Source organism: Pleurodeles waltl, chromosome 2_2 (assembly GCF_031143425.1).
Source record: "Pleurodeles waltl isolate 20211129_DDA chromosome 2_2, aPleWal1.hap1.20221129, whole genome shotgun sequence".
Taxonomy (NCBI): domain Eukaryota; kingdom Metazoa; phylum Chordata; class Amphibia; order Caudata; family Salamandridae; genus Pleurodeles; species Pleurodeles waltl.
In genome coordinates this window covers 290474678-290546766 of record NC_090439.1, presented here as the reverse complement: position 1 = coordinate 290546766, position 72089 = coordinate 290474678, and positions in this window count along the sequence as shown.

Here is a 72089-nt window from a genome sequence, read left to right as displayed (position 1 = left end):
TCACTCCATGAATGTGCAGATAGTGTGCCTGATGGACCAGTACATCTCCCATGTGAATGCAAAGTATCCTGGGTCTGTGCATGATGCCTATATCCTGAGGAATAGCAGCAACCCATATGTGACGGCTCAACTCCAGAGGCACAGGGTGTGGCTAATAGGTGAGCCCATGGTCCCCACCCAGTGTATGTTGGTATATGGGTGTGGGAGTGGCCCTAAGGGTGAGTGTCTGGCTAACAGGTATCCCTCGTTATTTGCAGGTGACTCTGGTTACCCCAACCTCTCATGGCTACTGACCCCAGTGAGGAATCCCAGGACAAGGGCAGAGGAAGTTACAATGAGGCATATGGGTGAAGAAGACGAATTATAGAGCAAACCTTTGGCCTCCTGAAGGCCAGGTTTCGGTGCCTCCATCTAATAAGTGGATCCCTGTGCTACTCACCCAAGAAGGTGTGCCAGATCATCGTGGCATGTTGCATGATGCACAACATTGCCTTGAGACGCCAGGTGCCTTTTCTGCAGGAGGATGAGGCTGAAGAGAAGATGGGCGTGTGGCAGCGGTGGAGCCTGTTGACAGTGATGAAGAGGAGGCAGAGGATGAGGATGTGGACAACAGAACATCTATCATTCAACAGTACTTCCAGTGACACAAAGGTAAGACACTGTACCTTCACCTTCCATTGCAGTTTTGTGTTGTAAATTATCACTGGCAGGCTGCTGCTTTTTTCACTACTATGGCCACTTACTGTACCATTTGACGTCTATTCACAGATATTTGTGCCCTCCTCTGGCTCCTGGTGTATTGACTGCACCACAATGCAGGTCATACCTCTGTATCCATCACTGTACAGTCTACTTGCAATGTCTACAGATTGTTAAAGGAATACATACTTAAATAATTTGACATACTGCATATGTTTATTTAATTGCTGAAAACTTAATGGGGATGTGCAGTGGGCTTGGGTGATGGTGGAGGAGAGTCCAGGATAGAGTCCAGGATAGAGTCCAGTCTCTTTGCATCACAGGTGCATTGTCCAAGGGGGCATAGGAAGTGGAGCAATGGCAGCTCAAGGTGGACAGGGTGACAGAGTGAGACACAAGGGTGACAATCAGGAGAGTCTTAATTCCTGTCGGGCGTCTTGGCAATGTTCTCTGGATTCTGCCTTGATCGCAGGGACCGTTTGAGGGGTGGTTCTCCTTCTGCAGGGGGAAGGGTACTGGTGGCCTGCTGTTCCTGTGGTGGGGCCTCCTGTCCACTAGCGCCAGAGGAGGTGGAGGGCTGTTCATCGGTGTGGATAGTAGCAGGGGCCCATTGGTGTGTCACTTCCTCCCTCATGGTGTTGGCCATGTCGGCCAGCACCCCTGCAATGGTGACCAGGGTGGTGTGGATGTCCCTCAGGTCCTCCCTCATCCCCAGGTACTGTCCCTCCTGAGCCACTGGGTCTCCTGCAACTTGGCCAGTAACTGGCCCATTACCTCCTGGGAATGGTGGTAGGCTCCCAGGATGTTAGTGAGTGCCTCGTGGAGAGTTGGTTCCCTGGGCCTGTCCTCCCACTGTCACACAGCAGTCCTCCCAGCTTCCCTGTTGTCCTGTTCTCTGTCCCCTGAACCATGTGCCCACTGCCACTGATCCCAAGTCTCTGTGTTTGTGGGGTTGCCTGGGGCCCCTGTAGTGGTGGACACACTGCTGATTGACGTGTTCTGGGGACAGACGGATGGGTCCGCTGGGTGTATGCTGTGCTGGTGTTTCCTGAGGGGGAGGCTCTGTGGTGGTATGGGACTGTGGCTGGATAAACGACTGTCCAGAGGTCCCTGATGGGCCAGGTTGGTCATCCTGATCCAGGAGAGCAGAGCTGCTGTCATCACTGTGTGCCTCTTCTGTGGAGGTACTGGATGTTGCTGGCACTTCCTCTCCAGTGACGTTGTGTGGGGGATCTGTTGGGATGTAAATGCAGTGTTATTGTTTCTGCGTGTGACATCTTGTGCATGGGTGTGTTGGCCTCTATGGTTGTGAGTGCCTGTCAGCTTTGCCTTGTGTGAGTAGTTATTTTGTGGGCTAGATGATTCTCTCTAGTGTGCTGTGGTGATGGGTGTCCATGCAGGGCTGTGAGTGGAGTCCATGCATTGGTGGTGCATGCAGTGCTGGGTACTGGGATTGGTGGATTGTGATGGTGGGGTGTGTGGGAGGTGGTGGAGTGATGAGAGTGAGCGTGGGGGTATGTGATGGCATGCAGGTAGGGGGGTGAAAGTGGTAAAGATTTGACTTACCAGAGTCCAGTCCTCCTGCTACTCCTGCCAGGCCTCCAGGATGCAGTATTGCCAAGACGTGCTCCTCCCATGTTGTTATTTGTGGGGGAGGAGGTCGGGGTCCACTGCCAGTCCTCTGTACAGCTATCTGGTGTCTTGCAACCACAGAACGTACCTTCCCCCATAGGTCGTTCCACCTCTTCCTGATGTCGTCCCTTGTTCTGGGGTGCTGTCCCAGGCCATTGACCCTGTCCACGATTCTCCACCATAGTTCCATCTTCCTTGCAATGGATGTCTGCTGCACCTGTGATCCAAATAGTTGTGGCTCTACCCGGATGATTTCCTCCACCATAACCCTTAGCTCCTCCTCTGAGAACCTGGGAAGTCTTTGTGGTGCCATGTTAGTAATGTGTGTGGTGTGTGTGAGGGTGTGTGGGGCGATGTGTTAGGGTGTGCTGTGAGGTGTGTGGATGGTGTGTGGGTGATGGTGTTCTTTGGCTCTCGTTCTGTGGGTGCTCTTGGTGTGTCTCTCTCTCAGTTGTCAATTTCTTTGTGTTGTAAAGGGATGTGTGTAGTGTGGGTGTGGGTTTTATAGTGGTGTGGGTGTGTGGGTGTGGTGTGTGTGTGAGTGTCAGATGTGTGTAGTTTGAATTGTCCAATGTGGTGTTCTTTTGTATGTGTATGTGTATTTTGAGCGCGGCGGTATGTGCCGCCAATCGTTTACCGCGGTTGAATGTCTGCTGCGGTGATTCATGGGTCATAATGCTGTGGGCATAGTTCTGTTGGCGTAACGGTGTGTGTTTTGCTACCGCCATTTTATCACTGACCTTTGGGCTGGCGGACTTGTGGTTGTGTCCGTATAGTGATGGATTGCTATGTGTGGGTCATAATATGGGTAGCAGTATACTGACACGGTCGCGGTATGTTGGCGGCAGTCGGCATGGCGGTAAGCAGGACTTACCGCCAATGTCATTATGAGGGATTGAATGTTTTAGGGGAGAGGGCACATGCATTTTAGCACTGATTAGCAGTTCTAAAGTGCCCAGCGTCACGAAGACAACAAAAAGAAGGTCAGAAAAATAAGACGAGACAAGCAAAAAGTTTGGGGATAGCCCTGCAGAAAGGACCATTTCCAACACTTACTAAATCAGGCACATTTTCCAGGGCCACATACAAGTGTAAAATGAAATCACCAGCAGTGATGGGACACTTTGTGAATGACGAATTAGAAGTTAACATTTCCATCACAAAGGATTATGGGGCTTCTAGTGCAATAGACAAACTGAGACACAATGAGACAAATTGAGCTTTTGGAAGGCAATATTTCAATCACAAAGGGCTCTGGGACGTGTAGTGCAATAGGCAAAATAAGACATGAGACAAAATGTGTCTACATCACAATGAATATTTGCACTAACTTGAAGGTGGCTAACACAGTCACATTTGCAGTGTATTGTATACATTTAACATTTTAAATAATTGTCTGGATCATCCCATATTACCTGACACCACTTTAGGGTCATAATGAAATGGCAGCCTATGCAGCAGTTGGAGATGCATGGTGAAGGGGACATCCTTCTTAAGTGGGGTGAGAGGGGTTCCAATTTGTTTCCCATGGAGAGCTCTGGCCACCTATAGCCTGATGAACGTCTCCTTCACCCACCTCCTCTCGTTCTGCCACTTCTTTTTGATGTCTGTGACAGATTGGACATTCTCCACCAATTCATTGACTTCAGTAGCCAACTGCTGCCATAGGGCTGCCTTCTGTTTTGCAATGCTGAGGTATGGAGATAGACCATGCAGCTTTTGTAGTTGTTTACTACAAAGTTCACAATCTTATTGGTCTCTTCCTTAAGGTAGTTTTTCTTCCTCCTCACTTGTAGCATGGTAATGATAAGGCACAGTACAGACAGGTAAGGGATGGATGTGAAAAAAACAGATGCCTTGGATGTGTGCTGATTTTATGTGGTTTGTAGTGCATGGGCTGCAAGTGACATTTATTGTCTGCAAGTGTATGAAATTACACTAGCCTCTGCCCCGAGTGCGAAGATTTTGCCCTGAGTGTGGAGATTCCATCAGGAGTACGGAACCTCCGTGCTCATAAAAATATGACTCGTAAGTTCCTTTGTGAATACGGAAAGTAGTAAAGTTAGACTTTTGGTCTAACTTCACCTTTGAGAATTGGGCCTCCAGTTCTGTGCTTGAGTAGCTCATCTAGTCTTGGCTTATTTCATTGCACGCTGAGCGGTATAGTGCTGCCTTACCCCTTATCAAAACAGGAATACTAGTCCCAGAATTCAAAGTAAATTCTTGGAATCACTGGACTAGTCACACATGGAACTGAAAAACTTGAGAGCTCTATATATAATCTGCACAGGCAGACATTTTTACTGTGTGCTAAAATCTTCAAAATGATTATTTTGCAATGTGCAATAGAAGATTACAATGTTTTTACTCTCCATGAAGCTTTTTGCCCACACCCCGTTGCCTAGAAGACTTTCACTCTCTATTCTCTTCACTCAAATAAGCTCCCTTTGCCTTGTATGGAGTAAATGTACCAGTTTTTTACGGGTGGGGAAATTCCTACAAGATGTACATAAAAGGCCTAAAGACCTATTGGCTTTGGAGGTGGACTTGCATAGAGACTGTTATAAAACTGCTCCGAACCCTACATTTGCAAATGTGAAAATTCCATCGTATTTTCTTAATTTTCACATTCACAGATACATTTGGATTCATAATAATTAAATCACTCTTAATTATGGCAATTCGTTTTTTATTTTATTTATGAACACAAAATTAGACTCTTGCGCCATAGATTCAACTGAGGTGAGCGCATTGCTTTGTGGAGTGGGCCCCCAGAATTTACTACCTTCAGGGCATGTCTATTTTTCCATATCACTGGCTTCTTGTTTGTTGTTCTCACATATGTTACACCGTCGGCTTGAAAGCTACGCTGTACCCCTTGCTAAACTTAGGTCTGTTTTAACCTTTCATTGTCTTTTAAAACCACCCTCAAATCCGTGCAGTTCTGTAGGGAGACTTCTTCAAGTTTATTTGCAGATACATTAGCTCGTCAAACAAACTACTTCCGTTTGCCAGCTCTTAAATCCACATGCAGCAATGAGCTCATGAATTGTTGAACACGGCAGCTAAAAGTCTTGTAAAGAGGATCTCACTGCAGGTTTGCACAAAGAAAAAAAGAAAGAAAAGTAAACATTTCTCCATTACGCCCCACAAGGGACACAGCAGATACAATGTCTTGAGCAGGATTTATTTTTCATTTTCGGTCATAAACGAGTATAAATATTGTTCTAAGAAAAATCAAAGTATTCTCTGCAAACACACATGGAACCCCATTTTTATAAAGAAAGAATCAAGGTGAAATAAAGAATACAGAAGTGAACTCTGTGTCTTTTTCCTTTATGACCATTCGATTTTGGCCGCCTTTGTGAGTTTCCATTTATTTTAACCTCTCAATGCCCCTGTCCACATCTCTATTCCCCTACATTTAAACATTCCCTTTTCTGCTGGAGTCTTTTTCCTTGATTTACATTCCTCTCCATCCTACACGTCTTCACTGACAGGTAGAAGGAATGAAGAACCTGATTCCTCTCCCTGCTATACAGGGTTAATGGTGAACAATCACCCTCTCCAGATTGGTTCCTCCAAGAACGGCCACTATATGCAGTATTCTAATGTGACATGATCAATTAGAGCTACGCTATATAGTCAACGTTTAAATGGGCCAATGCACGTGGAGCCTGTTGCGCTGTAGTATATGGAGTATTTTTTTCAGCAGTAATCACCCACCAGAAAAGGATTCCTAACAGATGGTGCCACTCAACTTCCATGCCAGTGTGTTACTGGCTGGTACATTTATGACACTATGGTCATTATTGCTGTTATATAAAATTATTTTTAAAGGGTATTAAATAGTATTGCTCCACACATACAGCTACAGTGAAAACGCCACTTGGTGCGGAAGCAAAAAAAATAAAAAATGTTTAATTAAATCCGTTAAATCTAATTAAATCACATTAGGCTGCGCTTTTTCTTCCATTCCACTTTTCCAACAACTGAGAATGCTGTTGAATATTTTCTCATGAAATTGATGAAATATTGCAAGTAGATAAGCAATTTGTGTTATTCCCAGAGAGTGGGATTTTTGTCACATTCTTTTGCACAAAATTAGATGATTAGTAAGCTATGTGATAAGCACTTAACATTTCACACCTTGACTTTAATTCTGCCAGTGGCGTGGCTGCTGCTGAATTCACCCAAGGTGCTGGTGCTCGCTTATAATGAAAGTGGTCAATAAGAATACTGGAACATTCCACCCGCTGTTAGAATGTTGTCATTGGTTCAGGGAAAAACAGAAAGGCAAGTTTTATAATGCTGAAGCAGAAGATTTATGCAAATTATTTTTGGCCCTGTGCCACTACTTAGTCTTCATTGTAGCTCCTAACATTCCAGTGCTCTAATTATTGTGATGATAGTAAAGACATAGGGGCGTATGTAACAATTTTTCACTCAGCACAACACCACACGTCATCTGTGCAGTGCTGTAAAAGGACAGGAAAGAGCAGTATTTAACATTCTACGACCCATTCCTATAATTTCTTAGTGCTGCCACAATTTTGGCTGCCTAGCACCAACACAGGCACCCTTGGGTCATGTTGCAAGGATGCCAGCATTGCAGGCAGGATTGGTTTTGTGCAGGAAGGGGCACCTTACCGTACAAAAACAATCTTTAGAGGCATTTTTCTCTTTCTATGTGTGCTGCAGATTGCAGCACACATAGAAGGTGGAACCAATGAGGAGAAAAAAATATATTTCTCCTCGTTGTGCCTCTGGTGGGGAGGTGTACTATTCTGATGCATTTTTCAGGTTTACCAGTGCTGGTAATTTCGGGAAAGTGTCAGAATCCATGGGTGAATGCATGGGGACACCCACGCTCCACCCATGGAATGCCGGCTTGCCACAGAGTAATGCAAAGCAACGATTTGCACTGCTTTTTGTCACTCTAGATTTATCTAGCCCCAAGGGCCACGCAAGGCGACCTTGCTTGGCTTGATAAATCTCATGAAGGTTTTGCATTGCCCTTGCACTCTCTTGTGCGGGCGCAAGAGTGATGTAAAAGCTTGTTAAATGTAGCCCTGAAATTAGACAGTTGCAAGTTTTTAAAGTATCACAATCTTTGGAAATGTATAAAATAAGAGGAAAGGAGAATAGTTTTACTCACTTTACAAAAACCTAAGATACATTCACTTTTAGAGTAGGACTGCTAAACTGACAAAATTAAAACCTAAGAATAGTAGTATATTAAATTTGACCCTGTCCTCGTTCCTCCAGCGAGCATAGCTTGTACCAAAGCATTGCTTATCCCGCGTCCCTGTCATTTGATTGGTAATCTGGAGAGTCTGTAAACCCAAGACAGTCACAGTGGTCCTTTGTCTGAATGGAGACGTGAGGCCACATCAGTTGGCACAAAGAACTATTACAACTGTGCTTTTGGAGGGCAGGATGTAGAACAATTCTGAAACTGCCAAAGCTGGCAGGATTCAAACAAGTATGTTGTGGCGTGCACACACGGTGCCAGTTGTGCAGGTAACAAGTTTTAATAAACACGCAGAGCCTAGTATGGAGTCATTGGCGACGAGGAACACCTTCCCCGACCTTTTATTCGCTCCGGTTACACGTCTCCGGGCCTACCATCCAACTCCAAAACTCGGGGGAGACTAACAATCCCTACCTCCCTTGGTGTGCGTCATGGGCGTGCCCATGACGAACACAACAAATTATTAACTAAACCCTTTAAATTGAGAAAATGCAAGAAAGGAAATGATTTTAGCACTAACGAGGCAAGCTAACTAGGAGCTGTATTGTTCATTCGAAGGATTTCACGAAAAATGTTTACAATTAGCTAAAATGTTAAGCTGGGGCTGGTTTTAAATGTTTCATGGATGCTTCTTACAAGTTTAAATAAACAGTCAAAGCGCATACACAGTCTCTTACAATCAAAACAAAACAATCATTAACAATGTTTATAGGTTTGGCTTTTAAATAAAAGTACCTCCTCAGTCAATGATGGGTTTAGGCACTCAATAAGTCACTCTGTGAATAATCCCAGCACTCGTGCCTCCTTTTATTTACCCACTGACCTATTCTTGCATTCATCCACTTAAACAACCACAAGAAACTTGCACTCAAACTCAACAACATATGCAAGATAAATTAAATGAATAAAAGTAGAATAAGAGAGAATGCTGCTGCCTAAACATGATAGTCATATTCTTGCAAAATCAAATAATGATAACCATCGCATCAGGTGACTATCTTGCACAAATATTACATTACAATTGGTGTTGTGTTGTTCTGAAGCTCCTGCATGGCTGCTACATCAATGTTGGATATCTTGGATGGTACAACAGTGAAACTATGGATGGTACCATTACATATCGGTGACCTGGTCAAGGGAATCTGTCCACGTAAGATGCAGCACACTGCACATAAAATGAATAGTAAACAAGCAGACTATTAGTACTATCTGTGAAGTTGTAGTTAATGAAAATAAAAAGATGGCATAGAGAGCAAAGGAAAGGTGCCAGCTCCTGCAGCACCCAGTATAGTTCTGGATGCAGAGCCTGCTAGGGTTGCCGGGGCACAGGGAGTCTCCCCACAGGCCCCACTGTAATGTTATGTGGGTGCCATGGGTAGGCACTGGGGCACAGACTAAAGGCCCTGTGGATTGGGGTCTCTGGGCCACTCTTGGCTGGAGCCACCTCCCCATAAAAAAGAAAGGCCCCAGGGGATGGGGCCCTAAGGGCAAACTGGCTTGGGGAGGTGTGCTGCATGCCCCATCCCCCTAAAAAATAACAAATTCCCCTCAGGATGGAGCCCCATGGTCTGAAGTGGCTTGAAGGTGCTGCTCTCCCATCCCTTAAAAAAAACTCCAGGGAAGGGGTACTTGGAGCCAATATAGGGTCAGGGTGCGTGCTTTCCTGCCCTTTATAAGAAATGAAAACCCTGGAGGATGAGTTCCCATGGTTCCATAGTAGCTCTGGAGGTGCTGCATGTCCCCCTCCTGTTCATAACAATGGAAGGCCATGGGGGAAAAGTGACCCTTTTGTTTGGTCATTCCACGTTAGGTTTGATTGTTGTAAATTATTTAGGAAAAATAAATGTTAGAAATTTACCTTTTCCCTACCTGAAACGTCTGGAGGATAATTTGCATTGCACTGTTGGCAGCTGCCCCATCAATACTTGATCTCAATGAGGGATGACAATTGATCTTAGAGCAACAACAATGTCTTAGGCCTGGTGACAAGATGGGATGGATGTGGAACATGTGATACCTGTCAGCCCAGGAAGGGCAGCTGGGGAGGTTTCAGGAACATCAACAGATTCAAGGGCAAGGGTGAGGTCTACCATTCACAGTTAACTATAAGAAGGACTTGCAGAAGAGAATGTCTTTGTTGTGTTTTTAGGTCCTCTGTAGCCAGTTGGGAACCAGCCGAGTGAGGGGGGAGCTGGTGCCAGAACCAATTTGATGTACCAGAGGAGGCATGGACTGCACATTTCTTTACAGACACCCTAGGTGGCTGCCCCACAGGCTTCTTTCAGGTGCAGAGGGCTTATGCTTTCGTGGATATCCCCTAGAATAGTGCATTCTGGACAAATCTGCAGTAAAGCAAAAATAATATGCTGCAAAAGTAGTATTGTTGCACTAGAAACCTTTTCCTCATTGGTTGGGGAGTGTCCAAGAGCCACCCCCACCCACTTGCTACTGTAATGTGCAGAAGTGGACCAACCTCACCTGCAGCATATCAGAACACTTTCTGGACTTGTTAAAGAACAGAAGGACTGCACCTGTTCTTTGAGAACTAAAGGATACCTGTAGGGCTGGACCTACTCCAACTTGTATCCAGTACAAAGAAGTGGACTCCAAGTATCAGGTGGCTGACCTTCTTTGTAGCTACAGGGGCATAAAAATCTGCAAAACACCTTTTTTCTGAAGTGACCAGCAATAAACCATGCTTGTGGCCTCTGATGGGTTGAACCCTGACTCCCTAAGTGCTGCCCTGAGGTACTGGAAGCCTAGTCAATGCTGGTTAAAAGGCTTTATACTGAAATTGCTAAGATATGTAAACTTAAAAAAATTGTGGATTTCTAGACTTCCAGAGGAATGGGACCAACAACCCAAGTCAATCCACCCAAGGCATGACCTAGCAAAGGTAAGAAAATGTGTGAGCATGACTTTCTATTTGTACTTTACCTTTCCTTGCCATATTTTCTCATAAATATTTTTACATTAATATTTGGAGACCCCCTTTAATGGATTTGTTTGCTTTTTTGATGACTTTTTATTTATTAAAATTGTATCTGTTTTTGTAAATTAGAGTTGGATTGTTACTGTGCTGTGTTTTGCCTGTCTGCTCTGTGCATTAGCTACCACGGTTCTAATTCAGGTTTGATTTATTGAACCTTTGTCGGGACCTAACAGGTTACTAGCTTTATTGCTGGTGATGAATTAGTTTTCACCCCGATTAATAATTCACTTTCTTACACACTTTCATCACATTTTCAAAAATTCAGATTTTTTATTTTCAGTAAAATTTAGATGGTTCTACAAAGATCCAAATTCAGCACATAAGTGCTTTTTAAGACAGTTGTTTTCTTAGAGCTCTAAATATTTGACAAAATTAAATTAATCTTTCCTAAAACCATCCAATTTTATCAAAGGAGAACTTTAAATTAAAATGATTGCTTCTATTAATAAGAGCACAATATTTTCTAATGTTAATCATCAAAATTATGTGTAGGCCAACATCTTCAAAAGATTATATTAATATTTCATCTGAAAGTTTTCTTCAATTTGCATGATTTCTTCTGCTTTTAGCATTCACTTTTCCAAATCACAGCTGTCACATTTATTAATTATTCCATTAACGCTTGTTAATAATGTTAATTTATGACAGATATGCCCATCTTGCTGTCTTTATATCTTATACCTGTCTCCAGCAGGAGTGTTGATGGGTTCAGTGGATATGTTATGTTTATGAAGACTGTTAACAACTATGAAAAGATAAAGCACATTATATTAGTTTAATCTACATTTAGGAAATTAAGATTTCCCATTTTATTTGATTTAGAAACCAAACAATGAGACAGTTATTGGATTGAACATAAATCATTGCAGGCCTGGAATACAATTGTGCATTGTCACGGCTAAGCATAGAGAAAGTCATAGTAAATAACCCCATCATATAGAGGTGTGAATATCCTTTTTGAGTACAACTGCAATGAAAACCATTGCAGATGACTCCATGATCTAAAAAACATAAAACACACAGATATGAGCTGGGGTCACAATTGTCTGCTTCTATGTGCTATATAACACTCAGTGATAGGTTAGATTAAATCTTAGGACATCGTGAAGAGTGGAATGTAAATCAGTGACGTATTTAGCCACATTGGGGAGATTTACCTTGTTAATTATCAAATAACCTTCTCTACACCTCTCCCGACCCCATGTCTCCTGGTACTTGACATGGGTGAATAACCAAAGAGTTGTAGAGTGGTGTACTCTTGGTAAGAAGTTGTGATGGAGTGCTTTTATACAATGTAGCAATGTATATACTTATTTTGCATTTTAGCTTGCTGTCTACGTGACTGACGACTTTGGAAATGAAATCAAGACTCTTCTCAGAAAGTGGAGTATTCATTTGGTTAGGAGGCGCCTTAGAAAACTCAATAATCACACACTAATTAGACCTCAACACAAGTCTCAGGGAACTTCTATCAGCTTCTAGGAGCTGTGGTAAGGGAAGCTGGAGAAATGTGTGTTAATTTTAAGCAGTGCCAACAGTTGTAAAGTTACTAAAACATCACAATAGAACTTAAAAGAGAATGTACAAACATAGAGATCAGTTTGATGAGCAGAAATACACCCAAAACATTATTATTGGAGAATGGGAACAATGAATATTACTTTTTAAAGCTATACAGCAAAAAAGGCTCTTACAATGTAAAGCAACATTGAAAACAATAGTTTGTGTTTGATTGGGATCTGATTTCAGGTCAACTGTGATAGAGTGGAACTCACTTACACTAGCTGGTCATCACTGTAAAATTTGTTCTCTCGGGATTTAGTCTATGATATGGAAGTTGAAATCATTTATTGCACCCTTGGTCCAAGGCTGAAGCCAGTGAGGGTCCCTCGAAGTTGAATACTTCATCCTGAGGGCCTCGCAGGAGGAGCTGGAGGAATGGACTCTGCTAAGTCTCATCTTCACTACTTCATCCCCCCCACCCCACCTGCATGCCAACTCATACCCCCACCCTCACCCCCACCCCCATCACACCTACTCCTTGCAAATGTCTCACCATCACAACCCACCCATCCCAACACCTAGCCCTGCATGCGTCCAAAAAGCATGGACACCCATCACCAAAGCATGCCCACTGCACATACACATACAACCCCCCCCCAAACCACTGTCACAACAGCCCCCACAAAGGAATGCCAGCACTGGGGTACACGGGCTCCCACCCATTGCACGCTATGGCACACACAGAAGCAATAACCATCTGTAAATACCCCTGCAGGACCCGAACACCAGGTCACTGCGCAGGAGGGTCCACAAATGTCCACTCCACCCCCAGAAGAGGCCCACAGTGAGGACAGCAGCTCTGTCTCCCTGGATCTAGATGACCAGCCCGGTCCATCGGGGACCTCGGGACAGTCGGTTCCCCTCACACAGCCACAGGCCACAGCAGACCTTCCCCCCTCTGGAAACACCAGCACAGCACCCACCCAGCGGGCCCATACCTCTGTCCCCAGGACACGTCAATCAGCGGTATGTCCACCACTACAGGGAACCCAGGCTAACCCAACACCCCAACAACAACAGGGACCTGGGGGCAGTGGAAGTGGGCACACGGTCCAGGGGACAGAGGCCCATGGAAATAGCTGAACTGGGAGGGCTGCTGTGCGACAGGGGGGGGACAGGCCCAGGGAACCCACTCTCCACGAGGCCCTCTCCTCCATCATGGGAGCATACCACCACTCCCAGGAGACGATGGCGACGGTCCTGGCCAGGTTTCAGGAGATCCAGCTTCTGCAGGAGCAACAGTATATGGGTTTCAGGGAGGAACTAAGAAACATCAGTTCCGCCATGGTTACCATCGTAGTGGCCCTGAATCAGGTAGTCACCACATTGCAGGACACTGGCACCTCAAAGGGCCCCTGACACTAGCATGGACCAAGAACTGCCTACCACCTCCGCCGGCACTAGTGGACAGGAGGCCCCGACACAAGACCAACATGCCACCAGAACCCCACCCCCTGCAGAAGGAGAACCACCCGGCAAGCGGGCCCTGAGATCCAGGAAGAAGACAGAGTAAGATGTCAAGACCCCCGCCAGCAAAGGATACCGCCCTGATTGTCATCCCACTGTCCCACATTGTCACCCTGTCCAACCTTAAACTGCCCCTGCTCCACTTTCCACAGGCATTTGGACAATGCACCTGTGATACTGATAGTCTGGACTCTGCCATGGACAATCCTCCACCATCACCCCTCACCGATTTGCAACCACCCATCCAATTTAGAGCACTTGAATAAACACACTTATTGCACAAAACAATCTGGAGTCTGGCTGTGATTTAGAACAAATGTATTAGACATGACCATGCCAAATTGTTCATTCACATTGTGATGCCAACAAACCGCTGTCACACAGCTGTAGTCCATGGGGAAACAAAGCAGATGTCACGCAGTGGGGCCCACATCTCTGAAAACGGAAGGGAAAGTCACAACACAGTTACCATACACTGGGGGAAAAGTCAGACAGTAGAGAGGTAGGAGTCTTTAAGTAAATGTAATATGCCGGTGTGTACTCTTACCTGTGTGTCATTGAAAATACTGCTGTATTACTGTGTTCCTGTTCTCTATGTCGTCCTCTTCGGCTTCCTCCTCTCCACTCTCCACAGGCTCCACAGCTGCTACAACACCACCATCTGGACCATCTTCCTGCAGAAAAGGCACCTGGCGTCGCAAAGCCAGGTTGTTAAGCATACAGCAGGCCACGATGATCTGGCACACCTTCTTTGGTGAGTACATTAGGGATACACCTGTCATATGGAGGCACCTGAACCCGGCCTTCTGGAGGCCGAAGGTTCGCTCGATCACCCTCCTAGTCCGCCCATGGGCCTCATTGTACCGTTCCTCTGCCCTTGTCCTGGGATTCCTCACTGGGGTCAATAGCCATGACAGGTTGGGGTAACCAGAGTCCCCTAATAGCCACACGCGGTGCCTCTGGAGTTGACCCATCACATACGGGATGCTGCTATTCCGCAGAATGTAGGCGTCATGCACTGACCCAGGGAACTTGGCATTAACATGGGAGATGTACTGGTCAGCCAAACACACCATCTGTACATTCATGGAATGATAACTCTTCCGGTTCCTGTACACCTGTTCACTCCTGCTGGTGGGGACCAAAGCAACATGTGTCCCATCAATGGCACCAATGATGTTGGGAATATGTCCAAGGGCATAGAAGTCTCCTTTCACTGTAACCAAATCCCCCACCTCAGGGAAAATGATGTAGCTCCTCATGTGTTTGAGCAGGGCAGACAACACTCTGGACAACACCTTGGAAAACATGGGCTGGGACATCCCCTATGATATGGCCACTGTTGTTTGAAAAGACCCACTTGCTAAGAAATGGAGTACTGACAGCACCTGCACTAGAGGGGGGATCTCTGTGGGTTGGCGGATGGGTGACATCAGGTCTGGCTCCAGCTGGGCACACAGTTCCTGTATAGTGGCTCGGTCAAGCCTGTATGTCAGTATGACATGTCGTTCCTCCATTGTCGACAGGTCCACCAGCGGTCTGTACACGGGAAGATTCCTCCATCTCCTCGCATGTCCCAGCGGACGGTGCCTATGAAGGACAACAGCGAGCACAGAGTCAATCAACCCACAGGAACGTAACCACAGCTTGCACATAACACAATTCCCAATGCATTGAAAGGTTTGTATGAGTGTTGATGCAAGGCCTAGGTATGTGTGACGCAGTAGAAATTAAGCCATGTGTGCCCTTGAAATGGCGGCTGCCTGACCTGTGAAGTGCGACAGTGGGATGTGAGGTCAATGCGCTGGCGTGGCACACCGTGGCGGTAGGCGGTCGAAGACCGCGGCGCAAAGCCGCATTGGTTAACATTGAACCCTATGGGTTTCAGGAGCCAATGACGATGTGCGCCGGTGGTCGCGGTACGCACCGCCGCGGTACGCACCGCCGCGGGCGTGACCGCCATTTTCTATCTGCTTAATCACTCAATACCTGATCTTCCACAGGAGAGGACCTACACTGCAAGTGCTGCTGTGACCTCGGTCTGGAAGAGACAATGGCTCATGCGACTGGGGAAAGGGCCCCTGCCTTCACTGCGGAGGAGTTGGAGAAACTTGTGGATGGGGTACTCCCCCAGTATGCGCTACTCTACGGTCCTCCAGACCAACAGGTAAGTACACAGGGACCATGCTTAGTGGGCAATTCCTGGGTTGAGTAGGGTGGATGAAAGATGGTGGGGAGGGGAGCGATTGAGGCATGCATCAAACGACAGATGAGAGCATGTGCCACATGGCAAGGGTGGGGATGGGGGGCCACTCACATCGAGCATGCAGAAGGTGATGACAATTTTTCTCTCCCTGCACATGTCACATAGGTCAGCGCCCACCAGAAAGTCGCTATTTGGCGTGCCATCGCCAAGGACGTCCGGACCCTGGTGGTCCACAACAGACAGGGCACCCACTGCCGGAAGAGGTGGGAGGACATCCGACGCTGGAGCAGGAAGACGGCGGAGGCTCAGCAGGGGATGGCCTCCCAACGTAGGAGGGGTGCCAGTCGTACTTTGACCCCCCTGATGTCCCGGATCCTGGCGGTGGCCTACCCCGATTTGGATGGGCGCATGAGGACATCACAGCAGACACAAGGGGGTGAGTACAAATACATTCTGCTGACTTTGCGCGCAGTGGAGGTGCCTGGGTGGGGGAGGAGGGCTGTGGGTATCCCTAGGCCAGGGCGATTTCTGTAGGCTAGGCCCCTCCGTAAGGCATGGCCCTGTGCCCCCGCCCCCCACCTCTGTAGCGTGCCAAGTACAGGTATCCATGGCCCTGTGTCATCTATGTGTGCAGTTGTCGTCCATAGGCTTGTAGGCCTTGTCCCACGGATTGCGTAGTGGACCCCAAGTGCGCGGCGTAGTGCAGGGGGCTTCTATGTCTGTCCTCTCCGCCAACAGTGTCGCCAATGCATGCACTCAACATGTCTTTATTTCTCCCCCCCCCCTTTTTTGTGGTCTTCCTGTTCATGTGTGCATTAGCATCATCAGGGGGAGGAGAAGTGGCATCGGAGCACGAGGGAGCTGCATCCCACATGGCCCTGGAGGGCCATGCAACGGAGTCCGAATACACCAGTGGGACGGAGGTCGAGGGGAGCTCCACAGTGGGGACTCGTGCTGATGTCAGTGACAGCGACTCGTCCTCTGAAGGGAGCTCCTTTGTGATGGCGGCAACATCCGTGCCCCCCGCAACAACAGGTACAGCCGCCACCCAGCGCACCAGCACCGCCCTCCCAGCAGCCCCTCAGCGTTTGCCCCGTGCCCGCTCTGCCAGGAAGGTGGGCATCTCCTTCGCCCCAGGCACCTCAGGCCCTGCCCCTGTCACCCCTGCTGCCCTCAGTGAGGAGGTCATTGACCTCCTGCGGACCCTCATTATTGGGCAGTCTACCCTTTTGAATGCCATCCAGGGTGTAGAAAGGGAGGTGCACCAGAGTAATGCATACCTGGAGGGCATTCATTCTGGTCAGGCTGCCCATCAGCGATCGTTCAACGCTCTGGCCTCAGCACTGACGGCAGCCATTGTCCCTGTCTCTAGCCTCCCCCCTCCAACTTCCTCCACCCAGACCCAATCCCCTGTACCTCTGCCTAACCCAGACACACCATCAGACCAGCCTGCACACACGTCAAGACCCAAGGGAAGCTCATCCAGACATAAGCACCACACATCACACAAGCATTCACACAAGCAACATCCACATGCAGACATACCAACACCCACTGCCTCCACTGTGTCCCCCTCCTCGTCTCCCTTCTCCCTCCCTGTGAAGTCTCCACTCACACTCGCATGCACAACATCTTCAGCCACTACGTCCATCACCAGCACACCCACCAGAACACTCCGCACACGTGCAGTCACCACCCCCACTACCATTTACACGTCCCCTGTGTCCTCTCCCAGTGTGTCTGTCACACCCTCTTCCAAACTACACAAACGCAGGCAGCCACCCACCCAACAGCCATCCACCTCACGACAGCCCCCAGCCCAAGCACCCGCACCCAAAGACACCAGACTTCACACTCCTACAACCACATCCTCTTCCTCCACTCCCATACCCACTACACCTACCCGTCCCTCTCTTTCCAAATTGCTTTTCTTTTCCAAACTTGACCTCTTTTCAACAACTCCCCCACCCCGTCCATCTCATAAGACTCCAATCAGCACCTCAGCCACCACAAAACCGGCACCTGTAAAGACTGTTTGCCATGGACTGTGGAGTCCCCCACCCTCAAGGGCAGCCAGTTCAGCTAGGAGCCAAGGCACGGCCAGCCCACCCCCGGAAAAGCATCCGAAGATTGCCAGTGCCTGCCGCGAGAGACCAAAGACACCAGGGACAAAAATCCCTACATTGGCTCCGGCAGGAAGTCGGGTGCCACCTGGCACACCGCCAAAGGTGGGAAAGGGCCACAGGCGAACAGGGAAGGGTGGGAAGGGCAGCACGCCCGACAAGTCCGGCAATATGCCAGCTGGCCAGGAGGGCCCCACCAGCCCCATCCCAGGTGTGCAGGAGGACACCCACAGGCCCGGTACTGCAGCCCAGGAGGGCCCCGCAAGCCATGTCCCAGGTGGGCAGAAGGACACCCACAGGCCCGGTACTGCAGCCCAGGAGGGCCCCGCAAGCCACCAGACAGATGGGCAGGAAGGCCCCGCCAGCCACATGTCAGGTGGCGAGTGACATCCATGCCATGGCCGGATCGGCTGACCTGGACACTCATCTCAAGCACCGCTCCGCTGGGCACCGCCGTCTCAAGAACCGCTGAACTGGGCCCTTCATCTCAAGCACTGCTCCGCTGGGCACTGCCGTCTCAAGAACCGCTGAAAAGGACACCGCCGTCTCAAGAACCGCTGCGCTGGGCCCTTCATCTCAAGCACCGCTGAACAGGGCACAGCTGTCTCAAGAACCGCTGAACAGGGCCCTTCATCTCAAGCACTGCTCGAATGGGCACCGCCGTCTCAAGAACCGCTGAACAGGGCACCGCCGTCTCAAGAACCGCTGAACAGGGCACCGCCATCTCATGCACCGCTGAACAGGGCACCGCCGTCTCAAGCACCGCTGAACTGGGCTCTTTATCTCAAGCACCGCTGAACAGGGCCCTTCATCTCAAGCACCGCTGAACTGGGCACTGCTGTCTCAAGAACCGCTGCGCTGGGCCCTTCATCTCAAGTACCGCTGAACAGGGCACCGCCGTCTCAAGAACCGCTGAACAGTGCACCGCTGAACAGGGCACCGCCGTCTCAAGCACCGCTGAACTGGGCATCGCTGTCTCAAGAACCGCTGAACTGGGCCCTTCATCTCAAGCACCGCTCTGCTGGGCACCGCCGTCTCAAGAACCGCTGAACTGGGCCCTTCATCTCAAGCACTGCTCTGCTGGGCCCTTCATCTCAAGCACTGCTCCGCTGGGTCCTTCATCTCAAGCACTGCTCCGCTGGGCCCTTCATCTCAAGCACCGCTCCACTGGGCACCGGCGTCTCAAGCACCGCTGAACTGGGCCCTTCATCTCAAGCACTGCTCCGCTGGGCACCTCCGTCTCAAGAACCGCTGAACAGGGCACCGCCGTCTCATGCACCGCTGAACAGGGCACCGCCGTCTCAAGCACCGCTGAACTGGGCCCTTCATCTCAAGCACCGCTGAACTGGGCACCGCCGTCTCAAGAACCGCTGCGCTGGGCCTTCATCTCAAGCACCGCTGAACAGGGCACCGCCGTCTCAAGAACCGCTGAACAGGGCACCGCTGTCTCATGCACCGCTGAACAGGGCACCGCCGTCTCAAGAACCGCTGCGCTGGGCCCTTCATCTCAAGCACCGCTCCGCTGGGCACCCCCGTCTCAAGAACCGCTGAACTGGGCCCTTCATCTCAACCACTGCTCCGCTGGGCCCTTCATCTCAAGCACCGCTCCGCTGGGCACCGCCGTCTCAAGAACCGCTGCGCTGGGCCCTTCATCTCAAGCACTGCTCCGCTGGGCACCGCAGTCTCAAGCACCGCTCCGCTGGGCACCGCCGTCTCAAGAACCGCTGAACTGGGCCCTTCATCTCAAGCACCGCTCAGCTGGGCACCGCCGTCTCAAGCACCGCTGAACTGGGCCCTTCATCTCAAGAACTGCTGGCCCATTGGCGGAAGGGGCAGGCCCGCATCTGTGTCGGGCAGGGCTGCACAAAGCACTCTGGGCACTAGTCCCCCTCCAGTACCAGTGGAGACTGTCATCCACTTGAGAGACTGTGGCTTTGCACTCCCCAGGATGGCACAGTGGGCAACCCACCAGCTGTAGAGACTTGAGAGACTGTGGCTTAGCACTCCCCAGGATGTAACAGTGGGCAACCCACCCACTGTAGAGACTTGAGAGACTGTGGCTTTGCACTCCCCAGGACATAGCAGTGGGCAACCCACCCACTGTAGAGACTTGAGAGACTGTGGCTTTTCACTCCCCAGGATGGCACAGTGGGCAACCCACCCACTTGTGATACTTGAGAGACTGTGGCTTTGCACTCCCCAGGATGGCACAGTGCGCAAGCCACCCACTTGTGAGACTTGAGAGACTGTGGCTTTGCACTCCCCAGGATGGCACAGTGGGCAACCCACCCACTGTAGAGACTTGAGAGACTGTGGCTTTGCACTCCCCAGGATGGCACAGTGGGCAACCCACCCACTGTAGAGACTTGAGAGACTGTGGCTTTGCACTCCCCAGGATGGCACAGTGGCCATGGAGGCCCCTCGTGGATCTGGCGTTGTGGACTCATCTGGCTGAGGTGCCCCCCTTCCCTTCCCCCTGAGGTGCCTGTAGTTTTCCTATCTGATGCCCCTGCAATGTTCTCTCCGTTGGAGGCAGGTATCCTGTGTGGGCTTTGCCCATGTGTTTTGGCCCAGTGGCCCACGAACAATGGCTGATACACATATCGGACTGGACAATTTATGTATATAAAGTTATAGATGTGTGATATATTTTATACTCAGTCTTACAATATAATTCTAAATTTATAATCATTTCCTTTTGTTTTTGCATTCTTCCGGGGGGCTTGGAGGGGTAACTGTGATGTGTTGCTATGCATTGATGTGTGTGTTGTAGTGGGTGAGGGTGGGTGTGTCGCATATGTGTGTCCCCGTAATGTTTTGCCTCCCCCCTCCCCTGTGTCGTAGGTGCAGTAATCATCGTTGTCTTCTGCGCCGGCATTCAAGCTCCTGTTAGAGGAGCAGGAAGACAATGGCTGGTAGGATGTGGAGTTCGGATTCTATGCTGTCCAGATTCCTCGTGGGTTGTATGGAGGTGAGCGTTTTCCGTTTGAAATGGCTGTTTCCATCGTGTTTTTATCGGCGGGGCTACCGCCCCGGAAAAGGTGGCGGATTAATGGGTTGTGATAGGGTGGGCGGTACATTGTCTCCCGCCTGTCTGTTGGCGGTGACCGCCGCACTGTTTGTTTGTCCCGCCGTGGCGGGCGGTGTGTTAAAGTGGCGGTCTCTGTTGGCGGTTTCCGCCAGGGTCGGAATTGCATTTTTTTTACCGCCAGCCTGTTGGCGGTTTTGCCGCCGCTTTAACACCGACCGCCAGGGTTGGAATGGCCCCCTAAGTCCCACTTTTGTCCAACTAATGGGAAAGTTATTTCTGGTCCGTCCTGGACCCTCCTGCTCCTCATGGCTGACTTCTAGTCATAATGTCCAGAGCCAGTGCTCCTGCTGTTCCTACTCAATTGTGGCCAGCTGGGCCCTCTTGGAGACCTCAGACCCTCTTCTTTGTCTGCCCTTGGAGCAAGGAAATAGGATGTCAACCACATGGCCTTTGTGGAGCAGGTCCAGTACCTGGGTGATGGCAGGATTCATTGAGTCCTCTTCCAGCAGGAGTCTGAAGTTTTCCATCTTCTGTTTTTAAGTTTGAGATTATTTAAACCAATGATCAATGGATGAATGATACTATGAGCAACATAAATAAAAAGAGTAACAATTGGGACTATTAATATATGACAGATAATATGAATAAAAACTAGAACTTGAAGGTATCAAATAATACATACATTACTGTGGAGCAATATGGTGAAATATAACAATAGTACTAACAATAAGGAACAATGTTGATGGGGGAGGAAGGGGGAAGGGAAATTGGTGAAAATATATTATTGATTAATTTAGACAATTAGATAAAAATAAATTGTAGACATATCAACATGAGTAAACATTATGCAAATACAATAGTAAATTCATAGATGAAGGCAGGGAGCTATTATACAGTTATGGTGGTTTCTGCACTTCAGCAGGAAATGAGATGTTCTTATATGCCAGTAAGCTAGAATTCAATAAGAAAGTTAGTGATTAGAAGCCATAGCAAGTCTCTCTTAACCCCTTCGCTGCTAAGCTTTTTACCCCTCCTGTGCTAAGTCTTGTTTTTGGCTATTCGGGGTCGTTTGCACATAGGACCCCATAACTTTTTGTACACATAAGTTATCCACACTAAAATTACGTTCTTTTTTTCCAACATCATGGGAATTATAAAGGTATCCAGAGTTTGTACATTACCCTGGTGGGGACTGAGAAATTAGCCAAAATACAGCTAAAATTTGAATTTTGTGGGCAAAAATGGGAAAAAGTGCTGCAGAGGAAAACATCTGTTTTCCGTGTGCTGAAGCAGATGTCTTAATTAGAAATTATTAATGAATGTTTACGTATTTTGAATAATGACTTATGTAGAAAAATGAATAACGTAGAAAGTTTATGTGCACGTTTGAAAATGTGACCTCTAACAATGGGCACCAGTGTTCACAAAATGTACTAATTTATGATTAATACTTATGAAATATTGGAAATGTATTAGATTAATGTAGTAATATGTCATATTAAGGATTATGAATTATGTTCTTGCTTATTAAAATGTAGGCCTTAACTTAGCGAGTGTCTTGGCCTAGTTTTGCCAGGCCTCATGCAGAAGCTGTATTTCTTAGCGGTTAATGAAAAATGCTGACAGAGTGAACTAACTGTGAAATGCTCATTGTCTTGTTAAAATGCTTAGCAGAAACGTTCTATGGGAACCAATAGACAGGAGATGATGTCTCTAGTAAAGTAACAAAATGTGTGTAAAATGTGCAAGAGGTACTTTCCCAGGACACGAACAATGAAGACATTGACTGGATACGAAGATGCAACAAATTCGATATCTGACGAGCCGGATGATGAGAACATCGCAAAGCGGATCAATCAACGACATGTGAAGTGTGAAATATTAGAATTCATTGGACAGAGTAATAACATACGATTAATTGACCAATTGGAAATTAGGGGACAGTTTGGGTGACTTTGATATAACAACGTGACAGAGGAGAACTCAGACAGATTAGATTTGATCTTACCCTATCATGAGGGCCTGTTGCGTTGCTAATCGATTGATGACCTAAGGTCAAAGACTGATTCTGCTTGCTGACCCATACCGTGGTTAGGTAGATTTGACAATGTGACTGAATTGCATTTTTATGTCTTTCCTTTCTAGGTACTAACTGTGCTGTCTTAATAGTTTCCTTAGGTAGATGTTTTCCAAATTTGTGTTCTGAATAGTTTTTTCATGAAGCCCCACATGCTGATGCTAATTTGAGTTAGTTAAGGCTATTCACATGACGACTGACATATTGTAGGGACAAATGGTTGACAAATTATTTTGCTGAACTGGATGTTGTAATAATATTGAAATTGGTTTTACTAATGAGTTCTGCTGCTGCTTTGGAATGCCTTTTGATTCAAGCTTTGAGTAGATCATGTTTGTTGTGTCTTTTTGGTTAACAAATATTATTAATTGCGTTTGATGGATTTGAAGATTAATCTACATGACTTTAGTTTTGTTAATAGAAGGGAAATAAACTTGCTAAACTTTTACTAAAAGTGTGGTTATTAATGACCTTTCAGTTATGGTTTGTGAATTTGAATGACTCCATTGGTTATTGAAGTGACTAATGATTATTGGGCATTGATCAGTGTGTTTTCTGTTCTGGAACTATGGTAGGAACATCCTAAATGAGTCAAAAGGTTCATCGACCTATACGCGTCCCCTTGTAAGTTTACTTATTAAGGACCGATGCGCTACCACGTGCAAATGACACCAGTGAAGCATTTGTGGTGCTAAAATTAGCATCTTCCCAGCTTTCAGGAAAAGGCAGACTATAATCAGAAAAACACATTTTCAGCACAGTTTTGGCATTTTACAGGGACATACCCAATTTTTCCTATTTTTTGTGCTTTCAACCTCCTTCCAGTTAATGACAGAAATTGGTATGAAACCAATGGCGGATCCTGGAAAGCTATACATTTCTGAAAAAAAAAGAGAAAATTCTAAATTCAGCAAGGGGTAATTTGTGTAGATCCTTCAAGGTTTTTCTAGAGAAAGTTGAAATAAAAATAATATTGAAATTGGGTTTTAAAAAAAGCCATTCCTGTCTACGTTTTCATCTGTAATTTTTTCCATTTATGGCAGATTTTCAAAAGCAACATACCATTACGCCTGTTGGAGCCTTCTGGCTGTGGGTATACATAGGGCTTGAAGGTTCACCAAGAACCAAAGGTACCCAGAGCAAATAAATTAGCTGTACCTTGCAATAGGTTTTCATTGTGTACCGGGTACACAGCAATTCATTAGGTAAAATATAAAGAGTGAAAAATAGGTATCAAGGAAACCTAGGTATTTCCGAAATGGGTGCAAGATATAGAGTTTAGAAGCAGTGGTTATTTGCACATCTCTGAATTTGTGGTACCCATACTAGCATGTGAATTACAAGGCATTCTCAAAACTACTTCTTTCTTACACAAAGTCTTACATTTGGAAGGCGCAAATGCAGAGGACGGCAATTGGTAATAACACTTGTTCTGCTATTCTGTGTTTCTCCAAGTCACACAATAAAAATGATACCTCACTTGTGTGAGTAGGCCTAGTGCCTGTGAGGAAATGCCCCCAAGGTTCCAGCTGTGGATTTTGGTCTCTAGCTCAGTCGGTACCCAGGGAAAATTAGCAAGCCTGTACATTATTTAAAACTAGACACCTATGGGAATCCAGGATGGGGTGACTTTTGGGACTCTCACCAGGTTCTGTCACCAGAATGCTTTGCAAACCTCAAATTGTGCCTAAAAACACATTTTTGTCACATTTCGGTGATGCAATGTTCTGCAAAGTGAGGGGAGCCACACACTTCCTTCTACCCAGCACTCTCCCTAGCCTCCCAATAAAAATGGTACCTCACTTGTGTGGGAAGACCTAGTGTCTGTGGCAGGAAATGCCCCAAAACGCACTTGGACACATCACAGTTTTCCTCTGAAAACTATCATGTTGTTTGAAAAGTGCCTAGCTGTGGATTTTGGGCTGTAGCTGAGCCGGCACTTAGGGAAACCTAGCAAACCTCTACATTTTTTAAAACTCTACACCCCCAGAGGAACCCAGGATGGGATGACTTGTTGGGCTGTCACCAGGGTCTGTCATTGAGACTCCTTTGCAAACATCAAATTTTGTCTAAAAAACACATTTTCCTCACGTTTCAGTGATGCAATGTTCTGGAATCTGAAGGGAGCCACAAACATGCTTCCACCCAAGTCTCTAGATAAAAATGGCACCTCACTTGTGTGGGTAGGCCTAGTGCCTGCGACAGGAAACATATTGCGGAGACATCAATAGTATCTATCACAAATCATCCTGTTTTTTTGGTCCTAGGCTCAGCGGCCACTAAAGGAAGCCTACCAAACCTGGGGGAATCCAGGGAAGTGTGGCTTGCATAGATCCTCCAATGTTTTCTTACCTACCATCCCCTGCAAACCTCAAATTTAGATAAAGGACCACATTTTTCTCAAATATTTCTCACATTTCTGTGTGGGATCACTGTGCCGGCACAAATGTCCTACCACTCAGAGTTCCCCTCGGTCTCCTGATAAAAATGATACCTCACTTGTGTGGTATAATGTTTATGTGGGTGGGCTAAATGCCTGTGACAGGCAAGGCCAAAAACATGTAGATTGCCCTTTTGGGCTTACTTTGGGTCCCCTTCAGTTCTTTAAGTTTATGCATTTTTAGGCTGACTTTGCTTTGGGCACCCACACTAATGAGGTATCATTTTTATCTGGAGATGAGGGGAAGTCTGGGTGGTAGGACATTCGTGCTGGCACAGTGATCCTACAACTTTCTCAAACAGAAATGGGAGAAAAATGCAACTTTTTAGTTACGTTTGAGGTTTGCAGGGGATTCTGGGTAAGAAAACACTGAGGGATCTACGCAAGCCACAGCACTAGCCACTGGCAATACACACACACCGCCAGTCAACCACAAGTCCACACACACCACCAACAAAATGCCAGGCCACACACAGCTAGCCAAATATCAGTACATGCAGACTGTCAGCTGAACTCCAGTTCACACACACAGAAGCTTTCCTTGGTATCTAGTGTTCTCTGTGTAGGAAAGTACCATCTTGCCTGGCATGTTACCCCCATATTTCACTGTATATATGTTGTTTTAGTGTATGTGTCACTGGGACCCTGCCAGCCAGGGCCCCAGTGCTCATAAGTGTGCCCTGTATGTGTTACCTGTGTTATGACTAACTGTCTCACTGAGGCTCTGCTATCCAGAACCTCAGTGGTTATGCTATCTCATTTCTTTCCAAATTGTCACTAACAGGCTAGTGACCAATTTACATTGGCATACTGGAACACCCTTGTAATTCCCTAGTAGATGGTACTGAGGTACCCAGGGTAATGGGGTTCCAGGAGATCCCTATGGGCTGCAGCATTTCTTTTGCCATCCACAGGCCTGCCCTTGCAGCCTGAGTGAAATAACGTCCACGTTATTTCACAGCCATTTACCACTGTACTTAAGTAACTTATAAGTCACCTATATGTCTAACCTTTACCTGGTAAAGGTTGGGTGCTAAGTTACTTAGTGTGTGGGCACCCTGGAACTAGCCAAGGTGCCCCCACATTGTTCAGGGCAAATTCCCCGGACTTTGTGAGTGCGGGGACACCATTACACGCGTGCACTTTACATATGTCATGACATATGTATAGCGTCACAATGGTAACTCCGAACATGGCCATGTAACCTGTCTAAAATCATGGAATTGTCACCCTAATTCCATTCTGGCATTGGGGAGACAATTCCATGATCCCCCGAGTCTCTAGCACAGACCCGGGTACTGCCAAACTACCTTTCCCGGGGTTTCACTGCAGCTGCTGCTGCAGCCAACCCCTCAGACAGGTTTCTGCCCTCCTGGGGTCCAGCCAGGCTTGGCCCAGGAAGGCAGAACAAAGGACTTCCTCTGAGAGAGGGTGTTACACCCTCTCCCTTTGGAAAAAGGTGTTAGGGCTGGGGAGGAGTAGCCTCCCCCAGCCTCTGGAAATGCTTTCATGGGCACAGATGGTGCCCATTTCTGCATAAGCCAGTCTACACCGGTTCAGGGATCCCCCAGCCCTACTCTGGCGCGAAACTGGACAAAGGAAAGGGGAGTGACCACTACCCTGACCTGCACCTCCCCTGGGAGGTGCCCAGAGCTCCTCCAGTGTGCTCCAGACCTCTGCCATCTTGGAAACAGAGGTGCTGCTGGCACACTGGACTGCTCTGAGTGGCCAGTGCCAGCAGGTGACGTCAGAGACTCCTTCTGATAGGCTCATTCTGGTGTTGCTAGCCTATCCTCTCTCCTAGGTAGCCAAACCTCCTTTTCTGGTAATTTAGGGTCTCTGCTTTGGGGAATTCTTTAGATAACGAATGCAAGACCTCATCAGAGTTCCTCTGCATCTCTCTCTTCACCTTCTGCCAAGGAATCGACCGCTGACTGCTCTAGAAGCCTGCAAAACTGCAACAAAGTAGCAAAGACGACTACTGCGACCTTGTAACGCTGATCCTGCCGCCTTCTCGACTGTTTTCCTGGTGGTGCATGCTGTGGGGGTAGTCTGCCTCCTTTCTGCACTAGAAGCTCAGAAGAAATCTCCCGTGGGTCGACGGAATCTTCCCCCTGCAAGCGCAGGCACCAAAAGACTGCATCACCGGTCCTCTGGGTCTCCTCTCAGCACGACGAGCGAGGTCCCTTGAACTCAGCAACTCTGTCCAAGTGACTCCCACAGTCCAGTGACTCTTCAGTCCAAGTTTGGTGGAGGTAAGTCCTTGCCTCCCCACGCTAGACTGCATTGCTGGGTACTGCGTGGTTTGCAGCTGCTCTGGCTCCTGTGCACTCTTCCAGGATTTCCTTTGTGCACAGCCAAGCCTGGGTCCCCAGCACTCTAACCTGCAGTGCACGACCTCCTGAGTTGTCCTCCAGCGTCGTGGGACCTTCCTTTGTGACTTCGGGTGAGCTCCAGTTCACTCCACTTTGTAGTGCCTGTTCCGGCACTTCTGCGGGTGCTGCTTGCTTCTGAGTGGGCTCTTTGTCTTTCTGGATGCCCCCTCTGTCTCCTCACGTAATTGGCGACATCCTGGTCCCTCCTGGGCCAAAGCAGCATCCAAAAATCCTAACCGCAATCATTGCAGCTAGCAAGGCTTGTTTGCGGTCTTTCTGCATGGAAACACCTCTGCAAGTCTCTTCATGACGTGGGACAATTATCCTCCAAAGGGGAAGTTTCTAGCTCTTGTCGTTCTTGCAGAATCTACAGCTTCTACCATCCAGTGGCAGCTTCTTTGCACCCACAGCTGGCATTTCCTGGGCATCTGCCCACTCCCGACTTGATCGTGACTCTTGGACTTGGTCCCCTTGTTCCACAGGTACTCTCGTCAGGAAATCCATCGTTGTTGCATTGCTGGTGTTGGTCTTCCTTGCAGAATTCCCCTATCCCTACTTATGTGCTCTTTGGGGAACTTAGGTGCACTTTGCACTCACTTTTCAGGATCTTGGGGTGGGCTATTTTTCTAACCCTCACTGTTTTCTTACAGTCCCAGCAACCCTCTATGAGCTCACATAGGTTTGGGGTCCATTCGTGGTTCGCATTCCACTTCTAGAGTATATGGTTTGTGTTGCCCCTATACCTATGTGCTCCCATTGCATTCTATTGTGACTATACATTGTTTGCACTGTTTTCTATTGCTATTACTGCATATTTTGGTATTGTGTACATATATCTTGTGTATATTTGCTATCCTCATACTGAGGGTACTCACTGAGATACTTTGGCATATTGTCATAAAAATAAAGTACCTTTATTTTTAGTATATCTGTGTATTGTGTTTTCTTATGATATTGTGCATATGACACCAGTGGTATAGAAGGAGCTTTACACGCCTCCTAGTTCAGCCTAAGCTGCTCTGCTAAGCTATCTTTTCTATCAGCCTAAGCTGATAGACACCCCTCTACACTAATAAGGGATACCTGGACCTGGTGCAAGGTGTAAGTACCCCTTGGTACCCACTACAAGCCAGGCCAGCCTCCTACACTCTGCCTCCCCTTGTGGGCAGATGAGCCTACAATATAGCTCAGCAGAAATGTCAAAAAATGTGCACCCAAAAAAAAGGGGGGTGACTCTTGCCTCTAGGGCCACTCCCAGACATGCTAATAAACATATCCTTGGTGCCTAGTGGGTTTTCTGGCCCCCTTAGGGGAGTAGAGCGGGTGTAATACCCACTTTTTTGGGGAGGTTGGGGCATCGGCATGCCCATTCTGAACAGCTCCCACCCCTATACAAAGAAAAAACAGTTCCTGGCACCTAGAGGGCTTTCTATCCCCTGGGGGGCAGATCAGTGGCTATTGCCCCATCTGTCCCCCAGGGGGCAGAAAGACTGTGCTGATATTTTTTGGGGGGGGGGGGTTGAAGCATTGCAATGCGCATTCTGGGCAGCCCCACCCATAAATTATGGAAAGAAAAATCCCTGGTCCCTAGTGGACTTTCTGCCCCCTGTGAGGAGCAGATCAGGGGCTATTGTTCCCCATCAGCCCCCCGGGGGGGGCAGAAAGACTGCTGCTTTTTGGGAGAGGTGGGGTATTTCAATGCCCAATTAGGGCAGCCACCACTCTTAGATGTATACAAAAAAACATCCGTGGTTTCTAGTGGGCTTTCTGATCCCCTGGTGGTGGAAGCATGGGGGCTACTGCCTCCATCTGCCCCACAGAGGGCAGAAAGACTGCAGGGGTCAGAAAGGCAGAATAGGCCCAAAATAAAAAGGGGAGCTAAAGCAGTTGTCCAGGGGCTGCTCCCACTTCCCTGGTGTCTAGTGGGTGGATCCCTGCAGGCTGATCACCCTCCCATGGTGATCCTCAAGCTGGGATCCACTAGGGTTGGCATACCATTAGAAAGGGAAGATTCTCCCCTCTCCAATAATACCCCTCCCATCCGTCTCAGTGCTCGAGGGGCTGACATAGCCCTCCTGGCGACTCAGTCAGGGATAGTGAAATGAGCCGATTGACTCATTTCACATTTATTTTCATTGAAATGACATCAGCACAACTTGTGCGCTGATCGTCTTTTCAATGAAAACAAAGAAACAGCCTTGGGAAATGGGAAAGCTCTCCCCCATCTCCTGAGGCTGTTTCTTTGAAAAAGAAATCCCTCTGGTGCCGAACCCAGTGGGATTTCAAGAGCCATGTGCCTGAACTACTGGGAACCGTCCAAAACACATGAGCACTGTAGCGTCGGATGCCTCTTGGCTGCCCAATGCATAGAAGGGACATATAGCTAAGGAAATTTGAGAGACATAATAGTATCTAATCTGTGATAGACCCATGAATGGAAATTAACATTATGTTTGTGCTTCCAATCGGATGTGATGAGGTGAAAAGCAACAGCTAATAATTAGCCTATCAGTTTGTGACCTTGAGTCACTGTAGACCAATCAGAATGTGTACTGCCTAAGAAAATATTTGAAAATGACAAACGGATATTGTTGTTAAAGATCTTGCCAATTTGGTGCTAAACACAGTTTCAAAATTGTAGAATAGGAGGACATTCGAATAACATGTTGTAAATCTGCTGATAAGCAATCACAGGACCAACAAGAGGAATCTGAGTCTTTGGAAAAATGTTTCAAGTGTGTAGAGGTGAATAACTTACACAGATAAATAAAGTACAGTGTTTGTAAAGTCTTTGCAGCTCTAGTGGATTTATGACGTTTTCTTTCTTCTACCAAGGCTGTCTTCAGGCACAGTCATCCAAGGTCCAGAAATGCCCTATGTAGGTGGTGGTGAGGTGCCAGTGTTATCCTGTGCCCGAGCCAGTGATTGGAGAATTGTTCTTTGCCCAACTCCTTTTGTAGAACTTCCTCTTCATTTTTCTGAAAAAAAATAATTGACTGTTCATTGTTCTGCCAGCAGACATGTACTCCTTCTGTATGGCTAATCTCTGCTAAGGACTCTGATCTAGTTGTTGACAACACTTCTACCTTCCTAGTTCCAGAAGCCTGCCTATTGTTGTCTGCCAGGTGCAGTCATCAACTTCATCCAATTTGGGATCAGCAAGACAAATAATGAAGAATTAGGTTTATCCTTTAGTCTGTTGGCTATTCTGTACCTTTCCCATTCCGATTCCCATATGGCTAATCCCTGCTTAGATGCTAGTTGTTGACACCATTGCTACATGTCTGGGTGCAGAAGCCTGACTATTGTCTTTTAGCAGCCAAAATAATCACCTCAAGCCACTAACATACATTAGTCTCTGGAGGTAAGTTAAGCAGCAGAACTGAGTTTAAGCCTGTACTGGCTTAGGCAAAAGTGTATGTTCATAAAGTAAATTTTTCACTAAAGCTATAAAAAATACGATGTCACCTTTAAATCAGATTTGGAATTATTTTCCTTTCATTTCCCCCAGCGGAGATGTGAAAAAAATGTATCACTTCTAGGCATGTCTTTGGAGACTCCAGCCTATCCTACACAGTGAAAACAACATTTAATTCTTCAGTCACTGCAAAAGCACCCATTTCAAATATGTAGTGTGGCACTTTTTAATATATTTTCCCTATACCTTGCAGGCTTTCAAGTCACACTATACACATTATAGGCGGGACATGTTAATATATAAAATAGTGTTTCTTACATGGACAAAGCACTTTTCTATTTCACGTGTCACCTTAGTGATTTCAAACTGCAGCCCAGCCAGATCACACAGAGTTCCTGTTGGCAGCCATATGTTATTGTTATATATGTGTGTGTAGTGTCCTAGGCTGGCATTTCACTTCCATAGCCAGCTAAAATGCCTAAGCAGTGTGCCCTGGCATTACGCAAAAGTTAAAAATACCACTTGGGTGAGGCAAAATTTACCAATACTATTTTAGAATTAGAGTACACATGCTGTTCCACAGAACAGCAATGGCTGAGGGCACAGAGAGCTAATGCCATAAAAAGTAGATTATAAAAAAGAAAAAAAAAACAGGTGCAACTATGCAGACAATTGAAAAATTGAGATTTTCCCATGGGTTCTTACTTCTACAAACAAAGCTGTGACGCTTTTAAACTTATTTTCTTCTCTTAGCATGCCTCTTAGAATTTGTTTTCATCTTTCTCTACTGTGTCATCTCTAAGTTTATTATATGTGTTTTTAGAAAGTTCCATCCTTTTCCAACACTATCAACCTAGTGGGGTTTTGATATTGAACTATGATTCTATCCCACTGTGCTGTGCTTAAGCATAGAGTTACCAGAAAGTGCCATCCTATGTGGCCTTCTATGGTGCGTTTAGGGCAGGTCCAGAATGGCACTGCATCTTAGTATGTGATATAAGGTTAATAACAATGATTATCTTCTCATTTTGGAGTAATTTTGACACTTGTGAGTGATGGTATGTGCAGATGCAGCTGGAGTCAATGGTACAATCCTTGTAGGGCTCTGTGTATTTTTGGCACCAATATGTGGCTCCCTTGTGGATTCTGGTGTGCTTCTATAGTGGCTTGTATTTTGAGCCCCTCATGGTTGAACTGGTGTCTTGGCCAGAATGACCTTCATGTCAGTGCTGATCATGGACACCAACTGGCTGTTCTTATTTTTCAGACATTTCAGTAGTGTATTTTAATTCTGTCATGCTTCTCTGGCTTGCAAATTTGTTATAATCAGTGGTGTAGGTATGCTGCATACGCTCACTGAACTGGTTGCTGTTGTGCAATAGTGTACACTGGCATTGCATGTATAGAGCAAGGGCTTATTTCCATTGTCTATATGAGTAATATACTGTTGACAGGGTGTAGGAGAGTCCAGTTGACACAATGCATTTGAGCACTATGTTCTTTTCTGTATGTGGGTGTATTTGCAGAAATGGTATGAAAGTGTGTTGCAGATGATGTGAAGATGGAAATCACAGGTGGTTTATTCTAGACAGTTTGGATTTTGGGCTGGTTCATTCTTATAAAATCTAGACTGCAGTAACCGAAGTTCAAAATGCTGCAGAGAATGTGTAGTTATGGCCTTGCTAGACACTATTGGGTTTTTGTACCGCAAGCGTATGCTCTTCTCTGCACTTGACATAATGCTGTCACAGAACTTATTTTGCGAAATCTTACAATTCTGTATTATATTACTGCCATAACATCTTCATTTTCTTTCACAAACTGCAAGGGAAGTCAAGAGTCTTCTCTCTTTGACAGTAATGTAATGGTGGCTTAGATATATTACTAGTTGTTAGAAAGTGGATTGTGAGTTGGGGTGGATGGTAGTCCACCACAAGTAATAATATTACTGCCCTTGTAAGGTGCTGTAAAGTTTTCGGTATTTAAATCTAAGTTGAACCTCTAGTAGCTAAGGCATAGAGCACGCAGGCTTAACCTAATAAAATGTGTACAGCAATTAGAAGTACCAAACAGTTAAAAAGTTGAAACTATAACACAAATAAAAACGCACTCCAATTTATTAAAAATAGAGAATATTTTAATGAAGAAAATGACAAAAATTCAATATGGAGAACTAGAGATATGGAAACTCTGAGCGGGAGAAATCTAGCAGCCATGCCCAGGAAGGTCTTGATGCTGATTTTTTCTGGCTTGATATCACCATCTTTAAAGCCCTTTATGTTTGCACTTACAAACTGTTATGGAAGTCAGATTTCCTTCAACTGGGCACACAAGCAAATTGGACTAGACAGGCGATTTGATGTCAATGGCTTCAGTTCAACTGTGGTCCCAGGCCCCAGCTGGTTCTTTAGAAGAAAGTGGCAAAAACTTTCTAATCCCCAGTCTTTGCAATATTGACAAGGGGGTGCACTCTAACACCAGCCAAGGGGTCTAGGGCCTGATGAACAGCACTTGGGGCGTCAGGACTCATTCAAACAGAAGCCACCAGCAGGGTTCATTGCAGGTCTAGTTGAAACTGTTCAGCTGGACTCTTCAAGAAAGTGGGCATCTTACAGCTTTTGTGTCCCTGTAACTTAACAGGAGGTCAGCGAAATGACCCCTGGAATTCACGTCTTTGTTCTGGGTACAAGTGGAGGCTGTTTCAGCCCCTAGGGTTCTCCCCACATGTCACAACAATAGATGCAGCCCTTCCTCTGTCTTCTACTCCCTTCCTGCTGTGTTTTGATGAGAGTTGTCAGAGGTGCAACATTTATGCACCAGCCTGTGGGTGTGGGTGAATTCTGATCCCTTGCTGACCCCAAGGGAAAGGATTGCCCAGGGAAAACCTGCCTACTTTTGTAGCAGTTCCTGTGTGCCCTACTGTTAACAATCCCTCAGTAACTGTCTCTACCTAAATCCAAGATGCCAGGGCCTTTTCTTTGCTTGAGCAGAGCTCCTGTCCCCACACTAAAGGTGTGGCTAGAGAAATGAGCAAAATCTATTTTGTGGTCACTCAAACACAGTTTTGGGGGCAGCTCATTTCCCTCTGGAATTGGTGCCTGGATTTCTAGTGGGCCAATGTAGCGGCATGCTAGGTGTGAGCTATACAGTGCTTAACTTGTGCTTGTTTTGTTGTTTCCAGTGCCGGAGCACGGCACTTATTTTTTAGGGCCGGCAATTTTTTCTTGCTCAGGCATTTATTGCAACCAAAAGACACATGGGAAAGACGGAGGAAGAGAAAAGCGAAAAAGCTTCCCAATGGGAGAAAGCAGAAAGCTGCAAAAGTGAGCTGAAGGGGCAGGGAGTTGCAGTAAATGGATTGAAGATGCCCAAAATGGCTTCAGGATTATGCTGCCTCAGTATCCCATGTTTGCACATTCAAATGCAGCAGCCACGAGTTTCAGAGGAGAGCATTGGGCAGCGGGACGTTTTTATTTACACATTAAGCAATGGAGCTACATATTCCTGTGACAGGGCATGCCCCTTTGAAAATAACTAGATTCCTAGGCGCAGCTCAAATGGTCATCATCCCAGAAGAACAGAAGACCTCCCCATACTCAAGGCCTTTCGTCTGAGCTCAGGGAGTCAATTCACATAAGCAAGGAGCTATTCAGCACCTGGGAGACAGTTGGATTCTCAGGCAGTTGGGCTTCTAGAGGTTTTAGACACACTAAACATAAACATTTTAAAGTACCTTTTGCAAAATATTTGTTACAAACCCAATTTTACTAATAAATTGTTTGCAATAAATAGTTTTAAAAATTCAAAAAATTAACTTTTTTATCTGGTTCCTAAGTGGAGGTAACTTTATTAACTTTAATAAAGTATCCCAGTGCTTTACTATGGGACAGCTAACCTTGCTACAGCGAAAATAGCTTTTAGGCCATTGTCTCAGCAAGGACATGTTTATCATTAAAACTTTACATCATTTTCCTTGAAATATCATGGACAGATGCCTTACGGGCAATTAAGGAATACTTAGGGATGACTTAATAATAGTGAAAAAAAGAGTTTATGCCTGTCACATGTGGCGATTTTGACAGGTCAAGTTTGGAGTTTAAACCTGCACACCCTGGCTAGTGGTAACTTTGTCACTTTATTGGTCACACAATGTGTGCTGCAGCCCACTAGTGACATTTACCCTACTGGTCCTCGGTACATATTGTAACACATACTAGAGACTTATAGGTAATGTAAATGTGCCAATCTGCAATGTAGTCGAATTCAACATGATTTAGGGGTCAGAGCATGTGCACTGGGGCTTCGTTAGCAGGGTCCCACTGCTCAGTGTCAAAAAACAACAGCATCAATTCAAAAGATGTGGATGTTTATGCCAAAAAAGAGGTATTTTATTACAGTGGTTTTCCAGATAGTCTATTACAGGCAACAAGTGACATGATTTTCCTATAGTATATGTGTACTGGTATAAGAGTATTACTTTAAGAGTACATATTTAGCAGCATTTATAGGCTATTACATTCTCCCATATTTTGCGCTTTGATTTATAATTTGGGGGAATGATCTGTTTCTTCTGCATTTGCTATTATAACATAGTAAAGCACTAAGGGGCATGGCTTGCAAGACCAACATGGCGAATGCACTCTAGTGTACCTCCGCTACACTGCCCCGTTATCCTGTAGCAAACTCAGCCAAGGTTGACAATCCAGACCTTATAACTATATACGTAGTCTGTCAAAGCTGAGGGCCCTTGATCTGCACCACCTGCAGACCCCAGGTGCCCAAGTGAGGTGTGCGATGTATCACCGTCCTTCCTCCACATGGTGCACTGCCCTGCTACCAGGCAAGATACATGATGAAGCCGGTGCCTTCAACCACCGGCAGACATTGCCGCACGAAACTGGTCACCTGAGGGGGAGGAGAAGGAAGGTGCACTGTGACAGATGTGGCAGGGACCATGAAGGCTGTCGGGTCACCTGGCCATGACCTCTGAGCCCCAACAGCAACAGAATCTCTGCCTGGAGGCCTTGAGGAGGACTGTGGTGCTAGCTGAACTTATGAACTGCCACCACTAAAGGATCAGAGGCACCCACTGAGGTGGGTAAGTGGCACACGCTGCACACAGGTAAAGAAATGAGGGCTGGCCCACTACACAAGAACTGTGACCCCCCTCCTCTTTGAAGTGCTAAGGACTTTAAGAATGCTTTAAAAAGCAGAAACCCTGCCGGAGCCGGATGAGATGATGTAACAATGCGGGGTGCTCACAGACCGGCACAACAGAGGACCCGGGCCTGGTGGTGAGCAGAGTGAGGGTGGGAGTTTGTTGCGGTTGCAGACGTGATACCCCTCTTATGTCCTAAAGGCCCACTACCCGATCAGAGAAGCCTGGGACAGTAAAACTCCAGCAGGCGGCTCTGCCTCCCTAGATCGTGCATGTCTTCTGGGGCCGTCCTGAGACTGGGCACCTGCCTTGTGGTGAATCGTCTGTGGTGTGCACACCACGCCTGCCTCACCGCCCCCTTGGAAGTCCATTTCTATAAATGACCATGCTGCATCAACTTGGAACTTCCACCTGTGCCTGTCTCTGTGCCCCCATCAAAGAGAACTCATGTGGTCAAACAACAAAGTGCAACAAGTAAAGGCAACCGTCCCTGGTACTGGTAAAAATAGTGGACTCCCTCACCCACCGAGGGAAGAGAGGGAGAAAATCCCATATATCTGCGGGTGCCTATAAGACTTTCTTCTGGACCTACATCTACTGCCAGAACCCAGACTCATCTGCCTTCCCAGCACTCCCAGAAACACAGAATAACTCTGCCACTATCAAACCAATAGCAACAGACACAAAGACACAACCGGAGCTGCTCGTGCTGTGGTGCACTTGACGTTGCGAGTCACTGACAAGCAGGCTATGCTACATTACCCTACCTATTGCCACCCATTGTGGTCACAAGGCCTTGGAGACACAGAGATGGGCCATTTGTTTTTCCATGGGACAAAGCATCTCGTTGAGTTCCCGAGCACCTTTTGCAAGAATGGTGTCTTCACCAGCCATAAGAGACCATGATGAGCATCACACCTCCTGTAGGAGGCTGGACTGGCTTGTAGTGAGTACCTAGGGGTACTTGCACCTTGCACCAGGCCCAGTTATCCCTTATTAGTGTATAGGGTGTCTAGCAGCATAGGCTGATAGATAATGGTAGCTTAGCAGAGCAGCTTAGGCTGAACTAGGAGACGAGTGAAGCTCCTACAGTACCACTTAGTGTCATATGCACAATATCATAAGAAAACACAATACACAGTTATACTAAAAATAAAGGTACCTTATTTTTATGACAATATGCCAAAGTATCTCAGAGTGTACCCTCCGTGAGAGGATAGGAAATATACACAAGATATATATACACAATACCAAAAATATGCAGTATAGTCTTAGAAAACAGTGCAAACAATGTATAGTTACAATAGGATGCAATGGGGACACATAGGGATGAGGGCAACACAAACCATATACTCCAAAAGTGGAATGCGAACCACGAATGGACCCCAAACCTATGTGACCTTGTAGAGGGTCGCTGGGACTATTAGAAAATAGTGAGGGTTAGAAAAATAGCCCACCCCAAGACCCCGAAAAGTGAGTGCAAAGTGCACTAAAGTTCCCCAAAGGACAAAGAAGTCGTGATAGGGGAATAAGGCAGGAAAGACACAAACCAACAATACAACAACGATGGATTTCCAATCTAGGGTACCTGTGGAACAAGGGGACCAAGTCCAAAAGTCACAAGCAAGTCGGAGATGGACAGATGCCCAGGAAATGCCAGCTGTGGGTGCAAAGAAGCTTCTACTGGACAGAAGAAGCTGAGGTTTCTGCAGGAACGAAAAGGACTAGAGACTTCCCCTTTGGTGGACAGATTTCTCTCGCTGTGGAGAGTTGTGCAAAAGTGTTTTACTGCCGAAAGAACGCCAACAAGCCTTGCTAGCTGCAAATCATGCGGTTAGTGTTTTTGGATGCTGCTGTGGCCCAGGAAGGACCAGGATGTCGTAAATTGCGCCAGAAGGTAGAGGGGACGCAGAGCAAGACAAGGAGCCCTCTCAGCAGCAGGTAGCACCCGGAGAAGTGCCAGAAACAGGCACTATGAGGATGCATGAAACGGTGCTCACCCGAAGTCGCACAAAGAAGTCCCACGTCGCCGGAGAACAACTTAGGAGGTCGTGCAATGCAGGTTAGAGTGCCGTGGACCCAGGCTGGACTGTGCACAAAGGATTTCCGCCGGAAGTGCACGGAGGCCGGAGTAGCTGCAGAAGTCGCGGTTCCCAGCAATGCAGTCTGGCGTGGGGAGGCAAGGACTTACCTCCACCAAACTTGGACTGAAGAGTCACTGGACTGTGGGAGTCACTTGGACAGAGTTGCTGGATTCGAGGGACCTCGCTCGTCGTGCTGAGAGGAGACCCAAGGGACCAGTAATGCAGCTTTTTGGTGCCTGCGGTTGCAGGGAGAAGATTCCGTCGACCCACGGGAGATTTCTTTGGAGCTTCTAGTGCAGAGAGGAGGCAGACTACCCCCACAGCATGCACCACCAGGAAAACAGTCGAGAAGGCGGCAGGATCAGCGTTACAGAGTTGCAGTAGTCGTCTTTGCTACTATGTTGCAGTTTTGCAGGCTTCCAGCGTGGTCAGCAGTCGATTCCTTGGCAGAAGGTGAAGAGAGAGATGCAGAGGAACTCGGATGAGCTCTTGCATTTGTTATCTAAGGAATCCCAAGAGACAGAGACCCTAAATAGCCAGAAAAGAGGGTTTGGCTACCTAGGAGAGAGGATAGGCTAGCAACACCTGAAGGAGCCTATCACAAGGAGTCTCTGACGTCACCTGGTGGCACTGGCCACTCAGAGCAGTCCAGTGTGCCAGCAGCACCTCTGTTTCCAAGATGGCAGAGGTCTGGAGCACACTGGAGGAGCTCTGGGCACCTCCCAGGGGAGGTACAGGTCAGGGGAGTGGTCACTCCCCTTTCCTTTGTCCAGTTTCACGCCAGAGCAGGGCTAAGGGGTCCCTGAACCGGTGTAGACTGGCTTATGCAGAAATGGGCACCAAATGTGCCCATGAAAGCATTTCCAGAGGCTGGGGGAGGCTACTCCTCCCCTGCCTTCACACCATTTTCCAAAGGGAGAGGGTGTAACACCCTCTCTCAGAGGAAGTCCTTTGTTCTGCCATCCTGGGCAAGGCCTGGCTGGACCCCAGGAGGGCAGATGCCTGTCTGAGGGGTGGCAGCAGCAGCAGCTGCAGTGAAACCCCGGGAAAGGCAGTTTGCCAGTACCAGGGTCTGTGCTACAGACCACTGTGATCATGGGATTGTGCCAACTATGCCAGGATGGTATAGAGGGGGCAATTCCATGATCATAGACATATTACATGGCCATATTCGGAGTTACCATTGTGAAGCTACATATAGGTAGTGACCTATATGTAGTGCACGCATGTAATGGTGTCCCCGCACTCACAAAGTCTGGGGAATTGGCCCTGAACAATGTGGGGGCACCTTGGCTAGTGCCAGGGTGCCCTCACACTAAGTAACTTAGCACCCAACCTTTACCAGGTAAAGGTTAGACATATAGGTGACTTATAAGTTACTTAAGTGCAGTGTAAAATGGCTGTGAAATAACTTGGACGTTATTTCACTCAGGTTGCAGTGGCAGGCCTGTGTAAGAATTGTCAGAGGTCCCTATGGGTGGCAAAAGAAATGCTGCAGCCCATAGGGATCTCCTGGAACCCCAATACCCTGGGTACCTCAGTACCATATACTAGGGAATTATAAGGGTGTTCCAGTAAACAAATGTTAATTGGTAAAATTGGTCACTAGCCTGTTAGTGACAATTTGAAAGAAATGAGAGAGCATAACCACTGAGGTTCTGATTAGCAGAGCCTCAGTGAGACAGTTAGTCATAACACATGTAACACATTCAGGCACACTTATGAGCACTGGGGCCCTGACTAGCAGGGTCCCAGTGACACATACAACTAAAACAACATATATACAGTGAAAAATGGGGGTAAAATGCCAGGCAAGATGGTACTTTCCTACACAACCCCCCCCCCCCAAACGAAGGACAATAAGACTAGCCTTGACCTGATGAGTCTTCATTGTCTAAGTGGAAATATCTGGAGAGTCCATCTGCATTGGAGTGGCTACTCCCAGGTCTATGTTCCACTGTATAGTCCATTCCATGTAGGGATATGGACCACCTCAATAATTTAGGATTTAGAGGTTTGTGGTCTGTCTGAACAATGAAGTGAGTGCCAAACAGGTATGGCCTCAACTTCTTCAGAGCCCAGACCACAGCAAAGGCCTCCCTCTCTATGGCAGACCAACGCTTTTCTCTAGGGGTCAACCTCCTACTAATAAAAGCAACAGGTTGATCCTGGCCCTCAGAATTAAGTTTTGATAGGACTGCCCCTACTCCTAATTCAGATGCATCAGTTTGGACATAGAATTTGTTAGAGTAACAAGGGCTTTTCAGGACAGGTGCAGAGCACATGGCCTGCTTCAGCTCCTCAAAAGCTTTCTGACAGTTTGCTGTCCATAATACCTTTTTAGGCATTTTCTTGGATGTGAGGTCATTAAGAGGGGCTGCAATGGAGCCATAGTTCTTAATGAACCTCCTGTAATACCCAGTGAGGCCTAGGAAGGCTCTCACCTGAGTCTGAGTGGTAGGGGAACCCAATCAATAATTGTTTGGATTTTCCCCTGAAGTGGTGCAATCTGTTCCCCACCAACAAGGTGTCCCAGATAAACCACCTACCCTGCCCTATCTGGCACTTTGAAGCCTTGATAGTGAGGCCTGCCTTTTGCAGGGCCTCTAAAACTTTCCATAGGTGGACCAGGTGATCATCCCAGCTGGAGCTAAAGACAGCTATATCGTCCAAATATGCTGCACTGAAAGCTTCCAGCCCTTGCAGGACTGTGTTCACCAACCTCTGAAAAGTGGCAGGTGCATTTTTCAATCCAAAAAGCATTACTGTGAAGTGGTAATGTCCTCCAATGGTTGAAAATGCAGTTTTAGGTTTAGCATCTTCTGATAATTTGATCTGCCAATACCCTGCAGTCAAATCAAAAGTGCTTAGATACTTGGCAGATGCCAGTGTATCTATGAGCTCATCTGCCCTGGGTATAGGGTGAGCATCAGTTTTGGTTACCAGGTTGAGACCTCTGTAGTCTACACAAAACCGCATTTCCTTCTTTCCATCTTTGGAATGGGGTTTTGGTACAAGTACCACAGGAGAAGCCCATGGACTTTCAGAGTGCTCAACCACTCCTAGTTCTAACATTTTCTGTACCTCTTGCTTTATGCAGTCCCTGACATGGTCAGGCTGCCTATAGATCTTACTTTTGACAGGCAAGCTGTCTCCAGTATCTATAGTGTGCTCACACCAAGAAGTGGTACCTGGCACAGTAGAGAAGAGTTCAGAGAATTGATCTAGGAGATTTATGCAATGGTCTTTCTGCTCAGCAGTAAGACAATCTGCCAAAACTACACCTTCCACAAGAGCATCTTGTTCTGTGGAAGAGAAGAGATCAGGTAGAGGATCACTGTCTTCTTCCTGTCCCTCATCAGTTGCCATGAGCAGGGTGAGATCAGCCCTGTCATAGTAGGGTTTCAGGCGATTGACATGGAGCACCCTAAGGGGACTCCTGGCAGTGCCTAAGTCAACTAAGATGGTGACTTCACCCTTCTTTTCAACAATTATGTGGGGTCCACTCCATTTATCTTAGAGTGCTCTTGGGGCCACAGGCTCCAAGACCCACACTTTCTGCCCTGGTTTGTACTGAACCAAAACAGCCTTTTGATCATGCCATTGCTTCTGGAGCTCTTGGCTGGCCTGAAGGTTTTTACTGGCCTTTTTCATATACTCAGCCATCCTTGATCTGAGGCCAAGTACATAATCCACTATATCTTGCGTTGGAGCTTTTAAAGGTTGTTCCCAACCCTCCTTGACAAGTGTTAGTGGACCCCTAACAGTGTGTCCAAAGAGGAGTTCAAAGGGGCTGAAGCCCACTCCTTTCTGGGGTACCTCCCTGTAGGCAAAAAGGAGGCATGGTAACAGGATATCCCATCTCCTGCGAAGTTTTTCAGGGAGACCCATAATCATGCCTTTGAGAGTTTTATTAAATCTCTCCACCAGTCCATTTGTTTGTGGATGATAGGGTGTAGTGAACTTGTAAGTCACACCACACTCCTTCCACATGGCCTTTAAGTATGCAGACATGAAATTGCTTCCCCTGTCTGATACTACTTCCTTTGGGAAGCCCACCCTGGAAAATATTCCCAGGAGGGCCTTTGCCACTGCAGGTGCTGTAGTGGTCCTTAAAGGAATAGCTTCAGGATATCTTGTGGCATGGTCCACTACCACCAAGATAAACCTATTGCCTGAAGCAGTAGGAGGGTCAAGGGGGCCAACTATGTCAACCCCTACCCTTTCAAAGGGAACCCCAACCACAGGCAGTGGAATAAGGGGTGCCTTTGGAGTGCCACCTGTTTTGCCACTGGCTTGACAGGTTTCACAGGACTTACAAAATTCTTTTGTGTTGTCAGACATCCTAGGCCAATAATACAAGGGGACAAGTCTGTCCCAAGTTTTCATTTGTCCCAGGTGTCCAGCTAGGGGAATGTCGTGGGCTAGAGTTAGGAGGAACTTTCTGTACTCCTGAGGAATCACTAACCTCCTGGCAGTTCCAGGTTTAGGATCCCTTGCTTCAGTGTACAAGAGGTTGTCCTCCCAGTAAACTCTGTGAGAGTCACTGACATCCCCATTAGCCTGTTTGACAGCTTGCTGTCTTAGACCCTCTAGTGTGGGACAGGTATGCTGTGCCACACTCAGCTCCTCCCTGGCAGGCCCCCCTTCACCCAAAAGCTCAGCAGTGTCTGCTTCCAGCTCCTCTGGTGTAGGTTCTGCACAGGGTGGACATTCTTCTTCCCCAGAAGTAGAATCCACTGTAGAGGGAGGGATAGTAGGAAGTGGTTTGCTTCTACTAGCCCTAGCTTTAGAGAGCACTTGGTCCATTGTTCCAGGATCCAAGCTTCCCTGTCCTTTTTGCTTTTTGGCCTGAGCCCTTGTTAAAGCAAAAATATGCCCTGGGATGCCCAGCATTGCTGCATGGGCCTCCAACTCCACATCTGCCCAAGCTGATGTCTCCAAATCATTCCCTAATAGACAGTCTACAGGTAAATCTGAAGCTACCACAACTTTCTTTGGACCAGTAACCCCCCCCCCAGTTGAGATTTACAACAGCCATGGGGTGGCTAAGTGTGTTGTCGTGAGCATCGGTTACTTGGTACTGGTGACCAAGTAGGTGTTGTTCAGGGTGGACCAGTTTCTCTATGACCATAGTCACACTGGCTCCAGTGTCCCTGTAAGCCTGAACCTCAACACCATTTATTAGGGGTAGCTTCTTGTACTTATCCATATTAAGGGGACAAGCAACTAAGGTGGCTAAATCAATAGCCCCCTCAGAGACTAATATAGCCTCTGTGGTCTCCCTAACAAGACCAACCCCAACTAAGTTACCAATAGTGAGCCCAGCTACTCCCTTGGATTGGCTATTAGTAGGTTTGCTCCCACCACCACTGCTATTAGTAGGGACACTAGGTGTAGCAGTAGGGGTTGTAGTGGTAGGAGGCTTGGTGCTTTTCTTTGGACAACTGGGATCTGTTGTCCAATGGCCTTTTATTTTACATAAATAGCACCATGGTTTCTTTTCCTTGTTTTGATTAGAAGAGGATTTGGGCCCACCACCCCCACCAGAGTGTTTTTGTGGGCCTGATGAAGACTCATTTTTAGATTTGTCCCCACCCTTGTCAGAAGACTTACCATCCTTCTTCTTGTTGCCATCTTTGTCACCCCCTGTATGAACTTTTCTGTTCACCCTTGTTCTGACCCATTTGTCTGCCTTCTTTCCCAATTCTTGGGGAGAGGTCAGATCAGAGTCCACCAAGTACTGGTGCAACAAATCAGACACACAATTATTAAGAATATGCTCTCTCAGGATCAAGTTATACAGGCTGTCATAATCAGTAACTTTACTGCCATGTAACCACCCCTCCAAGGCCTTCACTGAATGGTCAATGAAATCAACCCAGTCTTGTGAAGACTCCTTTTTGGTCTCTCTGAACTTTATCCTGTATTGTTCAGTGGTTAAGCCATAACCATCCAGGAGTGCATTCTTCAGAACTTTGTAATCTTTAGCTTCATTTTCTTTTACAGTAAGGAGCCTATCCCTACCTTTTCCACTAAATGATAGCCATAGGATAGCAGCCTACTGCCTTTGAGGGACATCCTGTACAACACAGGCCCTCTCAAGTGCAGCAAACCACTTGTTAATGTCATCCCCCTCCTTATAAGGGGGAACTATCTTGTGCAGATTCCTAGAATCATGCTCTTTTGCAGGATGACTATTGGGAATACTGCTGCTGCCACCATGGGTTTCTAAACCCAGTTTCTGTCTCTCCTTCTCTACTTCTAAGGACTGTCTATCCAAATCCAGCTGTTGCTTCTTGAGCATCAGTCTGGTTTGTTCCACTCTCAATCTATTGAGCTCCCTTTCTAACAATCTGTCATCAGGGTGGGTGGGAGGGACATTCCTAGACACAGAAGTATGATGAGAGTGAACAGAAGGAGACCTGTCCCTTACAGAGGGCACCCTAACAGCTTGGCTAACAGTATAATGTGAGAGCACACCATCAGTATGGTGTGATTCAACCTCTGTACCAACTATGCTAGACTGTCTAGTAATGGGCAGGCTGAGAAGTTTCTTTCCTGAATCTTTTCCTGGGGGAGTCCCTGGATCAGATTGGGAACCATTAACTACTTTTTCAACAGATTGGGCACTTTTAGCCTTATCTTGTTCTCTAAGCATGTTAAGTAACAATTCCAAGGAAGGATTCTTCCCTACACTCAAACCTCTCTCTACACAGAGACTCCTTGCTCCTTTCCAGCTAAGGTGGTCATATGCAATCTTAGACAGGTCAACATTTTGGCCTGTGCCAGACATTTTTAGAGAGAGTTAAAGTGATAGAAAAAGAGAAAAAAGTTTGTCTGAGCTTTTAGAAAGACAGAGAAAAAAACTTTAAAAACTTTTTAGAACTTTTTTGAAAGCTTAGAAGTACTTTTCAGCACTTTAGAAAAGAGTGAAAAGAGGAAATGCAAAACTTTTTGGTTATGTGTATATACACTGAACTTGTTTTGTATATTTTTCTCTTATGAAAAGTACAATGACAAGAGTGGTAAGTAGTCTCAAAGCACTTATCCCAACGCTGCACAACCAATGTAGGAGGCTGGACTGGTTTGTAGTGACTACCTAGGGGTACTTGCACCTTGCACCAGGCCCAGTTATCCCTTATTAGTGTATAGGGTGTCTAGCAGAATAGGCTGATAGATAATGGTAGCTTAGCAGAGCAGCTTAGGCTGAACTAGGAGACGAGTGAAGCTCCTACAGTACCACTTAGTGTCATATGCACAATATCATAAGAAAACACAATACACAGTTATACTAAAAATAAAGGTACTTTATTTTTATGACAACATGCCAAAGTATCTCAGAGTGTACCCTCAGTGAGAGGATAGGAAATATACACAAGATATATATACAAAATACCAAAAATATGCAGTATAGTCTTAGAAAACAGTGCAAACAATGTATAGTTACAATAGGATGCAATGGGGACACATAGGGATAGGGGCAACACAAACCATATACTCCAAAAGTGGAATGCGAACCACGAATGGACCCCAAACCTATGTGACCTTGTAGAGGGTCGCTGGGACTATTAGAAAATAGTGAGGGTTAGAAAAATAGCCCACCCCAAGACCCCGAAAAGTGAGTGCAAAGTGCACTAAAGTTCCCCAAAGGACAAAGAAGTCGTGATAGGGGAATAAGGCAGGAAAGACACAAACCAACAATGCAACAACGATGGATTTCCAATCTAGAGTACCTGTGGAACAAGGGGACCAAGTCCAAAAGTCACAAGCAAGTCGGAGATGGGCAGATGCCCAGGAAATGCCAGCTGTGGGTGCAAAGAAGCTTATACTGGACAGAAGAAGCTGAGGTTTCTGCAGGAACGAAAAGGACTAGAGACTTCCCCTTTAGTGGACGGATCTCTCTCGCTGTGGAGAGTCGTGCAGAAGTATTTTCCCGCCGAAAGAACGCCAACAAGCCTTGCTAGCTGCAAATCGTGCGGTTAGTGTTTTTGGACGCTGCTGTGGCCCAGGAAGGACCAGGATGTCGCAAATTGCGCCAGGAGGTAGAGGGGACGTCGCGCAAGACAAAGAGCCCTCTCAGCAGCAGGTAGCACCCAGAGAAGTGCCAGAAACAGGCACTACGAGGATGTGTGAAATGGTGCTCACCCGAAGTCGCACAAAGAAGTCCCACGTTGCCAGAGAACAACTTAGGAGGTCGTGCAATGCAGGTTAGAGTGCCGTGGACCCAGGCTGGACTGTGCACAAAGGATTTCTGCCGGAAGTGCACGGAGGCCGGAGTAGCTGCAGAAGTCGCGGTTCCCAGCAATGCATTCTGGAGTGGGGAGGCAAGGACTTACCTCCACCAAACTTGGACTGAAGAGTCACTGGACTGTGGGAGTCACTTGGACAGAGTTTCTGGATTCGAGGGACCTCGCTCGTCATGCTGAGAGGAGACCCAAGGGACTGGTAATGCAGCTTTTTGGTGCCTGCGGTTGCAGGGGGAAGATTCCGTCGACCCACGGGAGATTTCTTCGGAGCTTCTAGTGCAGAGAGGAGACAGACTACCCCCACAGCATGCACCACCAGGAAAACAGTCGAGAAGGCGGCAGGATCAGCGTTACAGAGTTGCAGTATTCGTCTTTGCTACTATGTTGCAGTTTTGCAGGCTTCCAGCGCGGTCAGCAGTCGATTCCTTGGCAGAAGGTGAAGAGAGAGATGCAGAGGAACTCGGATGAGCTCTTGCATTTGTTATCTAAGGAATCCCAAGAGACAGAGTGTCAAAGGCCAGCTCACCTGAGTTCTTGTTCAGTTCTGATGGAGGTTGAAAACAATCCGACCCCACCCTGAAACTGCTTGTTCCAGCACACTAGTTTTTAACACAGTGCACTAAGAACAGAAGCTCAAGGGTAGGGGGGAAGTGGATAAAATAAAAAAGAGACAACACCGTTCTTGTGCTGCACAAATCTGCGTCCCTTTCTGACTTCTGTAGAAACTGGTGCCTAATGAAACATAAACAAAGAACAGATAAGTGCAACTTATTCCTAAATGGGTTCCTGACTATCCCTTTATTTATTAGAAATTCTCTTCTAAAAATACCTCTTGGATCCTGGTCTCTAGTTTCCAGGTTTGGAATGTGTTACTGCTCTGGGATGTGCTTTCTATTACTGTAAAGCTTCTAAAACATTAAACAAATACCGTTATCAGAATTACCAATATCAAACATTCATCTTAATATAACTAAAGCCTAAATTCCCAATAGCAGACTCACTTTTCCCATATCTCCAGAATCTTTTAGAAAACAAATACTGTACTTTTACATCAAAATACAGCATGTAATTTGTGCAAGTCCTTGATTTACTGTTTGCCTTGCTGTTAATGGTTTCCACTGTTCGATTCTTAAAAGTTCCATAAAAAAAAACAATGTTTGTTTCACAAAGCTCCGCAAGGTATTCTTGCAACAAAGAGCCTGAATCACAATGTTCGTGGAAGGTATCTTGCTTCAAACCGTCCACACACGAATCCAGAAATTGTTGTCATAGTTCCTTCAGGTAATAAAAAGTTTTGCACTTACTTGTTGCTGGCAAGAGATACTGATCAGTCTAAGCTTGTCTTCTTTCTCTTTTGCAGGTTGTTTGTAGGAGAGAGGCTGAGGCAAGGAGGAACCGGAAACCAGAAGAAGGAAGAGCCAGCAGCTGCGCCCATTGAAGCCAATGAAAGTCTGTAGAGAGCAGGAGTGCCAGCGCCGAGGGATCTGTTCTCAGGTAAGCGGGAGGTAGACGAGCACAAGCACTGGGTGAGGCTCGGGGGCTGCCTTTTATAGACAGGGCTGGGTGTGGTTCGAAGAGCTGGGTGTGGTTTGAAGGGCTGGGTGTGGTCCTCAAATGCTGCACATGTTCTTGAAAGGTGTGCAGAGTTTCAGTTATTATGCAAATGAGTTGAATTAACACATGGCCTAGGGAGGAGTGTTTTAAAGAAGCCTTGGTAAAAGCAAGGCCCAATGTGTAAACAAAACAGCACATTAAACAACATACACAGAAGCCTAAGGGGGGGGGGAAGGTGAGATAACAAGAAAGGGTTTGAATAGTAAGTTTAAAAGGGAGCTATTACAGAACCCACTAGTGCAGTGAGAGGGGACATGCTCTTTGCTGTGCACAAACCCTAACAGTTGCCCCCCTCAAAGGCCCTCCTACAGGACGGGGTTTTCCTGGTTTTTTTAAATAAAACCGTCTAATCAGCTGTGGGGCATGTACATATGATGCTGGTTCCCATGAATTCTCAGATTCATCATATCCTTTCCATTCTACTAAATAAAACAGACGTCCACTAATTCTTTTTGAGTCTTTTATGCTTTTCACTTCATATTCTAGATTTCCCTTAATTGGTATGGGTGGAGGTGGTGGTTCAGGTCGGGTTTTTGGGTTGTACGGCTTAAGTAAGGACACATGGAATGTAGTATGTACTGGATATTCTTTTGGTAAATCTAATTTTACTGTTACCGGGTTTACTATGGCAGTTATACTAAAGGGTCCAATGAAACGTGGTTGCAGCTTTCGGGATCCCTCTATGTTTAGGTTCTTTGTGGAGAGCCATACCTTGTCACCAATTTTATACATTGGGGCCTCAGATCTGTGTTTGTCTGCTTGTCTTTTCATGCTTTCCTTGTACTTTAATAAATGTTTCCTGGCTTTGTCTTGTATGTCACCTAACCTCGTTAGTCTATCCGTTACTGTAGGCAACAGGGACTCTTCTAACAAAATGGGTATAGCTCTTGGATGATACCCCTGCAAGAAATAGAATGGTGAGCAAAGTAGAGCTGAATGCTCAGTATTATTATAAACAAACTCCGCTACAGGGAGAGCTTCCACCCATTCACTAGAATAATCAGCCAATAAACAACGTAGCGTTTGAAGTAAGGTTTGGTTCAGTCGTTCCGTCTGTCCATCTGTCTCTGGGTGGAAAGCAGTGGATAATGCCACATCTATTTTCAGTTTTTCACATAATTTTTTCCAAAATCTAGAGTTGAACTGGCTCCCTCGGTCTGACACCACTTTGCTTGGCAAACCATGTAAACGCACAATTTCCCTTATAAAAATATCGGCAAATTCTGCTGCCGTGGGTAATTTCCGTAATGGTACAAAATGTGCCATTTTAGATAAAAAATCCACTATAACCAACACTGTTGTGAAGGATTTTACAGGTGGTAAGTCTACAATAAAGTCTACGCTCACAGTGTGCCAAGGTTGCTTGGGTGTTGGCATTGGTATTAACAAGCCGTCAGGGGCCTTATGAGAAGATTTATGTCTTGCACAAATTGGACAGGTAGTGACAAATTGCTTAATGTCCTTTCTTATAGTGTCCCACCAAAAGTGTTTTTGCACATTTTCCAGGGTTTTTACCCAACCAGGATGACCTGCCAACGGTGAGGCGTGATGCCAAATTATCACCTGTGTTTGTAATTCAGAGGTGGGCACTAACAGCATGTTGTCGTGATACAATAAACCTCGTTGTATTGTGTTATGGGAATCCTTTAACCAATCCTGAGGTGCTATTTGCATGTGTGCATTATATAGATCTGTGATGAAATCCTTCTGTTGTACTGGTGCCAAAAACTTTTGGGGAGGAATAATGGGTTCTCCTATTTTATCTTGTTTCATGTCTGAGGTATGTCCGTATCTAGATAACACATCAGATTGAATTTGTTGTGCACCTGGTCTATAGGTTATAACAAAGTCAAATGTGCTAAAAAAATTTAACCAGCGCATCTGACGTGGTGTTAGTGCTTTAAGTGATCCAAAAAACTGTAGATTCTTATGGTCAGAAAAGATTGTAACTGGGTACTTGGCTCCCATTAAATGATGCCTCCATTCTGAAAAGGCTACTTTGATAGCTAGTAGTTCCCTTTCAGCCACAGTGTAATTTTGTTCAGCTGGTAATAACTTTTTGGAATAGAAGGCTATAGGATGTAACTGGCCATCTACTGTATCTCGTTGAGAGAGAACTCCTCCTAAAGCTACTTGTGAAGCATCCGCTTCAACAAAAAAGGGCAAGTCAGGATCAGGATGTTTCAGAATTGGGGCTGAAGTGAACTTTTGTTTTAGGAGTTGAAAGGCGTGTGCCGCCTCATCAGTCCAAAGAAATCGTTGTCCTTTCCGCAACAAGGTAGTTATTGGGGCCGCAATGTCTGAAAAATGTGCAATAAACCTCCTATAAAAATTGGCGAAACCCAGACATTTCTGAATATCTTTTACAGAGGATGGTTCTGGCCAATCAGCAATAGCACTGATTTTCTTTACATTCATAGTTATTCCTTGAGGTGACAGGCAGTATCCTAAAAAGTCCACCTTGCTGAAATTAAAAGTACACTTTTCTAACTTAGCAAAAAGATGATTTTCTTTTAACTTTGATAATACTGCACGAACATGTTGGGTATGTTCTTCTGAGTTCTTAGAGTAAATGAGGATGTCGTCTATGTATACTATGACACAAACATCCAGGAATTCGTGTAGGACCTCATTTATAAAGAACTGAAAGGCCGCAGGGGCATTACATAACCCAAAGGGCATTACTGTGTACTCAAATAAACCAAACTTTGTCTTGAAAGCTGTCTTCCACTCATCCCCCTCTTTTACTCGGACCAGGTGGTAAGCTCCCCGCAGATCTAGTTTAGTGTATACAGTAGAATGTCTTAATTGATCCAACAACACAGGTATTAGAGGAAGAGGATATTTATTCTTTATTGTAGCCTTATTTAGTCCTCTATAATCGATACACGCGCGCAGGGATTTATCCGGCTTCGGGATAAAAAAGAGTGGAGATGATACCGGAGATGTGGAATGACGGATGAACCCAGACTGTAGTAGGTCATCTAGGTAGGTTCTTAAGTATTTGGTTTCTTCGTCAGTCAAAGCATATACTCTGTTATTAGGTAATGGGGCCCCTGGGATAAGATCTATACGGCAGTCATAAGACCGATGTGGGGGCAGCATACTAGCCTTTACTGAATCAAAGACGTCTTTAAAGTCAGAATATTCAGGAGGGAGACTTGGTTCATCTTGTGTAACACTAGCACAGTGTAATACTGTGCTCTGTTCTGTACCTGCTTCTTGATAGCAATTGGTTCTACAGAAAGAGGAATCCAAAGTAACAGTTCTATTCACCCAGTCAATTTTTGGGTTATGAGTTGTTAACCAGGGTACCCCGAGAATCAAACCAAAATTAGGAGTATCTATCAGATCAAAGCTAATCACCTCTGTGTGCCCGTTCTGACAGACCATAACAAGTGGACTTGTTTGTTTTGTGATTAATCCAGAGGTCAATTCGGACCCATCCACTGCACATACTGCTTCTGGACAAGGCTTTAGGCACATAGGAAGTCCTAAGTTTTCAGCTAACTTATTATCCACAAAATTTCCTGTCGCGCCTGAGTCCAGTAGGACAGGGAGAGAATGCCTCACTTAGGTAGTAACAATTAAAACGACCTGAATTCTGAAATGTCTAGGTATGTGCGGTCCCATGAAGGCTGCAGCATTAGAGGTTTGATTAAGATGTTTTCTCGAACAAGTAACCTCTCCCCTTGTCGAGCTTAATCGTTTCCCGATTCAGTTGAGGAGGTGGAGGAAACAGCACCCTTTCGTGGAGTTTTAAGCTTTACTGGACATTCTCTGGCAAAGTGACCTGCCCTGCCACAATATAAACATAATTGAAGTTTTCTCCTTCTTTCTTTTTCCTCTGATGTGAGTGGACCTCTGAGTGTCCCTATTTGCATAGGCTCAGGTTCAGGGAGTTTATTATCTGTGTCTTTCTTCTCGTGTTTAATAAAAGTGAACCGTGATTCCAGTTTGTATTTATCTCCCTTTCTTTCTCCTAGTCTATGTTCTAATTTCACAACTAAATCTACAAAGTCCTAATAGTCTTCTGGCAAATCAACGATATGAGCCAGCGCGTCTTTTAACTCGTCTCTCAAACCTTTATAAAAAAGGGAGACACGCTTTCCTTCTGGCCACTGTGTCTCGGTGAGTAAACGATTAAAACTAGTGAGATAGGTCAATAAATCCTTGTTACCTTGTTTAAGATTTAAAAGCTCATTATCACTTGCCTGCATGAAAGTGTGTTTTGCAAAAAGGCTGGTCATGGTACGTTTAAATTGATTCCAATTATGGAGGATGGGATCATCTCTATCCACGAAAGGAATTGACCAATTGGCTGCTGTGCCACCCAAATAAGACAAGACGAATGCCACTTTCGTAGCATCAGTAGGGAACTGTTGTGGCTTACAAACGAAGTGTAATTGACATTGATGGATAAAAACATGGAATTTGTTACTATCTCCATGAAAACGTTCAGGTGCTGCTAAGGGCACAGCATTAGGAACATTAACAGTAACCTCAACTGGGGGAGGCAAAGTTGTATGTTTTGATGGCGCCCCTGTCTCTGAGGAGGTTTTAAACAAAGGCGTAAAAGCTGTGTTCCACTGAGATCCCCTAAATTTATACCTGCTTAAATCCTGTTTTAAAGAGGTATTCTCCATCTTTAATCTCTCTATTTCCTCTTGCATTTGTTGCAAGATGCCAGACACTGATTCATTATGAGCCGAGTCCTTATTTAGGGCCTGCGCCATATCCGTGACGTCAATGCCCTCTATTTCTTCCCCGGTATTCATCGTCCACCAGAACTGAAATTTTTTAAGGCTTGTGCTTCTGTCAAAGGCCAGCTCACCTGAGTTCTTGTTCAGTTCTGATGGAGGTTGAAGACAATCCGACCCCACCCTGAAACTGCTTGTTCCAGCACACTAGTTTTTAACACAGTGCACTAAGAACAGAAGCTCAAGGGTAGGGGGGAAGTGGATAAAATAAAAAAGAGACAACACCGTTCTTGCGTTTCCACTGTTGAAGTGCTGCACAAATCTGCGTCCCTTTCTGACTTCTGTAGAAACTGGTGCCTAATGAAACATAAACAAAGAACAGATAAGTGCAACTTATTCCTAAATGGGTTCCTGACTATCCCTTTATTTATTAGAAATTCTCTTCTAAAAATACCTCTTAGATCCTGGTCTCTAGTTTCCAGGTTTGGAATGTGTTACTGCTCTGGGATGTGCTTTCTATTACTGTAAAACTTCTAAAACATTAAACAAATACCGTTATCAGAATTACCAATATCAAACATTCATCTTAATATAACTAAAGCCTAAATTCCCAATAGCAGACTCACTTTTCCCATATCTCCAGAATCTTTTAGAAAACAAATACTGTACTTTTACATCAAAATACAGCATGTAATTTGTGCAAGTCCTTGATTTACTGTTTGCCTTGCTGTTAATGGTTTCCACTGTTTGATTCTTAAAAGTTCCATAAAAAAAAACAATGTTTGTTTCACAAAGCTCCGCAAGGTATTCTTGCAACAAAGAGCCTGAATCACAATGTTCGTGGAAGGTATCTTGCTTCAAACCGTCCACACACGAATCCAGAAATTGTTGTCATAGTTGCTTCAGGTAATAAAAAGTTTTGCACTTACTTGTTGCTGGCAAGAGATACTGATCAGTCTAACCTTGTCTTCTTTCTCTTTTGCAGGTTGTTTGTAGGAGAGAGGCTGAGGCAAGGAGGAACCGGAAACCAGAAGAAGGAAGAGCCAGCAGCTGTGCCCATTGAAGCCAATGAAAGTCTGTAGAGAGCAGGAGTGCCAGCGCCGAGGGATCTGTTCTCAGGTAAGCGGGAGGTAGACGAGCACAAGCACTGGGTGAGGCTCGGGGGCTGCCTTTTATAGACAGGGCTGGGTGTGGTTCGAAGAGCTGGGTGTGGTTTGAAGGGCTGGGTGTGGTCCTCAAATGCTGCACATGTTCTTGAAAGGTGTGCAGAGTTTCAGTTATTATGCAAATGAGTTGAATTAACACATGGCCTAGGGAGGAGTGTTTTAAAGAAGCCTTGGTAAAAGCAAGGCCCAATGTGTAAACAAAACAGCACATTAAACAACATACACAGAAGCCTAAGGGGGGGGGGGAAGGTGAGATAACAAGAAAGGGTTTGAATAGTAAGTTTAAAAGGGAGCTATTACAGAACCCACTAGTGCAGTGAGAGGGGACATGCTCTTTGCTGTGCACAAACCCTAACACAGAGACCCTAAATAGCCAGAAAAGAGGGTTTGGCTACCTAGGAGAGAGGATAGGCTAGCAACACCTGAAGGAGCCTATCACAAGGAGTCTCTGACGTCACCTGGTGGCACTGGCCACTCAGAGCAGTCCAGTGTGCCAGCAGCACCTCTGTTTCCAAGATGGCAGAGGTCTGGAGCACACTGGAGGAGCTCTGGGCACCTCCCAGGGGAGGTACAGGTCAGGGGAGTGGTCACTCCCCTTTCCTTTGTCCAGTTTCGCGCCATTGCAGGGCTAAGGGGTCCCTGAACCGGTGTAGACTGGCTTATGCAGAAATGGGCACCAAATGTGCCCATGAAAGCATTTCCAGAGGCTGGGGGAGGCTACTCCTCCCCTGCCTTCACACCATTTTCCAAAGGGAGAGGGTGTAACACCATCTCTCAGAGGAAGTCCTTTGTTCTGCCATCCTGGGCCAGGCCTGGCTGGACCCCAGGAGGGCAGATGCCTGTCTGAGGGGTTGGCAGCAGCAGCAGCTGCAGTGAAACCCCGGGAAAGGCAGTTTGGCAGTACCAGGGTCTGTGCTACAGACCACTGTGATCATGGGATTGTGCCAACTATGCCAGGATGGTATAGAGGGGGCAATTCCATGATCATAGACATATTACATGGCCATATTCGGAGTTACCATTGTGAAGCTACATATAGGTAGTGACCTATATGTAGTGCACGAGTGTAATGGTGTCCCCGCACTCACAAAGTCCGGGGAATTGGCCCTGAACAATGTGGGGGCACCTTGGCTAGTGCCAGGGTGCCCTCACACTAAGTAACTTAGCACCCAACCTTTACCAGGTAAAGGTTAGACATATAGGTGACTTATAATTTACTTAAGTGCAGTGTAAAATGGCTGTGAAATAACGTGGACGTTATTTCACTCAGGTTGCAGTGGCAGGCCTGTGTAAGAATTGTCAGAGCTCCCTATGGGTGGCAAAAGAAATGTTGCAGCCCATAGGGATCTCCTGGAACCCCAATACCCTGAGTACCTCAGTACCATATACTAGGGAATTATAAGGGTGTTCCAGTAAGCCAATGTAAATTGGTAAAATTGGTCACTAGCCTGTTAGTGACAATTCGAAAGAAATGAGAGAGCATAACCACTGAGGTTCTGATTAGCAGAGCCTCAGTGAGACAGTTAGTCATAACACAGGTAACACATTCAGGCACACTTATGAGCACTGGAGCCCTGACTAGCAGGGTCCCAGTGACACATACAACTAAAACAACATATATACAGTGAAAAATGGGGGTAACATGCCAGGCAAGATGGTACTTTCCTACACCTCCCTGGAGGACAAATTGGATGCAGGGTTTCTGGCCATTGAACGATCCATCCAGGACCTCCTTGGAAGCTAAAATAGACACAGTCGCATCGGCCCTTACCCTCCTGCATGCAGAGCATGAAACATCTGCAGACAAAGTTGCAATGGTAGAACAAACTCTTGAAACACTGCAACCCAAGACACAGAGCATGGAGTCCTCTCTAAAAACACTAGTGGGCCATGTACAAACACTGAAATGAGGTGAACTGATGATGCAGAGGGAAGATCCTGGATAAATAATGTCCATGTAGTAGGTCTTCCAGAAGGTATAGAGGGTCGTGAACCAGTGCAGTCGTGGAACCTAGTTAAGGGACCTTTTCCCTCAACCACACTCTTGCATTTCTTCTCAGTTGAGAGAGCCCATCGGGTTCACGCACACCTGGCACTAGCCCACATCCAATGGTGATCCGCTTTCTTCACTACTAGGACAGAAACTCAATGCTGAGTGAAACAGGACAGCTACCCGAAGTAAAAGTGTACAATGCCAAAATTATGTTTTTCCCGGATTATTTGGTTGCTAAAATTCTCCATTCTATTCCTGGCAAAACTACGTGTGGTTCTGGAGGGAGCCACACACTTTTTCACCACTCCGGAAGACACATGGAATTGGCTAGTGGAATAAGGCCTTGAACCCATCCATTCCAAGCATCCAGAAGACAGGGGGAAACTGCCACTCTCGCACAACCGACCACTCTGCCATGGAACACAGCTGCAGACACATTGTGGTCCTTCTGATGCCCCTGAACTGGATAAAATAATTGTAGAATGCCGCAAAGCACTAAAACAGACAGCTGCACTGACGAACATCCAGCGCTTCCCCAGCCCTGCTGCTTTGGACTCCCACTCATCCAATGGAGTAAGCTCCATCATCACCTGGCCTTCCGAGCAGGACTCCCTGGCCCCACCAGACAGCACACTATAGACAGCAGATGACATCATTTAACCTGGCCTCTGTCTATAGTTCCTAAATGGCATCACTTGACACATAAGCAAGATATTATGCCATGTCACTAGAGGCTGACGTTAGACTCATGCCCCTCACGAGCACTATGCCAGATTGACCTTATACACAATAGGTGACACATGGTGGTCCCCACATGATGAACCATAAAAACCTTCTCTACTCCTCCCGCTAGCCTAGCCCCCCCACCCATTAAAGTTAAAGCACAAGTTCTATGTATGGTTTTGGTGGGCACCGGTTTCAGTGTAGTACTCTTTTGGTAGTTACCATGTTATTGCTTGCTCATAATGTTGATTGTTCTTTCTCTCAAATGATGCTTTTCTCTAGGCGACCGGAGACATCATTTGCTACTGCTACTTTTGCTACTCACAGACCAACATTTCTGCTCGTCAAATGGCACATGATATGCTGCATATTAACCACTAACACTACTCATGAAGAGCATTAATGTACTGACTGGGAATGTATGTGGGATCACACCCCTGCCAGACAATATGCTATCTACTCTTATCTTAAACATCAGGACGCACAAATTGCCCTATTCCAGAAATCTAAGCTGACGGCTTTGGATGCCGACAGACTCATGAAGAGATGGCACGGCAAGATCCACTCCATGAACTATTCTTTCTACACCTGGGAGGGTACTATTATGGGTTTGTCCTGGAGTCCTGTTTGTGGTAGAAGAGGAAGACATTGATGATCTGGATGCTTTGTGTTCATTGAAGGGAGATTAGATGGCAGGCATATACTTATTGCCAGCATTTATGCTCCCAGCATTGACCAAATACTCTTCTTACATACACTCACAATGGTGCTGTCCCACTGAAGTGGTCTCCCCTGGCTGCTAGGGGGTGACTTCAACACTGTTTTATGACATGAAGCTCGATAGCTCATTCCCGCCACTGTCCCGCACAGCTCTGCCCCCTAATGCTCTCTTGCTGACTAGTAGGATGCATCACAGGAACCTATTAGAAATGTGGCATTTCTGTAATAAATCCTTCAGGGTACATTCCTTCTACTCAGCCTCACATGGACTCCATGAAGGTACTGAATGACTGGTCTGCACAACAGATCTTGTACAGGAGATCACACAAACTATCTAGGCTGAATGCACTCAGGTCACAATCCTCAGTACCTCTGCCTAAAATGTGATGCAGGCCCCCACCCACAGGTGGTGGTTGCAACCCAAAGCACTCAAAGATCCTGTGTTTCAAGACTTACCAAACGCTCCATGAAGTGGGGCGCCTATAAGGTCACCCTCCGCGGTCACTGCTTGGGCCTGATTGTGTGCCAGAACTTGAGAGAACAGGACAGTGCCATTTCTTTATGAATATGCTTCTTTCCTGCTCTCTGCCCATCATGCAACGCAGCACAGCAACTTTGATTGCTGTGCTGCATTGTGTGACAGTTTGGTAAATCTATGCCTGTGTCTATCTTCAAAACAGTGAAAAAAGTGGTATAGGGTCACATGGAGGGGAGGGTTAACAACCAAACACTGTGTTTTCTTATTGAAGCTAAAGTCCAGAAGCAGCTGGATTTTTCAGAGTCGCACTAAAACAAAAGGATGTATTAATATCAGCCGCAACATGGCATCTACATTGTGCTAGAGAATAAGAGGCTAGACAAACAAAAATCAGAGACTAACCACAGCCATACATGCCAACAGACTTGAGAGGCTCCTGATTTTGAAAGCCAAATATTTCTTTATTTTACCAGTCTCCCATCTAAAAATGCTTCTATTTCAATATTTGCCACTGGGGAAAATTAATTCCCTCAATTTCTTTTTCGAATTCTACCACTTTACAACTGCAAAATGTTGTCAGGTATGCACAGACTGTCCACATCTTTCCAATCTTACTGCAGCCCTCCTGGTAGAACGTCACATAATATGATACACAGTTAACATCCCTGACCTTCGAAATCTGACTCATTAGTTACCATTAGTTGTTCTTCCTCGAGGTAAACAAATCCAGTGGATCACGGATGGGACGCTGCTATATTCATGAACTGCAAATTTCAGTGGCATGTTCTCATCAGAGCATGATGTTGTCTTATGGGAGGATTGATCATGCAGCAGCAACTCTGGTTCATCCAGCTCAAGCCATGTACTCACCAGTTTGCTGATGTGCTGAGGAGATCCAGGTAATTTCTAAACCTGTAGGTCTCAGTTTACTTGTTGAATTTTTTGATAGAAAATATAAAAAAATAACAAGTATCTTGCATGCTTTTCTGAGGGGAAACATCCCAAAAATACGAGTCAGGAAGAATGAAGTTGTGGACAACAAAAGCAGAACAACGCTTTCGTTAACTACAGCTTCATTCTTCTTTGCCTTAACCACGCATGTGCTGAACAACGCACATGCATGGTTAAGGAAGAAGAAGGGAGTCTGCTTCTGAGGAGGTCGAGGTCAGGTAAGTGGGGCTGGGGCTATTTTAGGGGCAGGGTGGGGGGTCGGGGATTTTTAGTTTTTAGGGGGGTCGGGTAGTTTAGGTTTTAGGGGGATAGGGGTCGCTGTAGTATTAGGGGTGGGGTGAAGGGTCAAGGTAGTTTAAGTTTTATGGGGGTTGGCGGTTGCTGTAGTTTTAGAGGTGGGGTGGGGGGTCAGGGTATTTTTTGTTTTTAGGGGAGGCTTGGGGGGTCGGGGTAGTTTTGGTTGTAGGGGGTGAGGGTTCACTGTAGTTTTATTGGCAGGGTGGGGGGGTCAGGTAGTTTAGGTTTTAGGGGGTCACTGTAGTTTTAGGGGCAGGGGAGTCAGGGTATTTTTAGTTGTTAAGGGTGGGGTTGTGGGTCTGGGTAGTATACGTTTTAGGGGTGTCGGGGTTCCAGTAGTTTTAGGGTCAGGGTGGGGGGTTGGGCTATTTTTAGTTTTTAGGGGTAGCTTTAGGGGCGGGGCAAGGGGGTCGGGGTAGTTTGAGTTTTAGGGGCGGGTGAGGGGATCCAGGTCATTTCTAAACCTTTAGGTCTCGGTTTACTTGTTGAATTTTTTTATAGAAAATGTAAAACAATAATAAGTATCTTGCATGCTTTTCTGAGGGGAAACTTCCCAAAAAACAACTCCGGAAGTTGTGGGGGTAGAGGTAGTTTAGGTTTTAGGGGGTGGTGGGTTGCTGTAGTTTTAGGGGTGGGGTGGGGGTCAGGGTATTTTTTGTTTTTAGGGGCAGGGTGGGGGGTCGGGGTAGTTTTGGTTTTAGGGGGCGAGGGGTCACAGTAGTTTTATTGGCCTTTTGTTTAGGATTTAGGGGGGTCGCTGTAGTTTTAGGGGCAGGTGAGTCAGGATATTTTTTGTTTTTTTAGGGGTGGAGGTGGGGGTCGGGTAGTATACGTTTTAGGGGAGGGGGGTCCCGGTAGTTTTAGGGTCGGGGTGGGGGGTTGGGGTATTTTTAGTTTTTAGGGGTAGCTTTAGGGGCGAAGGTGGGGGCGTCGGGGTAGTTTAAGTTTTAGGGCAGGGTAGTGGGGTTGCAGTAGTTTTAGGGGCAGGGTGGGGGTCAGGGTATTTTCAGTTTTTAGGGGTAGTTTTAGGGGCGGGTGGGGGGTCAGGGTAGTTTGGGTTTTAGGGGGTGGGGGTCACAATAGTTTTAGGGGCACGAGTTGGGGGGTCAGGGTATTTTTAGTTTTTAGGGTCAGGGTAGTTTAAGTTTTGGGGTTGGGGGTTCATAGTCGTTTAAGGGGCGGGTGGTGGGTCAGGCATTTTTAGTTTTTAGAGGTAGTTTTAGGGGCAGGGGTGGGGAAGGTTGGGATAGTTTAGGTTTTAGGGGTGTGGGGGCCACAGAATTTTTAGTTTTAGGGGTAGAGGGTCACTGTAGTTTTAGGGGGCAGGGGTAGTTTAATTTTTAGGGGTGGGGGTGGGGGTAGAATTTTTTTTAGGGGTTGGGGTACTATTGTTTTAGGGGTGGGAGGTCAGGGTGGGGGGATTGCATGCTGGAACCATGCATGTCTTTAACAGGAATGTCTTTACAACTAATGTTGTTAAGGCATTAGTGGTAAAGGCATTCGTGGTAACAACATTTTTCCGACTGTGTTGTTGAGGCATGCGTGGTTCCAGCACTCATGGTTCTGACTTATATTCTTTTCTGAGTAAATTAATAAGGGCTATACGTAGAGTTTGTGAGTCACAAATCAAGTGCAAAATGAAATGGCCACCTTGCAATTTACAAATATGAAAAACACATGTATTCAGTAAAATGCCCAGTTGACTGAATAATTTGCAAACTGCAATGTAAATGTCAATTAGATAAAAGTGAGCTCTAAATAGCAAGTCACTAATCATATATACTGCACATTTGCTAAATGTGAGTTTTCGCAACACAGGTGGGAGTAGACAATAGGATTTTCAGAGAGTCGCACTCTGAGGGCAAAATGATGAGTTGATATATATGAGATACATATAAAGTGGGTAGGTAATCCCTCAACCAAGCTAAGAATTAGACCCTGTGTTACGTGGAAGCACCTACTGAAGCCTAGCCATAAATGTTCATGTCCAGGTCTAGTGCAAATTTCACCCGCTGCCTCTGTAAGCAGCTGGGAACAGTTGATGCAGAAGGTATGATATCACTTAGAGTGCTATCCGGGGTATTGGAAAGGTTTCTTGATGCCATGTTGTCAAGAATACATGCTCTCATGGGAAAGTTCCCATCATCACAGCAGGATTATAGGATACCATGATGCACTTCTCCCTTTTTTCTCAATTCTGATACCCAATTGACTTCATGGAGGGGGACCCATATATTTTGTACTTCATCTGGGACCAAGTAATTATACAGGAACAGGAAGGGCTAGCTTTGGCTCAACGTACATGATTCCGTGAATGCTGAGTGACTAATCACTGACCCTGTATCAAGCAACTCTTGAACTGTGCAAGACTTACACATGGTTTGCTACTGCGACTTTGTAAAACCCCCAGCAAGGTAAGAGCTGGGAGTTGGATGCCTGTTAGCTAAGTCACAAACCCTGAACTCGCAATATACACGTATTGAAATCTCTGCATAGGTTGTATCAGTTCCAGATCTGTTGTCAGTGACTGTGAGTATGCCATTTGTCCAGGCTTCTGACCTTAATCCTCGATCTAAAGACATCAATGGAGTGTAGATATAATATTGCACATTTGTAAACAAGATACTCTATGGCAAATTCCAGTGCCCACAAAAGAGTGGTGGTGCGCTCCACTTTGCACCAAAATCTGTTAGCAAAATCATAGCTTATTCTGTCACATTGTATAACATTACAACAAAAAAGGGTGTCCCATTTAAACTAAAGACTCAGATGACGATGCCCCCACTCCTTTCCAGCACACTTAGGGGAGGCTGCAAAGTGGGTGGCTGAAATAAGAGCACGCAGAATAGTCTACATCAACAATTATTTCTAAGGTTCTGATTAGAAGTTGCATGGTACTAGGCTAACAGTAAAATTGTACATAACTTTACAGTAACTGTGTGGTATTTCCATACCGGTACTGTGAAATTATGAGAAAACACATGCAATGGAGAATTACAATATGGAACTGATTTTCTAGCTGTACATTGAGGCGGAATGCCTAACCTCGTGGGGTAGGTCTACTTTTACCACATGCTCAGAGCTACAATTTCTGGCCAGAAAAATCTGGTATGATTCTCCTACACCCAGAAAAAGTAAGTATGGAAACACATACACATTCTGAACCAGAGGGAGCGAAATTCCACATGGTAATCTCACTCTGGCTGACTCAGAATTGGAGCCTAAATGGAGTGCTTGTAGATGGCCATAGCAAATATACTTGATCCCATTTTGAATGAATAACAAAAGTGTTATATTTATTCACGGGTTAACATGCATTCTAAAACATAACACAAGCCATTCCTGACAAATACTCAGGGATTTTATTATATTATTAGCAACAGTAGCTGGAGAAACAGTGTGTTTAAGGTGTAGCATCAAGAGTAGTAGCTCCTGTACTCTCCATATTTGACATAGGAGCAAATGAGTTTGATAAAGGAATATTATCAGAACTTTTATTGCTCTGAACTTTGTTATCAGTCAATTGAAGGTTCCTATATCTGCCCATAAGCAAAAATATACAATTCTGCCCAATATGTAGTAAAACATATACTTTATGAAGAAAGATTCCACCTCAGAAAAGAGTAGACCGAAATACGAAATATAACTGGACAAAATCTTCCAAAAAGTGAGGTACGATTAGCAGAGAGCATGAACAAGCACTGTTAGGCCAAAAAGTGCAAAAAGAATCCCTCAGTCAGTGATGTTAAAGAAAAAAAGGAAATTGTGAGGTAAAAACAAAAACAAAATGGCAGTCGCAATGAATTCCTCAAACGACCGCCATGTAAATCAGTCAAATAGGGCATAATAAAATGCCTTTTAAGTTACTTTAAGGGAAACAATGTATTCCATGCATATTCCCCTAACTTTTCTTCACTGCAGGATTGCTAAAATATGCCCGAGAACACAAGCCGGCTCTCCCAACTCCCACCGAGGTCACGGAGCTCCGAGGAAGGCAGCCATCTTCACACGGCATCAAGACACGCCCCGACACTGGCCATTTCTGAAGATGCCACTACTCCAGAACCATCATATACAGAACTATGGCTACTATGTGCCATGTACTTTTAATCTCTGACCCAAAAACATGGCTTAAGCAGGTTGTCTCATCACAGTCTGGGGCAGCCAGTGGTTGGCTGGTAGTTACATTTGATGACTCATCTACTTTAGTGCTGAGAAAGCATGCGCCAGGTCCTTGGCCACGTTTTGGCAGAATTTACCCATTTTCACTTCCAAATTCACAGACCAGACAGTATATTAATAGCAGTGGCGAGCCTGTTTTCTGATTCTGCATTCTGGATTCAAGTTAGCATAGTCTGCGTCTTTGTGTGAGTGTAGCAAACAAGCAGTCAGGGTAAGGAATGCTTGACTTAATCACAACCACTGGCAATAACTTGGGCTGCATCCAGTCCATTGTTTTTCACTTACTTTGCCATTCAAGACAGAGGCTGGCTGTATACAAATTAGCCTTGGTCTTGATCCAGTAGCAGCAATCCCTCCCGAACTGCCAAGATAGGTATACAACAATAATCTACCCAAGAACATTTTTGAACTACTAATGATCCTCATCAGTGATCAGATTCATAAAAACATCAGATTCATAAAAACATCAACGCATGAATGGAGCTTTACATTGCTACCTGAATTAATGTTTCTCACACAGGTTCCTGTTCTCCCATGTTGACAGTTGCACAGCGTAAATTTCATAATGGGAAAGAGAGCCCACTGTACAAATGCACTTTTTATCTTTGTTTTCTGTATGGAAAAACAACTTTACCCATGGAGTAAGTTCTTCCCCAGTACCCCATCGTTTGTGGGGGTGATCTGTTTCCTTTTTCATCCCAGAAGGGGAATATGTTTCCAATCATTTTCAGGATGCGAAAGAATTGTATTGGAGCCTGTGAATGCCCTAAGACTTACATGTTTGTGGGTGTTCAGAAACATACAAGTGAAACCATGCTTTGTAATGTCCACTTGCCACAATTTACCTGAGATTCACTAATGCAGATTTCTCTGTACTTATGACAGAAAAATCAACGATAATAAATCTATTTATGCATGCCAAGAATCCTGTTGTCAATGCCTGTCAAGCACAAATAAGGCGTTTCTGGCAGTAAGTGCGACTTATGGTAGAAGACAATATTGGGAATAGGAACCCATATATTTTTAGTTTACTCATGTCGAGTTCAGTGTCATTCAGTCTTATATTATTAGTATGGATGAGAAAACAGGTAGAGGCTTTATTTGGAGAAAGAGCACTTCCGGGATCATTTATTCTTTTCTTGTCGTTCGTGTGCATACATACACCACAATTATTTCAATTAATTTACTTTGTTTCGGCGATGGCCATGAAAGTAATAGAAAAGTAATACAAAATTGTTTAAAAGAGAACATAATACACTATCAGATAAAAATGTGCAGATAGCATACAGATACATGTCATAAACCTATCCACTCTTGGCCTAGAAGCACAGACAGATAGACAAATACCTGACCATAGACAAAAACCTAGTATGGTCCGCTATGCCTAAGAGTACAGAATATGCATGTCAACTATAATAATATATATGCAACTCTTCAGACTAAAATATTTAAAAAAATAAAATAAAATAAAAATTATTTATGTAAAACATTACTAGGTACAAACGTAGTAGAATTAACACATAGACATAACAATGAATCCAAAAGAATGGAAATGGAATGAATTCCGAAATGCGGCAGAGGACACAAGCCCTATCCTACCGCACCGGACAGCCTAACTATGTAAAGTGTAAGTGCTCCAGCTACGGTAAGATTAAAAAAAAAAAAATCTAAAACCAATAAAACCAAAATAGATATTAAGGGGAGGATTAGCACTAGGCAATGTGGGAAGTAATAGTAAGGGAGCCATTTTTTTCCAGATTGGCCACATGCTTCCCAAATATTTAGCAACAGAGAAAACTATGACCGTAGGCATAGCCACTCTGCATAATGTTATTGCTACCCTATACTGGGTTACACCTAAGAGGTGACACAAAGGGACCATCCAACGCCTGTTCGGTTTACAGTACTTTGGACAAAAAAATAGGAGGTGAGTGTTGGTTTCTTCAGCTCTCTTACATGCAGATCATATTTTACTCCGTCCTTGCCGGCTGTTCCATTTAACAGTCAGAGTTGCAAGTAGTATTGTACCTAACCTGAACCTTATATAAAGGGCTTTTGTAAATTGAGGCTCAATATCATTCATAACGTTTTCCAAATACAAGTTAAGCTTGAATCCTATAAACCATTCAGTCAATTGGCCCAGTTCTACCTGTCTAGGCTATTTAGCCTCCTCTAGCTCCCAGTAGATTGTCTTCAATTTCTTACTTGCAGAGGATGGAATGGTTCCAGGGGTCCACCAGTACTCATGTAAGTTTAAATATAAGGTCTGTTTTACATAGTCCAGCCAGAGTAACCATACTCTAACCAGTCAATCTAACTAACAAACTCTAATATCTGCGGCTCAAATTAACTCGTAATAATACTAAAACTGTACTCATTATTTCCCAATACTAATCCATCACTAATTCTTGTTGGGTTCCAGAGTAGCGTGCTACTCACCAAAAAGCGCTTTGACACCTCGTCAGGGGTAGTAAGCGCTATATAAATACGATTACAATACAATAACATACAATACAATACTCCTCTTTAAGGTTTATCTAAAATATCTCTTAGACCCACCTTATATTCATACAGCTTGGGTGTTGACCAAATCCGTAGCCAGTACAAGATGGATTTCAGGTGTGCTTGGGGGTCAAAAGACCAAAATCCAAGGTAATATTTAAAAATCAATTGCATATTTTGAGGCGATTTAAGGGCTGATCTTAGAAATGTATTTTCAGACACATCCAAGGCTTTTGAATTGACATGTCTACAAAGTTCTGCTCTGTATACTGCTGCAACAACCGCTTTAACCCTCCAAACTTCAAGAAGGGGGAAATTGGGTGATACAAGGACTTATTGGTGAATTTTAAGATGAGTGCAGCCCTTTGCTTTAGTATAAGGGTACTTTTGATGACCTGACCTCCCCATGAGTTTGCACTATGAAGGCGAGTGCCAAGATAACTCAAATCTAGCACCTTCTTCAACCCCTCCCCCTCCAAAATTAATGATCCTATATAACCTCTGTGAGGATGGATGAACTTAAATGTAGTCTTGCTCATGTTAATTGCCAATCTATAGTGCCAGCAAAATCTGTTAAAGTCACTCAGCAAAGTTTCTAGGCCCTTGGGGGTTTTCAACACTTATAAGGTGTCGGACGCATATAGGGAATTGGGTATTTTAGTTCTCCCTAGAACTAGAGAACCGTTATCACAACCCAAAAGGTAGTCAATGCAGACATTTATAAACCTCAGGAACAAAGGAGAGGTGAGGACACATTCTGTGCAAAGCTAGCCTGATGTAACCTAATGAAAAGATCAAGGAGTGGACAAGGAAGCTCTGTGTCAGCTAGTGTGCACCATAACTTATCCCTTGAGACCATATCAAACTCTGCTTTAAGATCAACAAAAGTGACAAACAGGATCCCCCCTTTTATATCTACTTCTTTCCACCTTATCAATTTTAGCCTAAAAACGTGGTCGACAGTGCTGTTTTGCAACAAAAACCAGCCTGAAACTGTGTTAAAATTTTATTTTATTTGATCCAGATAATAAGCTGATTAATAACAGCTTACAGAAGATTTTTTGGCTTGGATCAATAAGGCTGATTGGGTAGCAATTAGCTGGGCCAGACTCTGGGCCTCTCTTGTGGATGGGAATAAACTTTGTCCCTTTCCAAGAGGTTGGAATCTCACCTCCTGCTAGGATGGCATTAAAACATGTGTAAGGTAGGGAGTCCAGCTTACCTGTCAGGAAATAAAAAGGTCTACCATTATTCGTTCAACTTGGGCACCTTATCTGCTTTCTGGGATCTGATAGCCACAGCCAATGCCACTTCAGCCACTGTGACTTGCCAACCTTCATTAAAAGTTTCAGATTTGCAAGGAGTCTTGAGGGATGCAGGGGTTTGCTGAAAACAATGGATTTCCAATTTTGCAGCAGTCAGAGGGCTACAACCATAAAAGCTTTAAAATGGTTCACCCAAACTTGTGGAAGAATGTGTGATTCAGTCTTCATCCTATGTTTTTGGTGCCATATGCCAGGAGGCTACCTGGTCCCCTGAGCACATTGCAGACAAAATGTCACTCCCTATAGCCATATCCCAAACAGATTTTGTGTTTTTTTAGGGTACGTTTCTGATCTGTTCTAGCTAACTGTAGTCTGCTCTGCCACAACTCATATTTCAGGCATTCGCAGGTACATATTTGCAATTATTGTTCTTGAACTGTGTATGTGGAGATCATTATGCTGTGCTACACATAGACCTCAGATGTCTATTTGGTGCATTTATTTTGCTAATCTCTGCATGTGGTGGAGAGGAAGCCCTTATCTGTAGCAAAGTAATTCATGTTGAAGTGTCAGTAGTTGTGCTGACACCTGTCAGTGCCACACATTGGACTGTTATGAAAGTTAATCCCTCTACAGAGGTGGGTGGTGGTTCCATGGGTGGGTCTCCTCCTGTTACAGCTTCCTCCCTTATCAGGTTGGTGGGTTCATTTTAGGGGGGGGATTGGAGGTCATGGATGGTACGATGTATGGCACCCAAAGTTTTTACCTTTCCTAGATCATCAGCCAGTTGCTTTTTTCTTATTTCTTCAGGCACAGTTAGGATTTTTTTTCCAAACAGTTAGTAATGGTTGGCAGTGTATTTTTCCATAGGTATCACCAGCTCTGGGCACTAAGGGCCAGATGAATGAAGCATTTTTCTAGTCCCAAATGGGCCGATTCACAGAATCAGATCAGTCGGTCAGATGTGGGCAAAAACAATACCAAATGTACATTTTCTGACACGTACAACACTTTTTGTTATTCAAAGGCTGCTTTAGTATCACATTAAAGGTGTGATAATAACACATTGAATAGGAAAGACTTATGAGATAGTACAAGTGAAAAGATGGAGATACATGTCTAAAAACTTGGGGAACCTCTTTTTCTACATGTTGTTCCCAATTTAAGCTACTCATTGTTAATAATAAAAATATTGGTTACAAAAACTTCCTGTTATAACCAGACTTGTTTCTCCTTTCTCTCTATCGCCAACTCAATATTTTAATTTACTTCCCCACTACTTTGAGGAGAGTGTCCTCACAGATTTTCTCATAGCAACAATGTTTTGGGAGATTGTAGTATCCTAGGGCCTGATTTATGAAAAGTTAGCACCGCCCTAGCCTCATTTTTTGACGCAAAGGCAGCGCAAACTTACAAAATAAGGCCCCCAGCACCCTGGGGTTTGCATTTCTGAAATTGCGAATTCCAGTTAGGAATTCTCAATTTGGGAAATGCTGAAAATTCACAAATATGGGCCTACAGGCCCATAGGTGTGAATGGGGTCAGAATCGCTATTTGCGATTCGGTAATAGCATTTGCGATTTTTTAAGAAATCGCTATTACCAAATCGCAAATATGATACGTACCATTTTGTGACTCTGAAACAGCGATTTCTTAAAAATCGCTATTTGAGAATCGCAAAATGGATTCTTGATAGATCTGGCCCTTTAGTCCTTTAACCATGCTGTGCCTCTGCCTGTCTCTGAATACACATCTCGGGTTGTTGACAGCTGGGTTTTGTGCATTCCCTCTAGACAGTCACACACAAAGGGAGCTTGGATGTGACACTTGCATTCTGATGGCGCATCACCAGGCTGATGGGTCTTCCTGGGATAGATCGGTGGGAAGAGTTGAAACACCTGAATAGGACTGTGCCTCTCCTCACACAAAAGGCCGCAAATCCCCTGTGGAATGTCTGGAGCCAGGGAAGGAACTTCTGCTCTTCAAAGGCCTCTTTGAAGTCTTCTCCACTTGAAAGGCACATTTGGGTAAACGTACTGGACCACAAACCCCAGCAAATCATATCTCTACTGGAACAAAGGACACTCTGCCAGGAAGAAGTACTGTTGTGCTCCCAGGAGGGACTTCTACTCTGCAACTTTCATTGCTGTGTTGGCCTTCTGCTTACTGTGCTTTGGGGGGACTGCCACTTTCCTATTTACTTTGCTGTGTTGGCCTGCTGCCTGCAAGTGACTTGCTGCCTATATCCTTGAACCCAAGGGCATGCTGGCTTGGCCCTTGTTCTTCTGCAGTCTCAGGGACATCAAAGGCTGTCTACAGCTCTCCTGGTACTGCTGAACTATGCTATCTGTGAGTCCTATCCTTGTCTGAGATGCCCCCCTCAAGCCCTGGGCCTCAGAAGTGGGGTTTTCAGCTGAAACTTGCAAAAAGCGATGCATCTTCCAAGTGAGGGAGAAAAACTGGCACATTGTTCAGCAACGACAAAGCTACAACTGCCCAACAACAGCAGATTCACAGACTGCACGCCCTGACAATGATGCTCTGTGTGGCCTGACGATGATGCATCACATTGACTTTCACTGAGGCGGACGACGCAGTGCCCTTTGCGCTGTAAATACATTAACGCCTCATGTCCTCGCCAGCTAGCTGACCTACCCTCCATCATGGTCAGCCTCGATTTTAGATTTGCACCTGTCCCTTGTGACCTCAGGTAACCTTTGAACCACTATTGACTTCTAAGCACTGTTTTCACATTTAGGCCCTCATCACGACCCTGGCGGTTGGTGATAAAGTGGCGGTAATACCCCCAACAGACTCGCAGTGACTACTGCCAAATTATGACCATGGCAGAAAGATCGCCTAAAAACGGCCAATGTACCACACCAACTGCCAGGGTTTAAACAAGAGCCACCACGGCGGTAGCTGCCTAAAGCCAGGCGGAAGTCAACATTCTGCCCACCATATTACAACAACACAATCTACCACCTTTTCCGGGGCGGTACCAACGACATCAAAAGCCTGACGGAAATAGACCTCAGAAGTGAAAGGACCTACCTTTGGAGACACAGGGAACAATCACATCGCCATGGAACCCGAACTGCAAGTCTTCCCGATGATATTCAACGTTCTGCTCCACCACGAACACTAACGCTGGCGAAGACGACAACGGTGAGTACAACTGCCTAGCACACAAGGGAGGGGGGATGAAAACGACAGTGACACACACACGCACAGCACACACCCCACAGACACACACCATACACAAAACCAGCTGCCAAGATTAACCAAGTTAATCCCCCTAAATCGGCTGAATAATGCAAGGACAAAAAGAATTTACCAAAGTGATTGTAATAAGCTCAACACAGTGGAAATAATAATTTAGGCAATGTACCAGATATATACAAATGTACAGAACAAGGGACACAGCCCAGTCCTCATTTTGCGTGGGCCGCATGGCCACAGGCCAAAGTCCAAGGCCCCACTTGTCAACTGCATCAACACAAAGAGAACACTGCAGAGGCATCAGTTGGTAGATAGGCAGGCACCTCAGGGTGACGGGGGCACCTCAGCCGGGAGCTGAAAAAAAGATCAAAGGTTCTGGAGGGGGCAACATGCCCTATGCTTGGTCCTGGGGAGTAATGTGCCACAGTCTCTCACGTGGGGGTCTTGCCCACTGGTTCTGAAGGAGGCAACATGCCCTGTGCTTGGTCCTGGGGAGTAATGAGCCACAGTCTCTCGAGTGGGTGTCTTGCCCACTGGTTCTGGAGGAGGCAACATGCCCTGTGCTTGGTCGTGTGGGGTGCAAGGCCACAGTCTCTCGAGTGGGTGTCTTGCCCACTGGTTCTGGAGGAGGCAACATGCCCTGTGGTTGGTCTTGGGGAGTGCAAGGCCACAGTCTCTCGAGTGGGTGTCTTGTCCACTGGTTCTGGAGGGGGCAACATGCCCTGTGCTTGGTCCTGGGGAGTCATATGCCACAGTCTTTTGAGTGGGTGACTTGCCCACTGGTTCTGGAGTGGACAGGCCGCATAGCAGCTCATGGACGCAGGATTACATTGCGTCTGCCGGCGGTAACGGCTGCACTGTGTTGGTGGTGGTGAGAGGCTCCTGCACATCCTCTGCACCCTCGGACGGATGAACTGTGGTGGTGCTGCTGGTGGGGAGAGGTTCCTGCACATCCCCGGCACCCTTGGATGGATGCACAACCATGGTTGGTGGAGGGGGCTCCGTCACAGCTGCTGGCCCAGGCTCCTTGCCTTTCCTGCCTGCTGGTGCAGGCTCCCTGCCCTTCCTGCCTGCTAGTGCAGGCTCCCTGCCCTTCCTGTCTGCTAGTGCAGGCTCCTTGCCCTTCTTGCCTGCGGGTGCAGGCTCCTTGGCCTTCCTGCCTACTGGTGCAGTCTCCTTGATCTTCCTGCCTACTGGTGCAGGCTCCTTGGCCTTTCGGGTGGCAGGTGCAGGCTCCTTTCCCTTCAATAAATGTGGCCTGGATTCCTTTCCACCACAAGTGGGGGCGGATGGAACTGGGCCTGTGGGTAATGTGGCTGAGGTGCTTGGCTGGGTTTGTGATACCCTGGCCACATGTGCAGGACAGGGGGAGGGGGAGGGAAGAGGTCAATGTTGGATAGGAACAGTTTTTTAGGGCAGGAAGAGGGAGAAGGAATGGGAGTGGAGGATGAGGGAGTGGTTGTTGGAGGTGTCTGCCTGCTGGATTTGGGTGCAGGTGCAAGGGGTGT